Raw genomic sequence first — 72089 nt, forward strand, 5'->3', positions numbered from 1 at the left:
TCACCAATGTAATAATCAATCAATCAATCAATCAAATCAATGAGTCAACAGCACAACCAGGTTACAAAAGATACAAGGTTTATTAGTTAAAACATATGAGCCATATGCCCATGAGGCCGATACGAATATCCCCTCCTGAGACATGACGGTGTTAGCAGAACCAGAGAATACAGCGGTTACAGTAAGGCGTCCCTTAGGTAAATTATATCACCTCTAGGTTAAGCACTTATATATAGGTAAAAACCCTTCACCTCTAGGTAGAGCACATATCACAGCACACTTATATATAGGTAAAAACCCTTAGTTTGAACGAGGTACGGTCGATGCACTTATTATAGTCACACACTCTACAGCCGACCAACTGGTCCACGTGAATATTATGGAATCACCTCCCGTTACCAGTCTCCCCTCCCTCTCTGCTCGTCCTCCGCCACCCTCCAACTAGGTACATTAGTACTCAGGCCTCATACACAATATATAGGACACATTACTACACAACATAATCAATTCATACAGGGGTCCAGGGGTTACTAATCAGGGGGAATAATCGGGTACCGTAAAGGGTTTCGGGCAGGCCCGGACTGGCCATCGGGAGCACCGGGAGTTTTCCCGGTGGCCTGGCCTGCACAGATAAAAAAAAATTATATATAAATTATTATTATATTTTTTTTATTATAATTTTTTTATTTATTTTTTTGTCAGGCCATTGTTTCTAGTTGTGGCGGCGGCGCGGCGCGATAGTTAGATAACCTAGGTGGGTGGGGAACAACCAGGATTTCACTGTCTGCGACAGAGTTGGAGAACTATCTGACTCTCTCTCCCTCACACGGATCACACACACACAATGGAGCCGTGCTGCCGCTTGTGATTGGTGGAGGCGGGACCAGGCGATACAACTGATTCGGCGGAGGCGGCGAATGGAATGGCAGATGGCACTCAGATGCAGAATAACAGCCAGGCAATGAGCCAGGTAGTGAGGGACTCGGGAGAGATACAGTAGAGCGAAAGTCAATTAACGTTGATGTCAAGATGGACAGTGGAAGAAAGAGAAAGGGTGGAGGAGAGAGGGATAAAACAAAGAAAAAGAAAGGCCCTTACAGGAGATGCTGCTAAATCCGGCAACATTTATCAAATGTTTTCTTGCACCAAGGTCAAGGAACCAGCAGGTTAGTCAGTGATAAAAATAAACATGTGGATGTTAGCTAGCTAACGTTACCATGCAATGCATCATCTCCCCTGTCAAAAGCCCAATGTTAAAACAAATAAATAATATAACCCTTGTGTCTGAAAACTAAAGTGTTATACTCTTACCATATTAGGGGACTAAATTGAAAAACGCCATAAAAAGATTATAATGTTGAAATAATTTCCCACTTTCTTTCCCATAAATATTTTATTCAACTTCAGATAAAAAATTAAATACTCCCACTTTTCTGAAAGGAGTTGTTAAATATGACATTACAAAAAACAATATGTGGTGGTTATGATTGGGGCTGAAGTTGAATAAACAATTTATGAAAGAGAAAGTCAAAATAATTCCAAGATAATTCAAAGATTACACACCTTTGCCACATATATTGGCTACAAACATAATCACTGCAAAGTTATCAAAAAAATAAGAATCTGATCAGACACAAGGGTTAAGTTGTTGTTCCCTTTCTAATTTCTTCAAAAACATCTAGTCTAGTTAATGTGATCAATATTATTTGACAATTGATGCTTTTTGTTGGAAATTTCAGTCAGTGAGCTCTAGGGATGGGTACCGAATTCGGTACTTTTGAGGTACCGAACCGAAACACGTCGGTACTACCGAGTATCGAATCAAGTGAGAAACCGAATTTTTTTTTTTTTTTTTTTTTTCTTTTTTTTTTTTACAACTTCTTTTTTTTTACTTTTTTTTTTTTTTTTTTACTTTTTTCTTTTCATGTCAACGTTCACACGCACAATATATGCTTACCTAGGATTTGACTTGATTCAACAACAAAGCAGTCGGAGCAATGACAAGCCGAAAACTGTCGAAATTGTAGTTATTTGAAGTTTGGATTTTTTTTTTTACGACTGAGGTAGGTAAATTAAATTTCTTGAGACTAAAGTACCGAAAAAAGGTACCGTTGGGTACCGGTATCGATTCACAGGTACCGGTACCGGTATCGGTTCAAATGTGAAAGGTACCCATCCCTAGTGAGCTCATACTTTGAGCTCATTTAAAAATTATTGAGACAACGCAATCTTCTGTCTTCGTTGTGCATGCATGCGTGTGCTCACCACACGCGATACATGTGTCACTATTCTGGCAGTGGCTACTACTGTTATTATAGTATTGTAATGAAAGGTCTGTTATTTAATGTTTGTGTAAAGGGCTATAAACCACAGAGCCAATCACATCACTGTCCGCTACCCAGAGCCTGAGTGACATCACTCAGGCCTTCAAATCAGGATGGCCTAATTTACTGGAGCAGGAAATGGTCTGAGCTGAATCAGAGCAATCCGCCAATATGGTATTTAGACTGTAAAACACATTGATACTAACTCCTATTACTATAATACAATGCTAGAGACTGAAAAATGACATTTATAATGCATGTCACCTTTAACTCGCCCTCGCGGCGCGACCCTCCCGGGGGGGTCTGTTCTTTGGACACCGTCCAACGCTCCGGGAAAACGACTCGGTTGACGGCGAGTACACCAGGTTGTGGCGTTTACCCTGGCAGTCAGACTCGCATTCGCAAGAACGTTCAAGTGTAGCGTTATGGGAGCTAGATACAGCAGCACCCTCTATTTCCCGGTCCCTCGTATAGCTCCAGGAGGATAGGCCTCCCCTCCTATCACTATACAGAACCTGTGCCGCTCGCTGTCTTTTCTTCGTCGCCGGTGGTCCTACCTAACCACGATCGATCCCTCCTCCCTGGAATCCTAACAGGGTACTGGTACCAAATGTAGCGAGGTGCGCCGACCCTCATCCCCGAGTCCCACTGGCTTTTGAATAGTCTCAGCGTCTCCTCCCGACCGCAATCAGTAACACCTGAGTTCAATCATGACCGCCGATTGAGTCCCTGCTCCTGACGTCATCATTCATTATTCGGGCTCATTTATATCACAATATGTATATATTTACTGTTAGGATCTCTGGGTAACAGTACTATATATTTGCATATCGTATATGTCACAAAACAGTACTATATAGTATATACCTGTAATCCTGTATGTCATGTATGTCCCTATGCCATAAATGTCATGATGTCATGTATGTGTGTATGTCATAAATGTCAGTAATTGAAAATTGGGGACCCTGATGTAAACAAGACAAACGTATTTCTCTGGTCTGCATCCCCTTAACAATTGTGTGTATTGAGCCGTACTGTATTGTACCCATTCTGCAATCTGTTAAATAAAGTTTTCATTCATCATTCATTCATCATCATTCATCGTCCCTTGTCTTGGATTCGGGCCCTTGGTCATCCAATACGGTAGGTGGCGCTGTCGCGAAAAAACGATGGTGTCCGGGGCTGCAGCCACAAACTACGTTCCCTTGGTTCAAAATAACCAGATCGTTCTTGAACGTCACATCAGCCGTTTCCTCCGAGCGAGTCTGGCCTGCTGTTGATGTCCTCGGCGTGGGACTGGCATCTGAGCCCCGTCCTCCTGGTGATCTAGGCTCGTCAGGTAGTGACTGAAATGTGTTTTCTAGCTGTATGTCTTCAGTGGTTGAGAGGGGAGTTCTCCGCTCTTACTGTGTTCTTAGCAGCGTCCACAGCTGCTTCTTATCGCTCGTGGGGTTGATGTTAGCCTAGTTAGCTTAGCCGGCCATTAGTTCTCTCTCTCGTTTCGACTGCTCCTGTTTTGTTGGGATTGTTATTGGACATTTACGGGGCCAGTTTCAATCTCAGTCTCCCCTAGGTGCTCTTTGAGAGCGGTTTTGAATGTGGGTCACATTTCTTTACGGCTGTGGGTAGGATGTTCCACATTGATGTGGCATAATTGCGAAACGTGTTTAGGCCGCGTGAATACTTTCGACAACAAAAGTAATGTTTCCGCGTTCGAGTTTTGCGCTCTGATTGGCCACTGACCCCACGTGACCCTACGCTATTATAACAATGCATCGATCCTAAGGGGAAAATTCAACTGCATTGATTATCGCAATTTTAATGTGTACACTGTTATGTTGTTATCATGTCCGTTACAGTCAACACAACGACATACGCTACTGCATCAACGTTATGATTAACAAAGCAAGGCATTACTATTGCTAAATCTAGGCGTTCTAAAATCTATTGCTATTGGTAAGACTATAATAAAGGTGCTCGCATAGTCGAGCGGACTGTACTCTGACTGTAATCCACGGAGTTCTGAGCCCTATTCCCCGTACCTGGTTCAACTAAGTCGATCAACAGTCCCATTATCCAGATTCATTTAACCTGATGTTTGAATCCATGCTTTCCCTGTTCCTCGAAGGTGGATTCAGTCTCGTTAATTCTAACCAGACTTGATGCTCAGGATCAGTGCGCCTCAGCTGAAAAGACAGCAGGTGTAGGTCGCAGAAATCCTGATTTTCTAACGGCATTGATTGATTTTAATTTTTTATTTTTTTTTTAATCTTTTCCCCCCTCCTTTTTCCTCCGATTTTCTCCCATCCCAATGTTAGTCGTTATGCCAATTCCCAATCCCCTTCCTGGTCGCTGCGCACTTACCCCCCACAGTCGGTCTGGGAGAGTGGAGGCTACCACGTGCTAACGCCACCACTCAACAAGTCAAAATGCTCGCTATCTGCAAACAGCTCCACTGTCTGTGTGTATACTCGAGTAGCCTCCAGCTCCAGCTAGGATACTCCGGCGCTGCAGCTGGACCCTATACTCTACATTCAGCATGCAAGGATTCTCCGGCGCTGCAGCTGGACCCTATTGGTATAACGTTACTGTGCTTTGATCAATCACATTCAGCATGCCCTCAGCTAGAATACGCATTGAATCAATGTTATAAGACATTGATATCAGGAGCTATCTGTAGCTACTGCTAGCCCGCTAGATAACGTTAAGACAACGCCTCAGTGAACTATTTAGTTTACTGGGACATATAGAGCTAACGTGAGCTAAGGAGCGAACGGAGGTATTATGCACTATTTTATTATTATTTATTAGACTATTGCTGGAGCATTTGTTGATATCAGCAGCTATCAGTAGCTAGTAGGGTTGGGCATCGTTTGGATTTGAACGATTCCGGTTCCGATTCCGATTCTCTATCGATTCCTGTTCTAAACGATTCTCGATTCCGATTCTTTGAGGTGCAGGTCAAAACAGGTCACAGCTTATTTCGAAGGAGATTTTTTATTTTATTTTTATTTCAAAAAGAAAATCATACTATTCACATTTTCAGTTGACTTGATACAGTTTAATTTGGTTGCTGTACTGTAACTAGGGTATTAAAGTAAAAAAAAAAAAGTAAAAAAAAAAAAAAAATCGAAATTTAGAATCGAAATTCAAATATGTTACTTCCGGTTCCAGAACCGGAAGTTAGGAACCGGTTCCTATTAGAACCGCTTTTCGGTGCCCAACCCTAGTAGCTAGCCAGCTAGATACTGTTAGACAATGCCTCGTCATGTATTAAACTAAAAGTGAATAGTTGACTGGATCATTATTTAAACAGTAGCGTTAGAGGTCCGCTCTAGACTAGAGCAGACTGCCTCTGTGTTGATACGAGCAGAAGCCAATAGTATCCCGCTGCAGGACTGGGCGGATATGACTCGTTGCCACAGGTTTTTTCAAAATAAGAGTATCATATGAACCGAATGTTGCTAACTGCCGGAGCCATCGATATTATGACTGTAGCTGCGCTTGGGGTGGAAATGAGACCCGCACAGGATTAAAAAAAATAAGAGTATCGATATGAACTACACGCCAGGTGGCGGACAGACCTCTCAGTGGCACTCGCCAAACGTAAAAACTGCCCGCCAATGGCGGGTGGCAGGCTTTAATTTCGTGCCCTGGCTGGACGGTGTCTAAAATTTATATCACGGTATAATTTGAAGCATAGACGGTAACGGTATATATCACGGTATATTAATTTATCTTAAAATGGCTAACGTTAGCCCATTGCTGCGCTAAAGCAAGTCTCCTCTCAGCCTCCTTAGCCAAATTGAAATGCCCAAACTATAGTGGAGAAAAACTCAGTACAATTAAACACTATGCAACGACCACTGCAAACGTTGAGTGAATCGTCAAGTAACGTTAACGTCATTGCTACTGCTGTGACTAGCTGCTCTAGTCTACCGGTCACAAGGTATGAAGGTATAATCAAAATCCATACCGTAGCGCAAATTCATACCGTTTATACCGTCCACCCCTACTGTTCGCCCTCACCTGCTTGTCCAGAAGCTTATGAGTATGGGGATAAACCCCTCAATAATCAAATGGTTCTATTCTCTTCTTACCAACAGGACACAACAAGTCAAGGTGAATGACACACTCTCTGAGGTCAAATTCTTCATCATAGGGGTGCCTCAAGGTGCGGTGAGCTCCCCTCTCCTATTTACACTGTACACCAATGAGTGTAGCAGCAGTCAGCCTAACAATCATGTCCTGACGTTTTCAGATGACACATTTATTCTGATCCTATTGAAGGCTGGCGACTGCCCCCTCTACTTACTTTAACGAGATCGACTCCTTTCAGGTCTGGTGTGACTGTGAGAGACATCATCTCATTCTCAATACCACCAAAACCAAAGATGTTCTATGACCCCAGAGAAGTGAGAGTACATGACCCTGTGGTAATTGGTGACTGTGATATAGAGCAGGTTGCATCATATAAATACCTAGCAATCCACATGGATAATCGACTGAAATGGGATATACATGTTGATGTTCTGTGTTCCAAACTAGCCCAACGACTGCACTTCCTCCGTAGTCTCAGACTGTTTGGTGTGAGCACAGCGATCATGACCGCATTTAATTAAGCTGTCCTAGAAAGCCTGATGAGATGGCAGCGTGGTTTGGTACGCTCACAGTACAGTGTAAGTCGAAGATTGAAAGCAGCGATGAAGGTGACCGGAAACACCAAGTATCCGTCACTCCAATCTATCTTCGAGAAAGTAGTGGTCAGCCAGGCACAGAGGATCTTACAGGACCCTTCTCATAATCTTTATCCCGAATATGAAGTTCTTCCCTCGGGGAGACGGTTCAGAGAAAGTAGATATAAGAGCAACCGCTACAAGCTCTCCTTCCTTCCTATATCCATCGCTCTCCTAAATAATAATAGAGGTTGATTTCTTTGAGGTGCCACCTAACAGTGGGCTGTCACCTCTTTCTTTCTTGTCCAAGTCTTAATCTGTTGTGTGAGGATGTGGCCAAGCAGTGGAAAAACTTTAGTCAAGAGGCAGGTTGTCATCACCCGGTGGTTTGTTTTTATTATCTTGGTTCTTTTGCTCACCAGTGGGAAAAACAGGCAAAACCATATTTATCATAATTAAATACAAAAAGATTATACTTTCTATAAATAAAATATCAACAACTAGGCCCTTGGCTAAGGGAACTAGCTCCAGCACGGCTGAGTCTCTCTCCAAGCCTGCTTCTACTTCTCCCTGAGAGGAGCTTCCATCCCCAGCTTTATCCTGGAAGCTCCTCCTACATAGTCCATGGGCCAGAGGCCAAAATTTCACTTGTCGGTGCCACTCACGGTGAATAAACTTACATATCATTTTTTCAAAGATCTATGTCTGTAGATGATATTTTTGTATGATAGCCCTTCCAGAGTGGTAGCTTAATCTTAATGATCAGGTCATGAAGTATACCTACCCCCTCAGGAAATTGCATTTCAGATGCTGGCGCATATCCTGTTTAGACTCACGTAGAGGACATCTGTCAATGTTTCACAATATTGTGTTTGGTATCATTTTAAACGGGACTATGTAATCTTTCATTCAAGCTAAGATGTGAATCTTTCTGACCAATATAGAGGTCACTGGAGCTCTTTGAACAGTCAACAACACACATTTTACACGATTTTCGCCTAAATGATATACTATCTTTTAGCCTTGTGTCATCTAGGAGCAATAGGGACACAAAATACAAAATCTACAACACTCTCAGGACCATAAGGATTCAGGAAATGTATAATATGCCTATACTATTTCTTATCAGGGGTGATTGTGAGCCTTAAATTAGAAGAGCGGTATTAGGCTCCTATTAAAACTATACAGAACAGCCACTAGGATAATGTCACAAAGTGGTCTGCAGGGGAGGAAATTAGGCCACTTTACTCGCCAAATGCGAGTATTTTTTACGTTTGGCGAGTGATTCATGAAGACCACTCGCCAGTCTGGCGAGTATACAAAAAAAAAACATTCTGCAATCACTGCCCTGGCAAACGGTGCGCGTCTTCTGAGTGCTCGCTTTAGTTGACAGTGCCACGAGAGCACTGCACAAGACCACCCGCGGACATATAATGTTTAATAAAAGTTTGCGCAGTACTGGCCAACCCGCGGACATATAATGATAAAAGTCCTGCGTTACTAGGCTAGCCATCAGGAGCACTCTCAAACGGATAACGTTAAACACAGCAGAAGATGGAAAACAGACAGACTGACCAACGGGGAACTGCATCCAACCCTAGTACAACCCTCGAGTATAAGTTACTAAGGACACATTTAAATCACAGAGGTGTAATGTTAGTCTACTGGAAATGTATACAGTGGTTAGCTTCTAGTTTTAGCGATAGCTGCTTGCTAGCTAACGTTAGCCCCGTGTAGGCCTGCCGCGATAAGCAATAAATCGATTAATTGCCGCGATAATTAAAATGAATGCAATGATTTTGACGGGCGCGATTAATTGCTATTTGCGCGTTTGTTTTAATGAGGCGGACCCAGTGCCCCTTGTCAGTCACTGTCCGTGTTGGGAGGCGGGCCGCTGGCTTTACTACAGAGCACAGCACAGGAGCTCCGTGGGGCTAACGTTACCCCTCATTGTGTCTATTCTACTAGCATTAACGTTACTCATACAAACAGAGTAAACACAGTTTTCAATCAATCAATAACAACATTAACGAGACCCTCGTTGTGTCTATTCTGCTAACGCTAACCTCTCATTGTGTCTATTCTACAAGCGTTAACGTTAGCTAGGCTGTCTATGCTAACGTTAACGAGCATTAGGCTAACAAGCTGTAACGTTACCAGTCGCGTCTATTTGCTAACGTTAGCATTAGGTAATAACTGGTTTAAAATGGATGGTGATTACCTCACGTTGTGTCTATTCTACTAGCATTAACGTTACTCATACAAACAATCAATAGCGAGTTATATTGATCACGCTATGTACGATAGCCATGCTAAAACGCTAGCACAACATTAGCACCTAACCTAACAACAAGCCTTAACAAGTCAGCGATCTTTTTGCGAGACTAAACTCTCCGCTCGGTGGCAAATTGTGTTGATGTCGGTTTTGTTTAATCAATAAATGAGGCAGAATACACAGTGACTGTATCCTTTGTTTATTGCACTTGTGCCTGCTGCAAACATAATGATTATGAAATCCTAGAGACGCGTCTCTATTCAGTGGTCTGCAGTGTTTCACGTGACTTTTCTGGTACCCAAAAAGTACCTGATAATCACAACAATACTTCCGGTCCGGTCGGTGGGCTTCAAAATAAAAGTCTTAAACACCGGAAAAGACGGAGCGGTGGGCTTCAAAATAAAAGTTTTGGGAAATAAATTTCTCCAAAAGAAATTCTCTAACCGGTCGCAATAATATCGCTTATCGCGATATTTTCGGGGGCAATTAATCGCCCAGCAAAATGTGTTATCGTGGCAGGCCTAGCCCCGTGTGCTCAAAGCAGCCAGCTAGGTGTATCTGTTATGACTATAATGTTTCCAAAAAAGCACCGGACTACGACGTAAGGTTAGACATTTTATTTCATGCTCAAAAGCCCCTGGCTTGCACATCGCAGTCACGAAAGGGGCTAGCTAAGCTCAACCAGTGCACTGTGTACAACAGCACACCAACCCAACTGACGTTATCACAACACTTGACGGTACTGTCGTAAGACCACCGTGCTGTCTTAAAGGCACAGTGTGCCTACCCAGATGCATACACAACATTGACGAGGCTTGACAACCGAGGTTCAAAGTTAACTTGATTGATTGAAAACTTTATTAACAGATTGCAGAATGGGTACAATACAGTACGGCATTTTCAATTCATCATAACATATGACATACAGATAGACTACTGCTACATCTATATATTTCACATCTATCTATACACTTCACAACATACTTCGGTTTTTTTCTTTCACTGCCCAACCCAGTCCAACCCAGCATCTTTCACTGCCCAGTTCAGCCCAACCCAGTCCAGAATAGATACCTCTTTCATGTTAATATGTTTTATGCTAATATTGTGAAGAGTAGAGATTAATGTTTTATGCTAATACATATTTTAAAGAGTAGAGACACGGTGTGATTATTTTACTATGATTGAAAATCTATTTAGACGAAGACATAATTAGACATATTATAATTATCACAATTAGCGATTTTTTTTGTCTGGTAAAAAATCTATTTGGCTGGTAAAAAAAATCAGATACTCGCCAGTTGGCTGGTAAGCCAAAAAGTTAGTTTCCTCCCCTGGTGGTCTGTCTTTATCATACATATACAGGAGCAACAGGGGCACAAAATACAAAATCTACAACACTCTCAGGACCATAAGGATTCAGGAAATGTATAATATGCCTATACTATTTCATTGTTACGGGTCATTGTGAGCCTTAACCTGTCCATGAATGAACTTGCCAAAGAAAACCAGTCTCTTAAAAGGGAGCTTCAGACCTTGAAAAGTGCTAGTGCCCAAGATGTCATAGCCAACACAGCCATCAAGCTGAGAGAGGACATCAATAATCAAGATGTTCCTCAGCCTGGCCACCTGACATCAAACCAGAAGCAGAATGTCCTGTCATTCCAGAATCCCTTAGAGCAGTGGTTCTCAAACCTTTTACACCAAGTACCACCTGAGAACGTAGCTGGCTCAAGTACCACCATATGACCGGCGTTAAAATACAGTCTATTCAGCTATGCACAGTTCACGCAGGAGGCAAATGTATTCCTAATACCATTATTTATTGTTAACTTTTGTCAGACCAACTTTGACCATCACTTCTTCATTCAAGGACAAGCTTCAAACAGACACAATGATTAGCAGCAACACAGATTTTGATGGATTTTTTGTAATGTCAGATTTAACACCAACTCTTTTCAGAAAAGTGGGAGTATTTCATTTTTTATCTGACATTACAAAAAAATCTAAAGATAAATGGTTATGATCAGGGCTGAAGTTGAATTAAAGATTTATGACTGTTTAGACTGCACTACTCTCTGTCACAGTGATCTCCTGGTTGTTCCCCACTTAGGTTATCTAACTATCGCGCCGCCGCAACCAGAAACACTGGCCTGACCTGCTTCTAAGTTCAGTGGCCTGACTGAAAAAAAAATGATTTGCTTTTTTGTAAATGTTTTCAAGTACCACCAGCAGTACCACCAAGTACCACTAGTGGTACGCGTACCACAGTTTGAGAACCACTGCCTTAGAGTCTTCCTGTGCTATCTACTCTCTGACACTAATGATCCTGATCATGCATCCCAGAGTTTTGCGGCTCATACAGTCATTCGGCCATGACATGGTATATGCAGTGACAAGCATCATGCAGTGCTTAGTAGAGATGTTCCGATACCATTTTTTCATTTCCGAGCCGATACCGATACTAATCCGATACCAGTGCAAAAAAAAAAAAAAAAAAATGTAAATTTTTTTTTTTAATTTTTAATTTTTTTTTACAGCTAGACACTACTACATATACTGTTGTTTTTTTTACAGTATACTACTAACCCTGTGATATGATTGCCATCATTGTTGTATGGCCTGGCTCAGTTAAACCCTTTGTAAAACATGAACAAATACATACAGAGAATGAATGACATGATAGAACTTTCTTTTATTATCAAGTTTGACAGTCAGTCATAAATGAACAAGCATGTTAGCACTTAGCATGTGATAAGTTGCGAGTTGCGACCATGTACCCGTATGTGCCAGGGACACTTTTGTGGACAAACCGACTGACAGAGCTATAGAGCTGCGGTCGCAGCTAAAAAGAACATAAATAAATAGGAATAACAATTCCTTTAAAAAACTGTTAAAGTGCAGCCACAATTTTGTAAAATAAGATTTAAATAGTACAGTAAAACAGTAGTGCTACATCAACTTAAAAACAAAACGTTCAAAATAAACGAATTACAATTACAGTGTAAAATAAATTTCCCTCACGTCAATAACAGTCTGGTTGGGGTCAGTTATCCTCACCTCCTCAATAACAGTCTGATCAGTCATCCTCACCTCCTCAATAACAGTCTGATCAGTCATCCTCACCTCCTCAATAACAGTCTGATCAGTCATCCTCACCTCCTCAATAACAGTCTGATCAGTCATCCTCACCTCCTCAATAACAGTCTGATCAGTAATCCTCACCTCCTCAATAACAGACAGTCTGGTTAAGAAAAGAGCAGCAGTTACACACAGTAAACAAAAAATAAGTTCACATCGAGTAGGAACTGAGTGAGTATTGCTCACAATTTAAAATTTCAAGAGCAATTTCTCTTTTATACTAACAGTGTACAACATCAATAACAGTCTGGTTGGGGGTCATTCTCACCTCCTCAATTAACAGTCTGGTTAAGAAAAGAGCAGCAGTTAAACAGTAAAAAAAAAAAAAAAGTTCACATTGCTCACAAACTTCAAGAGCAATGGCTCTTTTATAGTAACAGTATAAAACAGTAGTGCAACATCAACAACAGTCTGGTTGGGGGTCATTCTCACCTCCTCAATAACAGTCTGGTTAAAAAAAATAGCAGCAGTTAAATCAAATCAAATCAAATGTGCAGCAGTTACACAGTAAAATAAAAATAAGTTCACATTGCACTTGAACTGAGTATTGCAATGCTCAGTGTTGCTCACTATTTTAATTTCAAGAGCAATGGCAGGTTCTTCTTCAAGAAGATGAGCATTTCTGCTCTCTCTCCTCCTAGCCTGTTCCTCTTTGCATCTACAATGTTGGAGGCTGTGCTGAACAGTCTCTCGCTATCCACACTGGTACTAGGAGCACAGAGAAATTTTGCAGCAGTTGCAGCCAGGGTGGGAAACCGAAGTTGGTTGCCTCCCCAGTATTGGAATGGGCTGTCTGAGCGCGGGATAGTTTGCTCTGTCAAATATGTCTGTATTTGAAGTTGAACCTGTGTGCTTGAGCTAGTACTTGCCCTGCCCCCACGTTCATCATCATGCTCCTGCAGGATCTCCTCAAACAGGCCCTTGAAGCTGCTGCTTGGCTGTGCCTCCATACGTGGGGCCTTTTCCACTGGCTCTGCTGCCTCAGCTGTGGTCCTCCTCGTCCTCAGTGACGCCTCCATCTTGTCAACCTCTTGGTTCAGTGCCTCCTTTGCATGCTGGATGCTGCCTGCACTTGTGAAGTATCTGAAATAATATAAAAACATAATTAATAATTAAATAAATGTCAAAAATAAACAACAACCTCCTCCAGTAGCTCTTGATGGTGACACATAGGTTAATGCACTAGTAAATAAATAGTAATGTATATGAATGATGCATGTGCATAAAATAATAACAATGCAATGTCTATTACCTAGAACACCATTTCTAAGTTTTACTTTTGTTTATAATATTTACAATTGTTTGTTTTCTAAATGTAGACTAGGATTATTGTTGTTATTGTATAGAGTAGACTATGATGCAACATTTTTATATGTTGTTGTTTGTGTAGCCTACAGTGAATCTAAAACATGGCCAGTGTATGGACATAGATGTGATTCAAACAACAATAACACTTGTCTTTATTTAAACACTGGAGCGCAAGTCTGGAAGGGTCTGCTATGACATCACAACGTTCCAGAACGTTCTAGCCTGTTCTAAGTTACTAACCGGTGCTACTATGACATCATACTGAAGCTTAACTTGAATTACACTAGGACACAGCTGCAGTTACACAAATGTCATGTTTCATACTTAGCTAGCAAGTTTTCTAGCCTAGCCAAAATATAGCCCTGTTACTACTTGTGTTATTTAAATATTCATATTTACATCCACATTCATTTCTAACACAAGAACTATTATATTTAATAAGCATACTATTAGACATACCTGTCTTTGAAACGCGGGTCCAGGAGAGTGGCAACTGCATACAATGGCTCATCCTCTATGGTTTGGAATCTTTTGTTGGCAGCCTCTAGAAGGGTAGTTTTCATCGTTTTTATACCGGTGTCCTCCGGGTTCTCCCGAGCAAGCAGCCTTTTCAGCACTGTGACAGAGGGGATCACTTCAGCTGCAGAGGAGGTGGAGGAGCAAACCTGTCTCGTCAGCTCTTCAAATGGAGCCAGAACAGCGATGGTTTTCTCCAGCAATGCCCACTGGTTGGCTGTCAGGGTCGCTGGCAGGTCGTAGTCAGCTACATACGATGAAATAGACCGCTTCTGCTCCAGTAGACTCTGGGCCATATAGAACGTGCTGTTCCACCTCGTCGCTACGTCTTGGTGCAGACGTTTGGTGGGCACTTGGAGGTCTTTCTGGATGTCCTCCAGGCGTGTAGTAGCCAGTGGCGAATGTTTAAAATGCCCAACTATTTTCCTACTATTTGCCAGCGCATCGCTCACACTTCGCTGGGATAGTAACCCTTCATGCACCACCAGCTGGATCGAGTGGGCAAAGCATCCCAAGCTTGACACGTCCAGCTCGTCCATCGCTTTCTTCATGTTGCTTGCGTTGTCGCGCAAAACAACATGAACGTTGGACTTGGGGATGCTCCATTTGGCCAACATCCCTTCAATTGTTTCAGCAATTGCAGTGCCAGTGTGTGACCCACGGAATTCATTAGCTTGCAGCACCGCACTTTTAAGAGCAAAACTTGTCGAAGCCGTGTCCACCCAGTGTGCGGTTAAACTGAGTAAAGACATTGGGCACACGTCGGAGCTCCAAATGTCAGTTGTGAAACTAATAGCATGAACGTCTTTTAGCGTTGCTGAAATGTGTTCCCTCACCGTCTCGTATAGTTTGGGGAGGGCAGTTTCAGAGATATATTTGCGACCTGGCAAATTGTACCGTGGCTCCAAATGTTCCATTAAGCGGCGAAATCCCACATTTTCAACGACCGACAGGGGTTGGTCGTCCAGAACAATAAATTCAATGAGTTTGTCGGTTATCATTGTCGCTTTTGGGCTGTCTTTTTGGTACTTTTCACGTCGCTGGAATGCGGTTACCAGCGTTTGTTGCTGCAGCTCTTCACTTTTTTTCCCCTTTGTTTTGATGAACTCCGCATGCTCGTTCGCGTGATGAGTCTTCAAATGCTTGATTAAATTGCTCGTATTGAATTTGGCAACACTTGTGCCACCCCTCGAAACTAAAGTCTTGCATATTTTACACGTTGCCGTTTTAGTGGTGGGGTTTTCCAGTGTAAAATATTCCCAAATGACTGACATTTTTCTAACTTCTCATGTTACACACCGCTAGCGCCGCTCGTGTTTCTAGCTTCTCATGTTACACACCGCTAGCGCCGCTCGTGTTGTTTACCTGTGAAAAAAAAAAATGGGATCGGAGGCTAGAATTTACGTGTACTCGCCGATACCGATACTACCATTTTAGCCAGTATCGGCGGCATTTCCGATACCGGTATCGGTATCGGCACAACTCTAGTGCTTAGACCTGACAAAGATTGTCTGTGTCTTTGACCAAGCCCTGTATGCAAAGGCTGTTGAGATCACATGGAAACATGCTGGCAAGTTCCAGAATATCATCATCAGACTTGGGGTATTTCACACCATCTGCACACTGCTGGCAATCATAGGAAAGCGTTTCCAAGATGCTGGACTCCAAGACCTGTGCATTCAGTCTGGCATGATCGCAGAAGGCTCCATTGCTGGGGTCATGGGTGGCCGCAAGTACAACAGGGCAGTGCGACTACACAAGCTCTTGTATGAGGCTCTCATGCGACTGACATGGAAGGGTTTCCTCTTTTGGTTGGAAACAACTGAATGAGATGGTTTATTTGGATGAAACACTGAAGGTAATTGACAGCCTTGGGGAAAATGTCTCACAAGCCACTTTGAAGGAAGCCCTCGAGAACAGCTCTTGTGCACGCATCATAGAACTGTTTGAAGTCTACCGCAAGTTCCTCAGATGTGGGAACAGCAGCCTCTCCAGCTTCTGGGTGTCCTATTTGGACATGGTCGAAATCTTGCTGGGGCTCATCCGAGCATCCCGAGAGGGAGACTGGATGCTACACTTGGCAAGCATTCGAGCAATGATCACATGGTGCTTTGCCTATGACAGGATGAACTACGCACGCTACCTCCCCTACTACTACGCCCAGATGTCTCAGCTGTACATCACACACCCAGATGTGTACACAGAATTCATGAAAGGAGGTTTCTCTGTCCAACTGGGCCCCACTAATCCCTTTGGCAGGATCCCAGTTGACCAAGCTATAGAAGAAACAGTGAACAAAGACACCCAGACAGCTGGAGGGACGAAGGGATTCAGCTTGACGTCAGGAGCTGTGGCCAAGTATTACCTAACCGCTGAGTATAGAAGCATGTACCTCAGACAGCTGAGAGACCTGACAGATCAAGGCACGTCCAAACTGTCCCATCCAGATCTACAGCGTCCAAGAATCAAGAGAGATTAAGCCGATGTCCAGTCTCTTCTTGACCTTATGCAGAACAAGTGGTTCAATCCTATGTCCCCTGATGAGAACGATCTGGTTAGCCTGTCCACTGGCTTCATGGCTCCACCTGATGTGACAAGAGATCTCCTGAGAGCTCATGAGATAGGAGAAGAGGCATACCAGGTATTCAAACAAACAAGGTTAGATGAGGACCCACCATCTTTAAAGTTTATGACAAGATGACCAAGCAAAGCCTGAAGACATTCTCCAGTGTCGGCACAAAAAAAGCTAAAGGAAAGAAAGGGCAGGATGTGGTGCTGAGGGCAGACAGAAACCTGTTCAGCCACATGATCCTGTTGGCTGAAAGCAGGAAGATAGACATGAAAGATGTCCTTGCCCACCCACTGGGCCCACTGCCATGGGCACTTGCAAATGCTGATGGGTCTCTACGAAAAACAAACAAGGCTGCACTTGCCAGAGAGCTGGAACAGAATGTGTCTCCTGTTAAAGAGATCCCAACACCATCCACTTCCATCATTGATGGGATGAGCCTGGTCCAGAAAATGAATGGCAACAACAAAACCTTTGGACAGGTGGCAGAGTCACTCTTCACCCAGGTCCTCCACGAGGGGGCACAGAGTCAGAGGATTGATGTTGTGTTTGATGTTTACCGCCAGACTTCAATCAAAGATGCTGAATGACAAAACCGGGGTGCAGACACTACGGTCCAATACAAGAACCTGGCAGGAGGACACCACGTACAGCAGTAGAGAACTTTCCTGTGCAGTCCTTCCAACAAGACCAGTCTCATCAAGTTTCTGGTGGAAGAGTGGAACCTCCCACAATACAGAAAGAGGCTGCATGGCAAAGTGTTGTACACAACCTGTGAGGAAACCTGCTACAGGTTGACAGATGGTGGGTGTGAAGAAGTAGCAGAACTGCAATCAACACATGAAGAAGCTGACACTCGCCTGCTCCTGCATGCATCAGATGCTGCAAACATGGGCTCAAAAGCAGTCATCATCATAGCTGAGGACACTGATGTCATGGTGCTTTGTCTTGCCTTCCAGAAGGACATCACCTGTCCCATCTACATGAAGTGTGGGACCCAGAACCGCACACGATATGTGAACATCAGCAAACTTGCAAGCTCAGTTGGAGACAGCCTCTGTGACAGCTTAATTGGCTTACACGCCTTCACTGGCTGTGACACTGTCAGTGCATTCGCTGGCCGGGGGAAGCTGAATGCCCTGAAGATGGTGAAGAAGGATACTTCCTACCAAGAAACCTTCAGTGGACTAGGGCAGTCATGGGATGTGAGTGAGGAGCTGTTCCAGAGAATTGAGGAGTTTACATGTCACATGTACTCTGCTAACAGCAGCACAGTAGAGGTGAACCAACTGCGCTACCAGCTCTTCTGTACCAAAAGGGGAGAGGTCGAGTCCAGCCAGCTTCCACCATGTAATAATAATAATAATAATTCATTTAATTTATATAGCGCTTCTCAATAACCCGAAGTCGCTGGGACTGTCGCTGGGACTGTCTCTTCCTGCATGTTGAACGAGCCAACTATCAGGCAGCAATCTGGAAGAGCAGTCTGCAGTCTAACCCTGTGGTCTCAAGTCCTACAGAGCATGGATGGAAAGACGATGAGGGCAAGCTGGAAATTTACTGGATGCGCTCCCCACCTGCACCAGATGTAGTCCTGGAATTGCTAAGATGCAAGTGTGTCTGTTCATGCAAAATGCCAAGCTGCACATGCTTATCAAATGGACTGGCATGCACAGATATGTGCAAGTTACAGACATGCAGCAACCAAAAACTGCAGGATGATCCAGAACCTGACTTCGAACTCGAGGAGTCAGAGGATGAGAGAGACGAGCAGTTTGAGTGATTCAATGTACATTTAGTATATAATGTTGTTCTGTTTAATAGGTTGTTCATAAAACTCTAAGTGGTTCCTTATCTCATTGTGGTGTCCTTTATGTCCTGTATATGTATGATAAAGACAGACCACTTTGTGACATTATCCTAGTTATCTGACCCAGTTAATAATGCCCATCTAATTTAAGGCTCACAATGTCCCGTAACAATGAAATAGTATAGGCATATTATACATTTCCTGAATCCTTATGATCCTGAGAGTGTTGTAGATTTTGTATTTTGTGCCCCTGTTGCTCCTGTATATGTATGATAAAGACAGACCACTTTGTGACATTATCCTAGTGGCTGTTCTGTATAGTTTTAATAGGAGCCTAATACCGCTCTTCTAATTTAAGGCTCACAATCACCCCTGATAAGAAATAGTATAGGCATATTATACATTTCCTGAATCCTTATGGTCCTGAGAGTGTTGTAGATTTTGTATTTTGTGTCCCTATTGCTCCTAGATGACACAAGGCTAAAAGATAGTATATCATTTAGGCGAAAATCGTGTAAAAATGTGTGTTGTTGACTGTTCAAAGAGCTCCAGTGACCTCTATATTGGTCAGAAAGATTCACATCTTAGCTTGAATGAAAGATTACATAGTCCCCTTTAAAATGATACCAAACACAATATTGTGAAACATTGACAGATGTCCTCTACGTGAATCTAAAGCAGGATATGCACCAACATCTGAAATGCAATTTCCTGAGGGGGTGGGTATACTTCATGACTTGATAAGTATGATTAAGCTACCACTCTGGAAGGGCTATCATACAAAAATATCATCTACAGACATAGATCTTTGAAAAAATTATATGTAAGTTTATTCACCGTGAGTGGCACCTATATCTGGTCTGGCCCATGGACTAACGGGGACAAACCAAAAACACAACAATCAATTAATAAATACAGACATTATTTTATACATTCAATAATTCTGTATAAGATGGATACATCACTCCATACTGATCTACCATCACAAAACGCTAAACAGTGTTTAGGGCGCTTCATTAGCCTATTCCCTTCTCATTATGAACCCCCCCCCCTGTACTCTACCACACTTGGTTCCTTCCAAATCTCCCCTCCAGAAAAGGCTGGTTGGGCAGCCAGAGATTCTACAAGGAACCAAGTGGGAGCACAGACAAACGGGGTATTTGTTAACACATTAATTTACTTTAAATCCACATAACATGTTTATAATTTAACAGGTTTGTCTTCTGTGCCTGGGTTCTACTAGTACCTATATACAAAGCCAAAAAGCCTAAGCTAAATGTTTGGTAGCATGACTACATGTGGGGACCAGGGCTAAACCAATTAAGACTGTGAGGCAACCATTATAGGGCATGGGGTAGCCCCATGACATGTTGTAATTTAATTAGGGCAGGGTGCAATATGAAACTTTTTGAAGCTTTTGAAATGAGTTTACCTACCGGTACTTATGTATTATGGTTGTACGTCTCTATGTATTGTCATATTTGTCTGAAGTCCTTTTTACTAACTGAATGAATAATTGTATATATTTTTTCTTCTTTGTTTACACTGTTATCGCAGACTGATGCATCACTGATGTTCCAAGTAAATTGGCCCCGCGGGGACAATCACGTTTATTCTTATCTTATAACACCCGCCCGTTACTATGACATTATTTATCATTACATGATGCAATGTATCCATGCCTGTAGCTAAATGCTGAAAAACAGGGATATTATATGTATTGTGTGTTATCTCTCCACTCCATGCTATAGTAGTGCTTGTGTCAGCACAGGAGATACGATTACAATTAGGGATGCCCCGATCAATCGGCCAGTGATCGGTATCGGCCGATATTCAGTATAAATATGAGATTGGGGAATTCCGATAATGCTTTCTAGTCCCCGATTGCGAAAACCGACTGATGACGTGAAAAACATGAGCCAATTCTCAGCGGAGTTGGTGTCATTGTCTCATGTTAACCAGGGCTCTACAGTGCGACCAAATTGCTCGCATATGCCCCTAAAGATATTTGTGTGCGAACCGTAAAAATCAATTACGCGCACGCTGTGCGAATACAGATTATAGCCTCTCTCGTCTTTTTTTTCCTCCGCTGCGAGATCGTTAAAAAACTACAAGTCCCACATTGCACTCAAGCCAACGGTCCAATCACAGTAGAGTGACGTGACTGGTTTCATGAGAAAGAAAGCAAATGACCAATCGGAAGCTCTCATTTGGCTTGTTTACTTCCTGAAACGCCACCATTGCGATATGCGAGAGTTTCCCCGAGACATGTAACTTCTAGTCTTACCAATAGCAATATATTTTAGAACACCTAGATTTAGCGATAGCAATAGTAATATAACGTTAATGCAACAAAACGAATGCCTTGCTTTGTTAATCATAACGTTTAGGGATGCCCCGATCGATCGGCCACCGATCGTTATCGGCCGATACTCAGTATAAATATGCAATCTGTGAATTCCGATAATTAGTCATATTCGCCGATAGCGGAAACCGATCAAGCGAAGCTCTCACTCGCTGTCTGTCTCAGACACACACGACCTGCAAACTGCCGCTGCTCCTCCTCCCTAGCCCCGCCCGCCCCCGTGTAGAGTTTGTAAACAAAGAGGTGCGGCTCCTCTGCTCGAGTCTGTAGTGCACTGCATTCGACCTGCGCTAACGTTAGCTACCTAGCTATCGTTACTGTTTAAACAAAATTACCCAGTCAACTATTCACGTTTAGTAGGCATTGTCTAACGGTATTTAGCCGGCTAGCTACCGATAGCTCCTGATATCAACAAATGATCCAGAAAGTCTAGTAGTTCATGTTCATACCTCAGTTAGCTTGCGTTAGCTGACGTTCGTTTACTGTTCAAAACGAAATGTCCCATTGAACTAAAGTTCTGTCTTAACGTCATCTAGCCGGCTAGCAGTAGCTACAGATAGCTCTTGATATCAATGTCTTATAACATTGATTTAATGCATATTCGAGCTGAGGGCTTGCTGAATGTGAAACGACCAAAGCACTTAACGTTACCAATGGGGTCCCGCTGCAGCGCCGGAGAATCCTTTTGAGCTGGGCTACTAGAGTACACACAGACAGTGGAGCTGTTTGCAGATAGTGAGCATTTTGACTTGTTGCGTGGTGGCGATGTCTCGCAGTCGCAGATAATACAAGTACAAGTCTAATTATATAATATATATATTTTATAAAAAAAAAAAAAAAAAATTATATAAAATAATTTTTAATTTCTTTTTAATCAAAAACAATCTGTATCGGATCGGTATCGGCCGATATGGATCACGACGATCGGTGATCGGTATCGGTGGCAAAAAACGTGATCGGGGCATCCCTAATAACGTTGATGCAGTAGCGTATGCCGTTGTGTTGACTGTAACGGACATGATAACAACATAACACTGTGTACACATTCAAATTGCGATAATCGATTCTAACATTTTCAAATCGATGCAGTTGAATTTTCCCCTTAGGATCGATGCATTGTTACACCCCTACACCAAAGTAACTGGCCCACTGTGTATGCGTGTACAGCTAACTTGGCTAGCGTTATGAACAGCAGAGGTGGGCAATAGGGTCCAGCTCTCTCGAGATAAAGCTGGGAACGAGGTTAGGGTCCAGCTGCAGCGCCGGGCGGCCGACTGTCAATCAATAGTCTACCTGACACGCAAACTCATAAACAATGTTTCTGTACTGGAGGTGTACAGTATTTCAATAGGCAACCCTGAAAGGATTATTTCTCTAGAAGAGAAACACAGCCAAAACATAGGCATTGTATGCATAAAAGGGGCTAAAGTTAAGTGACTGTTACTTTTGTAGCAGTAGTTTGATTTGATAGTTTATTTGATAGGGACAGCACAGCACATGTTAATGAACATTAAGTACAAAATACAAAATGTAAACATGCAGGGTTGTAGCAAGAGCTAATTTACACACATGCACGCACAGTACAAATATACATTTATTAAAAAAATAAATAAACTCTTTTACTTGAAATATTTTCACTGCTTCTAAATATTTTTGGGTGCTCCTAAATTTCTTTGTGTGCTCCTAACTTTTTTCATTTAGGAGCACCTGTGCCCCTAGTGAAAAAGGTTAGCGTAGAGCCCTGATGTTAACTATCCTAAAACATGTCGGTGGTGTGGAACTATTACAAAGTGTCTGAGACAGATTCAACAAATGCCATCTGCAATGTATGCCAAGATAAAATACCTTGTGGGGGAAGCAATGTAAAAAGTTTTGACACAACAAATTTAATAAGACACAAGTCCCATCACGAGAGGAGCATGGAGAGTTTGTTAAGCTTACCGCGGAGTAAAAAGAAAAAGGCAGATTAAAAACAAACGGCTGCTAACTCGAACCACTTTAGAGTGCACCCGTGCGTATAACCGTGATAGTAGGAAGCAGGGTTCCAGACCAGGGGCGGAGCTAGGGGGTGGCTACCTGGGCTCAAGCCCCGGATGTATTCTGAAAAGCCCAGAATCTATTTAAAAAAAAAAAATAAAAAAAATAGATTTTTTATTTTTTTACAATTCATCATTGTTACATGAAAATATGTTTGCACCAGATTTAGCAGAAGCTAATTTCCATCTGTGGTCTATCCAGCTGCTAACTGTATTTGAGTGAGTTAAGTCTTGGTGTTATGGTAGACTCAGACCTAAGCTTTAAATCACAATCAACAAGTTGACAAAAACTTAATTCTTCCACCTTAGAAACATAGCTAAAGTACGGCCATTTATAAATCAAAAGGACGCTGAAAACCAGATCCATGCCTTTATCTCAAGCCAACTCAACTACTGTAATGCACTCCTTACCGGCCTCCCGAAAAAATACGATGATAACTATTTTATTGCAATGCACTATTTTACTTTGTATCAGTGAATCATAGACGCCTGGCCATAAGAGCATTCGGAGCATCTCTGCTCTCCCACTATTGAACTTGGGGGAGCAAAGGTATGATCTTGCTCCACCACTTTTTGATTATATGAAAAATATGATATATCCCCCCCCCCAATATATAAATCTAACCATAACTACGTTATGGTTAACTGAGTTTTATAGTGAAAAGAGCAGCTTTATTGGTCAAGATTGAAGGCTCTATATTGCAGGAAATTGCACGTACAGGTTCATTAAATTCAAAAAAAATCTGTCGTGAAGGGGACCCCCTCCGAACCACCCCTTGCCTGCCCAAAAACTAAAAAAAAAATTACAAAAAAATTATAAAAAAAAAAGGGGGGGGGGCCCATCTGGGCTAAGCCCCGGATCTCCTACAATCCTAAATCCGCCCCTGCTCCAGACTAACCTTTTTTCACCACCATCCCGAAATACAATTGTTACCGTCCCCCAGTGAATGTAAACCGTCCCAAAAATCTAAATGTCGTATCTTTACTTTTTCCGTCTATACTGTAGTTGTTATTGCCATAAAGACACCATTCAAATGATTAGGAAATAAATAATAATTATTTGAAATAATTATTTATTTGAACAATAGGCACATTATATCAACAGGTAACAACAACCAAAGCAATAACAATATTGAAAGACCTTTCTTATTTTATTGTCAGTAATAGTGTGTGTGAATGAGAGTGATGAATGAGAGCAAGTCAGTCTTTGTTTCTGTAGAGAAAGAGAAAATAAATGTATTTAGTCAAAAGGCAACTTATTTCACAAGAATCATTATGATACAAAATATATATACTGTATATATATATATTGTTAGTGTTAATGATGTCTTGTAGATTATTATGGATATTTGTAACTCTAATATTTTAAGGACTGATAGGATAGTTTAAGAAGTAATAAAACATGTAGTGAAAAGTACAGAAATCATCCGACATATCTAAGGTAGTCAAAGTGTCCAATTTCATGGATACTGTAAGGAATACAAGTGTGTTCCTTCATATTCCAAACTGAACATCTTCAGTGGCGGCAGCAGTCATTACAACAGACATTTGAGCCTCGTGGATTCCGTACTTGTTGTGTGATGTCACACCAGGCAGGAAGTCAAGACACACAGTTGAGCTGTGTGATTTTTTTTCGTAGCCACATGTAAACCAACAGCCAATAAATGTGAAGTTAACTTTGAACCTCGGTTGTCAAGCCTCCTCAATATAACAGATACACCTAGCTAAAATGGTGCGGGCTGCTTTGAGCACACACACACACAGGACTAACGTTAGCTAGCAAGCAGCTATATAGCTAAAACGCTAACTAGAAGTTAACTACTGTATACAGTTCCAATAGACAACATTACACCTCTGTGATTTAAATGTGTCCTTACCTTAGCCTCGAGGGTTGTACTAGGGTTGGAATCGGATGCAGTTCCATTCTAAACCAATAAACTATTCAACAAAATTCCCCGTTGGTCAGTCTGTCTGTTTTTCATCTTCTGCTGTGTTTAACGTTATTTGTTTGCGAGTGCTCCCTTGACTGATGGCTAGTACCGCGGGAACTTTTATTAAACATTATATATGTCCGCGGGTCTTGTGCAGTGCTCTCGTGGCACTGTCAACAAAGCGAGCACTCGGAAGACGCCATTTGCCAGTGACCGTGATAAGCGCACTGACTGTCGTCGCAGTTGACATTTTCCAAATAAATCCTCTTCGTCCCCACTGCGTCCCGGCGAGGATTTGTGTTCGTCCCAAATAAATATTTGATAGTCCCGTGGACGACGCAACGTTGTTGTAAGAGCCAATTTACATGGTTGTAGTGCCATATGTTATATTTTATGCATTTGTTTGGATTTATGTATTTATGTTGAGTTCTGCCTATATACAGTGTGCCTGCAGCCTGCCAAATTGAGTTTGTGGCATCAGTGCCCGTTGCTCACCAGTAGGTGACATACTCAGCTACTTAATGAATAACGGGACTGATGACAGCCAGGTGCGTTTGGTTACCGGCAGGGCTAAACAGTTTTTGACCGTCAAGTCGTCACGTCGACACGGCACGTCGTTTTGTTATCGTTTTGTTTGTAGTGTATAGTGTTTGTTTGTTCTTTTGAAGGTATCGTTGGCATTTGCTTTGTATCACATGCAATTGGTGCATACGTTAATTATGTGGTAAATAAACCCATTTGGGGTACTAGTGGAACGGACCTTGTGGACATTCATTCCTTTCACCAGACGGTATACAACAACGGCCACAGACGCGTCAACTATAGGTTTTTAGCCGGTAACAGCCTCCTCAAGGGCTTATAGTTTTATTGTTTTTGTTAAGTCAAGTTGGCCCTTATACAAGTCAAAAACTTGCTCATCAGTAAAGTGGATCATTGGGAACCACAGCACAAGTCAATACTGTGGCTCATAGGGAACCACAGCAAGACGAGCAAATTTATAGGAATAAGCTTTGCGCAACAAGAAACGTTGAGGACAGCGGGGAAGCCATTCAGCCTCGCTTTGATGCGCACACGGAGCTGATGCGTTGAGGACTGCGTGGGATTTGCGCAGTTCCAGCTGTTGGATGTCAACAGAGCCATGAGCTGAGAAGCGCAGACCGCCAACCTACTCATCAGAGCTCCAACTACAACCAACGGTACCCAACGTCAGCTGCCAACATTTTCCGTGGTAGGCTACAAGCCGAGGTAAGGTAGCGCTACCCTTTTTTCTGGCCATAGTAAATGTGTGCACACAACTCTTACGTTTTGCGAGCATAAATTCCAATGCATTGGTAGCTGAAAATAGACTGCGCGTTCCAGTCTACCGTTAACTTTGATTCCTTTGTGCGCGCCACCGTTGGCGTTGAATCCTTTATGCGCGCCACGCACAACTATCGTTGACTTTTTGAATCCTTCGTGCGCGCCGCGCATAACGTTACTGCTTCAAACATTTCACTGCTGATTGTCAACATGAGCGTTGCTGATGACAATCAAAGCATTAATAAGGATCAACTCGTCGGTGCAGAGGCGGCTGTGGAAACTGTCACAATGGAAAAAAGGGAAATTAAACTGACCTAGAAGGCTGTAATGGAAAAATTGGGAAAATTGGAAAATAAAAGGTCAGATAATTTAAATAAGGCAAAAAAATGTTTGCAAATGATGGAGATATTTATGCACAATACTGATGTAAAAGGGGTACAAAGTGTATTGTGTGAATATGTAAGGCTGTGTGAGACAGCCAAAATTGTACAAATTGAATTTATGAATACATCAACTATGTCCCCGGATGAAAGTGCATTACAAACTGCCTGGTTTGGGTCAAGAATAAACACGTTGGAAAGCTTCCACGTGCATGTTGAGAGTTGGCTGGCACAAAATATGGCAATTACAAGTAGCCAGGGTGAAGTGCACTCAGAACCTGTGCACACAGAGGAGGTGCACACTGTCTGTGTAGACACAGAGGATGTGCTCACAGAGGATGTACACACAAAGGAGGTGAACACTGTCAGTGCACCCACAGAGGACGTGCGCCTAGACAACATGCAACCAGTGGTTGATGATGTGAAACCAAATTACAGTATTTCAAATATCTCCTTTGGACGCTCACAAGGCAGCAGAAAGAGTGGTAGCAGTGCCGGCTCTGAACGCCTCATAGCAGAGGCTAAAAGAGCATCACTGCTGGTGAAAGCAGCGTACTTGAAGGAGAGACGAGCTCTGGAGGATCAAGAGGAAGAGTTAAGGAGGAATAATGAGGAGCAAGAGCAAGTGTTAAGGAGGAAAAAGCAGCAACTTGAAATGGAGGCTGAGTTGGCTGCATCCGCTGCTCAATTGGCTGTTCTGAGTACTATGTCAGAGTCAGGGAGACTGTCACGAACCTCTAGCCAAAGGCATGTGGGAAATCACACTGGACCTCCTCATTCAAGCTACACTGTGCTAAATCCAACAGCACAGCAATTCAACATTCCTATGCCAGAGCCTGTTGTCAAGCCAAAGGTTAAACCTCACCTCTTTCACATGCCATCACAAGGTGGAACTGCTGCACAACCACCCCTCTTTCACATGCCACCACAAGGTGGAGCTGCTGCACAACCACCCCTCTTTCACATGCCACCACAAAGTGGAGCTGCTGCACAACCACCCCTCTTTCAAATGTCATCACAAGGCGGAACTGCTGCACAACCACCCCTCTTTCACATGCCACCACAAGGTGGAGCTGCTGCACAACCACCCCTCTTTCACATGCCATCACAAGGTGGAGCTGCTGCACAACCACCCCTCTTTCACATGTCATCACAAGGTGGAGCTGCTGCACAACCACCCCTCTTTCACATGCCACCACAAAGTAGAGCTGCTGTCCAACCACAATTGTATAAACCTTTTCAAATGCCACCACAAGGTGGAGCTGCTGCGCAACCACAACTGTATCAACCTTGTCAAATACCACTTCAAGGAGACTTGAGTACAGTCCTGCAACGGCAGAATGAAATCACTAATGCTCTTGTGCAACAACAGCTCACAATGTCTCTACCATCCAGAGACATCCCTGCCTTTGATGGTGACCCGCTTCACTACAGGAGCTTCATAAGATCCTTTGAGCATAATATTGAAGCAAAGGCCAACAAAGCAGATTGTTTATATTTTTTGGAACAGTTCACAAAAGGACAACCATGTGAGCTGGTAAGGAGTTGTCAGCACATGATGCCAGACCGTGGTTATGACATGGCCAAAGGTCTCCTGAAAGAACATTTTGGGAATGAATTTAAGATCGCTACGTCATACATCGAAAAGGCATTGGCCTGGCCCGCAGTTAAGGCTGAAGATGTAAAGGCACTACAGGACTATTCTCTGTTCCTGCGCAACTGTTGCAACGTGATGACAGAGATGCAACACATGCAGGAGCTTGACATGCCTACCAACATGCGCATGATTATAACCAAGCTGCCCTACCGATTTAGGGAAAGATGGAGGACAACAGCTTATGAGCTACTTGAGCGACAACATTATAGAGCTGTTTTTAATGATCTTGTCACATTCGTGGAACGTCGGGTCAGGATCCTTTCTGACTCACTTTTCGGTGACATCCAGGATCAACCAACCATAAAGGATGGATTGAGCAACATGAGCAAGTTCCAGCCTCAGTTCAAGTTTGGCAGAGCTGAAGGCAACAGCTTTGCTACAACTGTCACACGTCTGGACTCCAAGGAGCCAAACTCAGGCTCTGTCCATAGGGGACATGATTTTAACCCAGACTCAGGCTCTGTCCATAGGGGACAGGATAGCGGAGCATATTCAGGCTCTGTCCATAGGGGACATGATTCCAAAGCCAATTCAGGCTCTGTCCATAGAGGACAGGATAGCAGAGCATACTCGGGCTCTGTCCATAGGGGACATGATTTCAAAGCCAATTCAGGCTCTGTCCATAGGGGGCAGGATTTTGAAATGGAGAAATCTGAGTCTTGTGTATGCTGCTTTCAGGATCACTCTCTGTCAGAGTGCCCGCGGCTGAAAGGCAAGAACCACAACGATAAAATTATCTTCATAAAGCAAAATAGGATTTGTTTCGGATGTTTGTGTTCCGGTCACATGAGTGCTGATTGCGACAAGCGCCTAACCTGCAAGGTTTGAGAAAAAACATCCAACCATGCTTCACATTGACAGGCCTTACCTCAGCACATACCAGCAGCCTAATTCATCTGCAAGTGTCACTTCAGCTGTCAAGTCAAGTGTCACTATAGCCACGCAGACGTGTGGTCTTACTGGGGCCGGCGGAGGAAATTGTAAGCTGTCCATTCTGCCAGTCCAAGTCAAGTCCACAAATGGAAAGATACTGCAAACATACGCCTCTGGCAGTTCTGCAACATTTTGTTCTGAACATTTAATGAGTGCATTGGATGTGACTGGACCACAGACTAACTTCCTTCTGCGCACTTTGAGCCAGGAGCAGGTGGTATCAAGTACCTCACTGAAAGGTTTGGAGGTCTCTGGTCTCAATGGGTACACTTTCTATAGCCTCCCAGAAGTCCTTTCACAAAGGAAAATGCCTGTGACAAGTGACAATGTTGTATCACAGGAAGATTTGCTGAAGTGGCCTTACCTGTCCCATGTCCAAATTCCCAGCATAAAGGCAAATGTTGATCTATTGATTGGTACCAATGCTCCCAGATTATTGGAACCTTGGGAGGTGATCAACGGCCATGGAAATGGTCCGTATGCTATGAGAACTGTTCTGGGCTGGGTGGTCAACGGCCCCCTGCAAGAAAATAATGGTCCTGAAAATGGGATTTCAGTGGCCACTGTCAATATGATTTCCGTGAGCAGATTGGAAGAGACACTGAGCAACCTGGGAATTTCACTGAACAACCAGATTTCGGTGTGCCATCCCTTGAGTTTTCTTGGCCCAGTTACACTTCCTGCCAAGTCCATGCTGCTCAAACTGTGGAGAAGAGTGTGCAGCTGGGATGAAAACATTCCCAATGACATTGAGCGCTAATGGACAAGATGGCGGGAGATTTTATTGACATTTTCAACTCTGCAGCTCCTCGGCAGAGTTTTTAGAGGCCTTCCCAGACGAGAACGGCTTGGGGTGCTCGGTGCTTAAAGGCCAAGACATTGATCTTGGAATGACCATTGACCGGGCTTGGTCCTAAGTTTGTTATGCACAAGGCAATAGTCTCAAATATTTGATTTGTTTTGTGGTTATATGGCACACTTTGGCTCTTTTTGTTTTTCATTTTATGTTATAATTGTTATATGTTATGACATTAAACAATTAGAGGCCGGGGTGTAAGAGCCAATTTACATGGTTGTAGTGCCATATGTTATATTTTATGCATTCGTTTGGATTTATGGATTTATGTTGTTCTGCCTATATACAGTGTGCCTGCAGCCTGCCAAATTGAGTTTGTGGCATCAGTGCCCACAGCGCCTAGACTGTGGAACAGCCTCCCCCTCAGCGTACGGACTGCCCAGGCTTTTAAATCACTCTTGAAAACCTACCCGTTCTCCTTGGCCTTCCCCCCTACTTAACCACCACTATCTTCACTTAGCCCTTCTATCCTCTTTGTTTTACTGTGTCCTACCAGTTTTTATTACTTTCATTGCTTTATTATGTTTTTAATCCTATATCTTGCACCATACTGTTTGTTTTTGTTGCTTTCATTGCTTTGCTATGAAACATTCTTTTAATCTTATACCTTGCCTCACACTAATTTGTTTTTATCAACTTGCTTGTGAAGCACTTTGGTGTCAGCTGCCGCTGCCTGGAAATGTGCTATACAAATAAAACTGACTTGACTTGGCTCACCAGTAGGTGACATACTCAGCTACTTAATGAATAACGGGACTGATGACAGCCAGGTGCGTTTGGTTACCGGCAGGGCTAAACAGTTTTTGGTCGTCACGTCGACACGGCACGTTGTTTTGTTATCGTTTTGTTTGTAGTGTATAGTGTTTGTTTGTTCTTTTGAAGGTATCGTTGGCATTTGCTTTGTATCACATGCAATTGGTGCATACGTTAATTATGTGGTAAATAAACCCATTTGGGGTACTAGTGGAACGGACCTTGTGGACATTCATTCCTTTCACCAGACGGTATACAACAGCGGCCACAGACGCGTCAACTATAGGTTTTTAGCCGGTAACAGCCTCCTCAAGGGCTTATAGTTTTATTGTTTTTGTTAAGTCAAGTTGGCCCTTATAGTTGTTAAGTCTCGAGCCCTGGTAGGAAGGCTAAGGCGATCACAAGAAAAGTCATGAAATTCATAGGGCTGGACGACACGGACCACTCTCACATTGAGCAAGCCCCGGTACACTCCCAGCTCGCTGAAGAGACGACAAGCATTCCGTGAAGACCCGCCCTACTCTGCCTCTGATTCGCAGACTGGGTGGGGGAATGTGATTGGACCAAAGCAGAGTAGACAGACGCACACACACAGTGGAGTCTTACATGCAAAGATGCTGCTTGCATTATTGATAGCGGAGAATTTTTACTTGTTGCGTTGTCTCGCAGATAATACAGATAATACATATCATTATCAATAAAAGTATCATTTGCTCAGAGTCCAGAGACAGTTGTGGTTCGGTCTGGACCGGAGTCTGGACTTTGAGAATGCCTGTGTTAGACCTACAGTATAATGCTGCCAGCTGCTATAAGAGAACCAAAAACGATCTGTATCGGTCGATATGGCTCAAAGACTATCGGTATCGGTGGCAAAAAACATGATCGGGGCATCCCTAATTGCATGTATTTTTTATATATATAGGCCATGTACTTATTTAAATCAATATCTTCCTTTTGAATAAAATAGGCTCAGGAATCATGCTTGTTAAAGCTAATTGGCCTAATCAATGTCAAAAAGAGTAGCCTATAGTAAATTTATACACGCACACACACAAGAGAGGGAGAATAGCTTATAGCAGACTTAAGGATTTTACAATATTTATTATTTATTATATAATTTAACTATCCAGTTAGTTTTTATAGTGTAACGTTTGGCTACTTCATTGAACATAAAGAGAGAGAGACGGGCTCAGCCCCCCGCCCCCCCCCCCCCCCATTCCTCACTATTGGAACTCCACAAAACTAATTTCTCCTGTGTCTGTGAGCTATTTAGCTTAGTTAGCAGCTAACTTTAGTTTAGGTTTTACCGCGACGTGGGCATACATGAATGGAATGGCGAGGATGTAAAGCATGTTAGACACATTTATTAAAACTAGTGATGCACCGATGTGAAAATTGTGGCCGATACCGATAACCGATATTAATATTGCTGTTTTGGCCGATACCGATATTTACCGATGTCGATATCTCTGTATAGAAAACACTTTTTTATGATAATCAAATAAAGAGCTATTTTCCAAAACGCAATTATTTTTTTTACTTTTGTAACTTATTTTCAGAAATGACTGATATTTTTTAAACGATTTAAGGCCAAAACATGTATATAAAAAAATAATAATAATAATATCGGCCCATATCGACCCTGTCTTGATATCGGACCGATACCGATGTGTAAAAAAACGGCCATATCGGCCGATATTATATCGGCGGCCGATATATCGTGCATCACTAATTAAAACCGTTGCTCACAGAGTTTACATAGAAACAGCGCGACTCGCAAGAGGAGTTGTCACAGGCTGTCATAGCTTTTAAAATTGAAGGTGGGGGGGTATCGGACTCGGCCCCTCCCTTCCAGCTGGAGTTGACGTGAAACATCAAATGCGAGCGAACACGCACTGTCCAGTCCTGGCTCTAGGCAGAATCACGAATAGTGGTTTAGATTACGCACTAGTTGGATTACACGTTGCGAATGCTATGACTTTTAACGTCTGCCATTTCCACCACAAAAGGCATACAAGTCAATGAAATTTCATAGTCGACATGGTCGATGAATCATGACGGCCCAAGTCAATTGTAATGAACCAAAGGAGAATATGAATTATTAGGTTTTTTTCCATCTTTGACTGTGAATATGACAATGACTAAAAGCTAAAAGATGCCACTGAGCCCATTCAGCTACTTCTTAAGATCAAGTATAGTCAATATCTAAACAAATGAACAATGGGCAGATCATTTACAGGGGCTTTTCTAGATGCAGTACAGAATTTTGCCATCCGGACACATGCAATATGTAGAAATTAGGGATGCCCCGATCACATTTTTTGATACCGATCGTCGTGAGCCATATCGGCCGATACCGATCTGATACCGAAAATTTGATTAAAAAAAATAAAAAAATATTTTATATAAATATTTTATTTTATTTTTTTATAAAATATATATTATATAATTAGACTTGTACTTGTATTATCTGCGAGACATTGCCACCACGCAACAAGTCAAAATGCTCGCTATCTGCAAACAGCTCCACTGTCTGTGTGTACTAGTAGCCTCCAGCTACGGCCAGGATTCTCCGGCGCTACAGCTGGACCCTCCGGCGCTGCAGCTGGACCCTAGTATTGGTATAAATCACATTCAGCAAGCCCTCAGCTCGAATACGCATCGAATCAATGTTATAAGACATTGATATCAGGAGCTATCTATAGCTACTGCTAGCCCGCTAGATAACGTTAAGACGACGCCTCCGTGAACTATTTAGTTCAATGGGACATTTCGTTTTGAACAGTGAGCTAACGCGAGCTAGCTAACGTGAGCTAACGGAGGTATCAACATGCACTACTAGACTTGCTGGAGCATTTGTTGATATCAGGAGCTATCAGTAGCTAGCCGGCTAGATACCGGTTAGACAATGCCTACTAAAAGTGAATAGTTGACTGGGTAATTTTGTTTAAACAGTAACGATAGCTAGGTAGCTAACGTTAGCTCACGTCGAATGCACTATAGACTCGAGCAGAGCCTCCTCTCAGTCCTCTGTGTTTACAAACTGTACACGGGTGCGGGCGGGGCAAGGGAGGAGGAGCAGCGGCAGTTTGCAGGTCCTGTGTGTCTGAGACAGACAGCGAGTGAGATCTCTGCTTGATCGGTTTCCGCGATCTGCGAATATGACTCATTATTGGAATTCACAGATCGCATATTTATACTGATTATCGGCCGATAACGATCGGGGCATCCCTAGTAGAAATGGGTTTATAGGGCCAAGTGAGGCATCATTTGAAAGGCCAGAATCTCCTATTATAATACCATAGTTAAATCTGTAACCCTCTTACATGGAAACTAAATCACCAATTCTCGTTCTCTCCTTCCACTGACACTCTTCTCCATCACTATCTCCCTCCAGATAGCTGTCCTGTCAGGCCATTCTGTCTATATCAGGGGTCTCAAACTCGCGGGCCAATTGCGGCCCGCTGGATGATATTTTTATTTTGCAGATTTCAAAAAATAAAAATCCCAAAAAGAGATTTTTCTTTTCTTTTTTTAGTCATGTCATCACAAACACTGGCATTTAAAGGGTACAAATAAAACAATTCGTGCACCAGAATGCAGTAACTCAAAATCTCCTGGTGGGGGACCCCCGCTTAAAAAGTGGCCTGACTAGGGCTATATTTCGCACTATATTTCCTGGCCTGAATGATTTCCCCAGTCTGGCCCTGGTTAAAAGCCTCCAATGCTTATTAGTGTGTGTGCGTTTGAACGTTTGCATGTTTCAACCATACATTTCCATAAAAAAAATTTAAATACTTGAAACCCTTTTTGTGTGGAATATTTGATGCGGCTCAGCCTCACCCAGACTCTACCTCCAGTGGCCCCCAGGTAAATTGAGTTTGAGACCCCTGGTCTATATATACACCCATGTGTTTTTCTGTTCTTATGAAAATCTTCCGGTCAGGATTTTCCTTTTCCAATTTGTTAGCCTAGGAAAAGAGAGCTACCTGTATAGCTGGTTAAGGACTGATGGTTCTTGCTTGGCTTTCTGTGTTCCTGATGAATTTCAACTGAAAAGTTAGACCTTTGTTTGTTAGGATGAATGTAAAATGTACTGATATTTCTTTTCTTACTTTCCCCCAAGATTGGTCTGAATATGACCACCCTTCATAGCTGCTCACACCTTGGTTTGAGAGAACTGTCTGTCTGTTTGGTGGACTGCATGAAACCATCACAGCTGGACCAAGAGAAGAGCTGTTTGGACTGCATGGAAACAAGTAGGGAAATGTTGACTTTAATCTGTAAACATTATGACTTTATAAGTGTTGACTTTAACCTCTTAACCTCTTCCACCTGTGCGGTCCGTCAGCGGACCGTAAATGACATAATGGTCATAAATGAATATTTCCAGACTGTTCTATAAAACTAGCTATTTTAATTTTAAACGTATTCAAGTATAAACATCACAACAGCATTTAGAATGTATATTATCATCAATATGTTACTTTAGGAATAGGTTAAAGTGTTATATAGATAGATTTTCCTCTTTGGAATGTCAATGTTATTTCGTGAGAGGCGACCGTTTTGTAAAACCGGGGGAATGGGAATTGTAGTTTTTTTTTGCTGCCATTTTGTAGCGGACTTCCACAGGTCTGGTTCTGCATTGAAATTTGTCAAAACTACACTTCCTGGAAAATTCGATTGGGTTCAAGGTTCATAGTACTTTATGAATTATTTCAATAACTGCTATTATTCGGGATAATTCTACCACAAAAGGTAACGTTTATGACAAATATTGAAACGTAGTTAGTTTATCTTCCCTATTGTTAGCATGTAGCAACAATTAGATCTGAAATTAGTTTCAAAATGGTTGCACCCTAATCAAAATAAAAAAGCTACTGTATTTACAGTAGATTTCATTATCTGTTCTTATGCATGCCTGGTGATACTAAATCCAAATTAAACTCGGGCATTTGAAAGATAATATATGTATATATCAGGGATGTGATTTCTCCCGTTTAAAACGGAATTCCGGTTTTTCTGACCTAAATTAGTGACTCATGTGAATCATGCAGAAAAGCAATAAAACATTGGGAGGGGGGGGGGTGTCATGGTCAATATTGAGCCGCGGCACCGGCTTTTTAGAAAGAAGCCAAGCCCAGACGCAGTCACACATAGGGTTTGGCACCGAAAACCGGTTCTAATTAGGAACCGGTTCTGGAACCGGAAGTAACATATCTGCATTTTTTTTTACTTTGTTAATTAATACCCTAGTTACAGTACAGCAACCAAATTAAACTGTATCAAGTCAACTGAAAATGTGAATAGTATGAAAAAAAAATTAAATAAAAAAAACAAAAAAAATGTCTCCTGCGAAATAAGCTGTGACCTGCACCTCATTGGTGACGAGCGCAATCTCCGCTACGCCACCTGACCACCTTCCTATTCTATATTCTATAATAATATTTCAAATTGCATTGGTCCGGATGGGAGAATTCAGTACTGTATCTACAGAACCTTCTGTTTAATCATCTTCCCTTTATTAATTTCCTTCGATTTTTTTCTACACATTATCTCAAGAAGGTACTGAACGAGATCAGTGGCAGTTTTTAATGTTTGGTCATTATTAGCATGGTGTTCACTGTCAAAGATGCAAAGAAAAATCATAATTCATATTCTGTTTCATCACAATTTAAGCAATCCTAGTAATAGACACAATATTTCTGACACTGTGAATACATTCCCTGAGGTCCATAGATGTCCCTAGATACCAAGAATATGCAAATGGAATTGTAGAAGTGGAGCAATATTCCATTTACCTAGGTATATATTTTAGGCGGATTTTCAGAAAATATTCCACGGTGGAACAGGTTAACACTTTCATTGCCACTTGTTAACATGGTAAAACGTGGTTGGATGCCAGCACCCACTTCAATGATAGCATTGTGAACGCATAATCTATGGATTAAATTATGGCTATGTGTCTAATCTGCCCGTCGCTTATCAATGACTTGTTTGCAGTCAACATTGTCGAAACGGATTGTTTTTTAATCGGTTCATTTCCGTTTTATAGCATTTCGAAAAGCCGCAGTTTTCTTGAAAGTTTCAGGAAAATAGAAAGATTCCGTCAAAAAACGGCATACTGGAATATTCTGGAATACACAAAAAACATTGTAATTTTTCGGCTTTCAAATAAACGCTAGATTATTCTCGAAGCAGGCCACGTGAGCGGATCGGCGCGGCCGAGAAATCCGCTCTTCGCTCTTTAAAGCTTGGTCCGCTCCGCTAATCGCTCATGTTGACCCCGCCCCCAAGTCGCTCTCCGCTCCCTCACCGCTCACCTTGAATCGAGCGCTCCCCGCGCCAGATCGCTCGGCTTTTTTTAATTTTTTTTGGAGCATGGTGTAAATTAGCTCAAACTACAACAGTCTACACCCCCTGGGCCCCTTAACAATTGTTTGTATTGAGCAGCATTGTAATTGTACCCATTCTGCAATGTTAAATAACGTTGTTTATCCATTCACTAGTTCTATTAAGCGATGATAGTTAGCCAAGCCACAATGCTATGGTCGCTGCCATTAACGTTAGCATGTAAGCTAATGACAACAACAATGGCGTCGATACTTTTCTAACAGGAGTGAGTGAAGGAGGAGGAGTGAAGCCTGAACAGGTTCACCCTTCTCAATTCTCATTGGTTGAAAATGGCCTTCATGTTTGTACATCGCCATCTGTTGCTTTGGCATTGTACTACATGTATATTATTACATCAGTGTTAAACCACTGTGTGAGCGTCCCGGAGTGGATTGGAGCGGAGGAGAACTCTCGCTCCGGACGTCGCGCCGACCCATTTTAAAACCCACTCCTCGCTCACGTCAAAACCGCCCGCTCCGCTCCCCGCGCCGCTCACGCTCCGATCCGCTCACATGGCCTGTCTCGAAATCAACTTCCTGTCTGTTGTTGCTACGCAACTGCAGCGTGGGGGGAAACTGTCCTGCCTGGTACATTGTGTACGCTTCATTTAGTGGAGAAACGGATCGTTAAAGCGGCAAATTAAAGACAATCAAGCGGAATTTTCTTCAGTCCTTCACAATGCCAAAGAGCTGCCGTGTTACGCGTTGTACTAATGACAAAAACAGAAATCCAAATCGCAAGTTTTATACCATCACGGAGGAAAAAGTGGCTGGCAGCTAACGTTAGCTACGTTAACCTAGAGAAATAGCTACATGCTGAGCTAACGTTAATTATATCATATCGAACCGATAGGAGCTTATCTTATCTAATCTTACGTGGATGTTTGATCGGGTAGTGGCACACGTGGTACCACCATGTAAGATTAGATAAAATAAGCTCCTATCGGTTCGATATGATGTAATTAACGTTAGCTTAGCATGTAGCTACCACGACCACAACACCAGAGGGAGTTAGCCGAACGTTAGCCGCCAGCCACTTTTTCCTCCGTGATGCATCAGCTGGTATTATATAAAACTTGCGATTTGGATTTCTGTGTTTGTTATTAGTACAAAACGTAACACAGCAGCTTCAATTTGGGTATTCGAGCACAGGTGTTTTGTATGGACATGATGTCAAGTCAATCAGGGCGAGCTTCTTTGACTCATATCTCGCCTTAGAATCACCAGAAAGGCTTTCGAAATAGTGAAATGCCATGTTGGCCTCAATATTTTCAAAACAAATCGTATGAAAATGTTATGAAATGAACAAGAATGTGATAAAACATGTAATAAAAACGGAGCTCAACGCATGCATTTGATGGTAGAAATCAGTTTGTTACCCTCATACCAAGATGGCGGCGGTCTCGTGACATCAGAGTACTTATGCACGCTATAGAAGCGGGCTGAGAAATATATTCTCATTTCCTGATCGCACACATACGGGACACGCTGATATCTCTGTGAAAACGGCTCTGATTACCCTAATGCTGGTCAAATAGATTCCTTACCTCACATCAGCTGTTCTCCAAAAAGATTATTCCAATTCCTGATCGCCATTCCAAATATCGATCGCGTTTATTGATTGATTATTGGGTACTGTAAATATGTATTCCACGTTGTTTTCCGTCTCGCAATCACTTCGGTATTATTCAGATGCCTCGCCGGAAAAGTAGAATGAGGAAGCTGCCCCCCCCCCCCCAGGAGTCTAATACAATGGGGTGCAGTTACACAGGGATAGACGATAGGGCGCGGTATTTTCCCAATGGAGCTCAGAGTGCTTGGAGCACTAGCGTGAGGCTCGATTGTAGGGATGCCCCGATCGATCGGCCACCGATCGTTATCGGCCGATAATCAGTATAAATATGCGATCGGGGAATTCCGATAATTAGTCATATTCGCCGATCGCGGAAACTGATCAAGTGGATATCTCACTCGCTTGTCTCAGACGCACAGGACCTGCAAACTGCTCCTCCTCCCTAGCCCCGCCCGTACCCGTGTAGAGTTTGTAAACACAGAGGAGGCGGACCTCCTCTGCTGAGTCTAGATAGTGCATTCGACCTGAGCTAACGTTAGCTACCTAGCTATCGTTACTGTTTAAACAAAATTACCCAGTCAACTATTCACTTTTAGTAGGCATTGTCTAACTGTATTTAGCCGGCTAGCTACTGATGGCTCCGGATATCAACAAATGCCCCAGGAAGTCTAGTAGCCCATGTTGATATCTCCGTTAGCTTGCGTTAGCTTGCGTTAGCTGACGTTAGTTCACGGTTCAAAACGAAATGTCCGATTGAACTAAATAGTTGTCTTAACGTCATCTAGCCGGCTAGCAGTAGCTACAGATAGCTCCTGATATCAATGTCTTATAACATTGATTGAATGCGTATTCGAGCTGAGGGCTTGCTGAATGTGAAATGACCAAAGCATAACGTTACCAATAGGGTCCCGCTGCAGCGCCGGAGAATCCTTTTTGGAGCTAGGCTACTAGAGTACACACAGACAGTGGAGCTGTTTGCAGATAGCGAGCATTTTGACTTGTTGCGTGGTGGCGATGTCTCGCAGATAATACAAGTACAAGTCTAATTATATAATATATATATTTTATTAAAAAAAAAAAATAAAAAAATTATATAAAATAATTTTAAATTTCTTTTTAATCAAAAACGATCGGTATCGGCCGATATGGCTCACGACGATCGGTGATCTGTATCGGTGGCAAAAAACGTGATCGGGGCATCCCTACTCGATTGATGAAATATGAATTCAAATCGCTAATAAAAAAAACGCTATTTAGCTAATAGCATGGCATTCAACGGGCGGCATGAAATAACGATATATATAGTGTCCGTGGCACTCAAGTGTTAAGGGGATGCAGACCAGAGAGACTTTCGTCTTGTTTACATCAGGGTCCCCCATTTTCAATTCATCATAACATATATGACATACAGATAGACAATACTGCTACATCTATACGTTTATGACATACTAGATTTACAAATACAGTACTGTTTGTGATACAAAAAACGTCTAAAAAAAGAGAGTATAACATTTGACGTAGAAACTGTACATTGAGGTGAGGTGGGGGGGGGGGCTTGGGTAGGCGGGGTGGGGGAAACTACATTGGAATATCGACGAAACTTTACTTGGTCCCAAGAAAGAAGATTGGTTTTGAAAATGTTCAGGTTTTTTTCTTAACACTTAGAAGTCGTTATTTTTCTTATTAGCGATTTCCATTCATATTTCATCAATCTAGCCTCACGTTACCACTGGGACTGGCTTTGAGCTCGAACAGGGAAAATACCGCCCCCTATCGTCTCTCCGGATGGTATTGCACTCATTGGAATGGAGTCAATAAAAACGCATGGAGAAAAAAAAGTCTGGCTTCCAAATTTTACTTGTCAGGCATGTAATCCGAGCCTACTGCAGTCATCATCGCCCACCATCAGAACAGCGGAGAATATGTGTTTCGACCACCCAGCGTTGGATCAATAAACGCGATCGATATTTGGAATGGCGATCAGGAATTGGAATAATCTTTTTGGAGAACATCTGATCTGAGGTAAGGAATCTATTTTACCAGTCTTGGGATAATCAGAGCTATTTTCACAGATATATCAACGTGTGTGTGTGTGCGATCAGGAAATAAGATAATCGATTTTTCAGCCCGCTTCTATAGCGTGCATAAGTATACATACTATCGATAATCTAGCGTTTATTTGAAAACGATTCATAAATGGACAGAAAAATGACAACGTGTTTTGTGTATTCCAGTAAAGGGCGATTCATGTGGAATCTTTTTTTTTTCTGAAACTTTCAAAAAACGAGCATTTTTCAAAATGGTATAAAACAGAAATGAACCGATACAAATAAAGGAAATCCGTTTCGACAATGTTGACTGCAAACAAGTCATTGATAAGCGACGGGCGTATTAGACACATAATTTAAGATGTCGTTTATGCGTTCACAAATATGATCGCTCAGTCATTGAATAGAGCGCTGGCACGCAACAGGGTACCTAGGCACGGCACTGCTGGCACGGAAAGTGTTAAGGCGCAATCACATCCCTGATATATAAATGTGCGAATTGGCTATAATAAGGTAATTTATAAGCCTGCTATTCTTTTTTGTATTTTATTTTTTTATAATTTTTTAAACAAACACATAAACAAACATGACAACACACGATAAGATATACAAGCATTAGTTGACAGTGCACATCCAATGAAATCACATTTTAGTTAATTGTCTTATACAGGATATACCCCCAATACCTGCTATCTAATACCCTACACACATATGCTCTACCTCGTACCCCCCCCCTCTCTGACCCCCCATTGGATAATCCATCCATTATCCCTCGCTCCTAACCAGACACTACCATTATATGCTAGCTTTTATTTTCTCCACCACTTCTAACCACAATGTCATTTTGGATTCATTGAGACCCAAAATTCTTGCTGTAGATATTTCTTGATGGATCACATCGAGATATGTAATAATCCAGACCTTTCGGCACATTTTTTCCGGTTGGAACCATCGTGATGCTATCAGCTTTTTAGCCACTGTGATACCCGATAAAACCTCTTTAGCTGTGGATGTACTGCACACTCAAAAACATCATTCAGCAGTAATACAGAGGGGTGTACAGGTATAATCCAAGTTAAGAGTTTTTATAATTGCTGGGTCACCTCTTTCCAGAATATCTTAACTGGTGGGCAGTCCCAGTACATGTGCATAAATGTCCCCTCGTCCCCATTTGTACATAAGGAGCATTTGGAGTCTTGTATAAGACCCATTTTTTTCAGTCTTATAGGAGTCAAGTGTGTCCTGTGAATATAGTTAAGATTGATTTGTTGATCGTCCGGGTTCCTTGATGTGAGTCGAACATTTGCCCAGGCTTCTTGCCAATCAAAATCACTTTCCAGGTAATAATATTTCAAATTGCATTGGTCCGGATGGGAGAATTCAGTACTGTATCTACAGAACCTTCTGTTTAATCATCTTCTCTTTATTCATTTCCTTAGAAGGTACTGAACGAGATCAGTGGCAGTTTTTAATGTTTGGTCATTATTAGCATGGTGTTATTCACTGTCAAAGATGGAAAGAAAAATCATAATTCATATTCTTCTTTGTTTCATCACAATTTAAGCAAGGCTAGTAATAGACACAATATTTCTGACACTGGGAATACATTCACTGAGGTCCATAGATGTCCGTAGATACCAAGAATATGAAAATGTAGAAGTGGAGCAATATTCCATTTACTTATCCATTTTAGGCGGATTTTCAGAAAAATAGGCTCCGGGTGGAAGAGGTTAAGCCAGACTCTAAATTTGCCTAAAAGGAAGATTGCTCTACTTCTACAAGGACCATTTGCATGTTATTGGTATCAAGGGACATCTATGGACCTCAGGGAATGTATTCCTAGTGTCAGAAATATTGTGTCTGTTACTATGCTTGAGTAAATTGTAATGAACCAAAGGAGAATATACATTATTTTATAAAGAAATGTAATTCACTTTGAAGGTGAATAAGACCATGCTAACATTGACCAGACGTCAAAAATCCAGGTGCTCATTCAGCACCTTCTTGAGATCAAGTGTACTAAAAACTAAAAACGCAACATTATGTCATACAGTCTAGAGATTGATTTTTGACGTTATGTCATTTTGGGACCGGTATCGGACCCGTCTGGCTTAAGAGGTTAAACTATAAAACCCAGCTACGTACCATTATAAACCTCTTACATGGAAATTAAAGCTGAATAAAATCACCATCTCTCCTTCCTCTTGACACTCTTCTCCATCCAGAGAGCTGTCCTGTCAGGCCTGGGAAGAAACCAAGCGGCTTGGATGGAAGAAAAGGTCTCTGCTGTGACCAGTGTGGAAAAAGCTTCAGTTCAAAGAGCAATCTCAATAAACACCAACGCATTCACATAGGAGAGAAGCTCTACTCCTGTGACCAGTGTGAGAAGAGCTTCAGTCAACTGCTTAATCTGAAATCACACCAGAGAATTCACACAGGAGAGAAGCCCTACTCCTGTGACCAGTGTGGAAAGGGCTTTAGTCATCTGCATAGTCTGAAATCACACCAGAGAATTCACACAGGAGAAAAGCCCTACTCCTGTGACCAGTGTGGAAAGAGCTTTAGTCATCTGCATAGTCTGAAATCACACCAGATAATTCACACAGGAGAGAAGCCTTACTCCTGTGACCAGTGTGGAAAGGGCTTTAGTCATCTGCATAGTCTGAAATCACACCAGAGAATTCACACAGGAGAGAAGCCCTACTCCTGTGACCAGTGTGGAAAAAGCTCTATTTCAAAGGGCAATCTTGATAAACACCAGAGAATTCACACAGGAGAGAAGCCCTACTCCTGTGACCAGTGTGGAAAGGGCTTTAGTCATCTGCATTGTCTGAAATCACACCAGAGAATTCACACAGGAGAGAAGCCCTACTCCTGTGACCAGTGTGGAAAGAGCTTTAGTCATCTGCATAGTCTGAAATCACACAAGAGAATTCACACTGGAGAAAAGCCCTACTCCTGTGACCAGTGTGAGAAGAGCTTTAGTCAACTGAGTAATCTGAAATCACACCAGAGAATTCACACAGAATGGAAGCCCTACTTTTGTGACCAGTGTGAGAAGAGCTTTAATCATTTGTCTAGTCTGAAAACACACCAGAGAATTCACACAGGAGAAAAGCCCTACTCATGTGACCAGTGTGAGAAGAGCTTTAGTAATTTGTCTAATCTGAAATCACACCAGAGAATTCACACAGGAGAGAAGCCACATCATTGTGGTTTGTGTGATAAGAGATTCAGTAGATTAGCATATTTCAGAAAACATGAGAAAATACACTTGGGAGAGAAGATTCAGGGAAATGTCAAACCTGTCAATTCACCTGCACATTCTTAGACGAGAGAACTGTCAAAGGTCACAGACAGCGTGACCAAATAGTGGTGACCTCTCGGACGTCAATGCCCTACCAGCAGAACCGGGAGTGAGGAAAACCCAGAGGGAGTTTCAACGAGAGGTTTCGTCCAACGCATCGCCACCACCCACCCCAGCAGGCCTTTCATCAAAGTGACTACACTTCACGTGGCTCTCACTCTTCCCCCCCTGGTCATCAGGCCCCCTACAGCTATCCCTATGGCTCCACGCCCCCCCTCGTCCTGCCGCCCAGCATGTCGAGCGACAACAGGAATACGAGATGAGGCCATACCCCAGTGGCCCGATGTACTACCCTGGATATCTGCCATCCAGGGATGATCAACACACCCGCCAGGACGACCAGCCAAGACTCTAAGAAGAGAGGCAGAGAAGATTACATTAGAATGCATGAATAATGGGGATGACTGTATTAAAGACCTTACAGATGTATTCTGGTGCTGCAAATGTATACCTATATCTGTTTAATCTAGTGTGTATTTTAAACTTGATTACAAAACAAGTGTGCCTCTGTTTTTAAGTGCGGAATGCACTAAAGACAGTGATTGATAAGGATGTCTTTTCCTCCTCCTCAAGGGTCAACTTACATTCTCCAGCTAAGTAAAGGATGTTAAAAGTATACCCAGCGTCTGGCTAAAAGGTTTTTTCTTATATATAATTGGGATAAGAAAACCAGCTATTGACATTTATAACTTGTGTGTCATTTAAAGACTTTTTGTGGCCATTGATTGCCACTGCTCTATATATGCTCTGTCAAATGTCCTGCTGTACTGCATTCCTCTCAGGGTGAAGAGAACTCTTCCTCACTGATGCATTTTCATCATCATCCTCCCTCCTTGTAGCGAGAGAGGAAGCCAAGGTCATTTTGTATACAGACTAACCACGCTGTACATGTGTTTAAAAAAAATAACACCATGGATGATGTTTAAGAACGATGTTTTATGGAATTGCTAACAGTAAAGGAGATTGACTTTATAAAGGATTATAACTAACAATACCTGAACCAAGTATAACGTGTGGGCCCAGTGTGTGCTCCCACACACAGAGTAGGGGGTGCACACGGCCCTCCCCCTGTGTTTAGAAAGTAAAGTACTTATAGTATAAAAGTACTTCTACCGGGGGCTGGGTATGTAATCCCAACACTGCACGCTGATTGGTGCTGACAAATATACTGTATTATGAAAAAGAGGTGTTTCTTTTTATCAAGATATGACTAACGCAGAACCCTGTTCTCGAGTACAGAAACGTCTTTTTTGGTTGCTCCTTTTTGCCTTGAAAACCTTTAACTATACCTGTAGACTTGTTGGAATAATTGTGCATTCTTTTCTATGACTTCTTCACACTGTATTCTTTTTCGAATTAAAACTTCACTTTTTAAAAAGGACCATTTCTTCTCTTTATTAAAACTTTTAACTGGATTGGATTAGTGGGGTATTGACAGGCTTTTAATGAACCTTTGATATCGTCTGCCACTCTTCATATGCTGGTAAGCCAACTACAAACGGGAAGGTATAGTGTCTTGTAAAATATGACTTTGTTACTCAAGTTAGTCTTCTGTCTTTAGGAGCTTGAGTCAGGCTGACCCATAGGTCACTTGCTTTTGTGACTCTTTTATCTCCATTTCAAAGTTGTGCGGTGTATTGGGACTTGAATATGGATGTTTTAAATGTGAGCTTTTCCCTATGATGGCGAGCACTATCTTGTCTGTTTAGATTTGAAGAGCTGTGCTTGGCTCTCCGCTCATTTTTGTGATGGTTTTTAAACCATAGAGGTTTATTATTGTTCTTCTGGAGAAAGATGACATAAATACTGCATTCAGTATTTCCAGGCTTTTTTAAATCCTCAAACAAAAGTATCAACTTGTCTATCATGGTATATGTGTAAAGATGTCTATTTTTGCTCTAAGCGAGAGTGAAAGGGAAGGAATTTTGTAGTTTATTACTCAAAGAAGGAGGTATCCTGCCAGCAGACATTTGGTTATTTACATCCTAGGATTAACAACATCTGTCAAGTGTGGTATTTCAAATGCACTGGATAAACTGACTATGAAATGATTATCTAATGATTATCATTGTTTGTTTGCTAAATAAAATATAGACTCTGCAACCCTCACCAAGCCTAGCAACCTTGCGAGGGAGGACAGAGCGAGCATCAGATACTTTGTGTTCGACAGATTCATGATATGAATGGGGGTCTGAAGGCTAAGCATACAGGACGCTGTATGCTGAGCAGCCAAACCACCGGTTTATGGGTTTGTTGAACTAATCAGAAGGTCTGGGGCTTAATACAAGAACCCCTACAGCTGTAGCCAGTGTTAGAAGAGTTCCACTCATAATTAGGGCTGTCACTAATGACTTTTGTTATTGATTAATCAGTTGATTATTTTATCGATTAGTTGATTAATCATTAAACCATTAATTTACCAGAAAAATCTATTTCGATTGAATATTTCAAAATGTTTAATGAGTATCATCATCCTTTTTAGCTTTAGATAAAATTAAAAAAAAATTAAAAATAACTACCAGCCAGAGAGATTATTACCGGCCATAAATAGCTTTTTAGTATATTTCCATTAATTATGATATGTATTGTGTGCTATGGTAGTGCTTGTGCCAGCACAGGAGATACGATTAAGATTTATTTTTTATAATTAGGCTATATACATATTTAAATCAATATCTTCCTTTTGAATAAAATAGGCTCATGAATCAGGATTGTTAAAGCTAATTAGCCTAATCCATGTGAAAAAGAGTAGCATATAGTAAATGTATGCACACACACGAGAGGGAGAATAGCTTATAGCAGACTTACTGATGTTACACTATTTTTGCTAATGAAGTGAAATATTTATTATCATCAACTATCAGGGTGACTATTGTCACAAGGAAAGATGAAATTAAATACCTGGGTTCCATCCTAGAGGCAAATCTTTCCTGTGACAAAATGGCATCCAATGTAATCAAAAAGGTCAACCAACGAACAAGATTCTTGTACCGGATCTCCTCTCTGGTAAACAAGAGCACTCATTCAAGGGTACTGCGACTATGCCTGCACCTCATGGTACCAAAGCACCTCAAAGGCACTAAAAACAAGATTACAAACATCACAAAACAAACTGGTCAGACTACTGCTTGACCTCACTCCTAAAACCCACCTCACCCCTGCCCACTTTGACAACCTAGGATGGCTTAGAGTAGACTACAGAGTACAGCAACTTGCAATGGGCCTGGTCTACAAGATACACTACACCACTAAGGTACCCATGTACATGTCGAAATACTTCCCAAAGGTCAGTGAATACCACAACCACAACACCAGAGGGAGTTCCACAAATCATGTTCAACTCAGATTAAACTATGTTTTTCTATTTTTAATATAATAATTTTTAACGACTCAGAATGATTTATTATGATTTATCTTTTGTCCTTTAATATTTTCCATAACACACGTTGCGCATGTTATGACTTTGAGCGTGACAGCCCTACTCATAATGAATGTGTGGCCCAGTGTTAAAAACGCTTCAGTACATCATTACAGCTATATCGGTCCATCAACAATCATAAGAATAATATTTGACCGTTCTTTTGTAATGAAAAACTACTACCAAGAGCTTTTGACCTGCACAGAAGCCTCTGTGAGAGAGAAGCAGTACTAGCATAGACACAGTTGTCATTGACGACAACAGTTGTGTTTTTGTCGCTCTGAGTGAGACAGACAGTGTGGATTGGTATAAGAGTGAACACACATTGTTCTAGTGTTTTAAATACTGGGATCATAGGAACTTTCTGACCTCAGTATGGGGTGACCATCCAAAAGCCAAGCTAGTTAACAAACGTGGTGTGTACACTAGGGCTGACCTTCGAATATTTTTTTGGAATTCGAAGCTTCGGGGCCGAGATTCGATTTTAATTCGAAGCTTCGAGATACAAAAAAATATTCGTTTATTTGTTTTTTATGTTGTGGGACTTGTACAGCAATTTGTTCAACTTTGTCAGTGCTTTTTAAATCTTAGACAAACAAAACACTTTGCTTTCATGAAATATTGTAAGCCGTCATTGGAGGCAGCAGCACAATGAACACAAATCTGTCAGTGCCGAGTCCGACCTCATCTTAAATAACAAACAGCATTGCTTGTTGTAGTTAACAAAGAGAGGCAGAGTTGATTTTGTAAAAAAAAATTAAATCATATATATATATTTTTTTAATAATCAAATAAAATTTTCATATTCGAATCCCATGCCCATCGAACGAAGCTTCGAATTATTTAAGACAGCCCTAGTGTACACACTGGAGGGGAAACTGCTTCTGGTAATGACTTTTATATTTTTATGTGGACACTATTGATGTATTGAAGTACCTCGGAGCCCACATATCCGAGGACTTGACATGGACCACACACATTGACAGTGTTGTGAAGAAGGCACGACAACGCCTCTACTTCCTCAGGCGCCTAAGGAAGTTCCAAGTCAGTCAGAAGATCCTTAGGAACTTCTACTCATGTACAATAGAGAGCATCCTGACCGGCAACATCACCTCCTGGTTTGGGAATAGCACTGCACAAGACCGTAGCAGACTACAAAGAGTGACACGTTCAGCCGAACGCACAATTGGAGGGGGGCTTCCCACCCTCCAGAACATTTACAACAAGCGGTGCAAGGGGAAGGCTAAGAGAATTATTAAGGACTCGAGCCACCCGAACAACTGCCTCTTTGAACTGCTGCGGTCAGGCAAGCGATACCGGAGTCTTAAGGCGAGCACAGAAAGACTCAGAAGAAGCTTCTATCCCCAGGCCATCAGGCTGCTAAACGAACAATAATCACTATGCAACAACCATCAAATGCACACAGCACACACACCCACACGCGCACACTCACTCAAACAAACAACACACTGCAGCACCCACTCTCCACACTTTAGATCACACAAACACACTTACACTTTATATTTATTGATAAAGGATTTGCACTACAACTCGTACACCTACTGTGAATTGTACCTAAATTGCACCTCGTCCCATTTCTCCATTTCTGCCTTGCACTATATAGTATTGTATATTAGTACACTGCACAGTATTGTATATTGTATGGTAACTACGTCTATTCTGCATCGAACATTGTACATATGTCTAAACTGAACACTGTGACCTCATTTTTTTTACTTCTAATTTTACTATGTTATTTTATTTCATACTTATCTTGTCTTGCACAGTCTCTGGAGCGCAACAGTAAGAAGCATTTTGTATAAAAGTATTCTGTACTTCTGTATGACAACTATTAAAGAAACTTGAAAACTTGAACTAATGTCACATATTGTCAACATTCCTAGTAGGACATGTTTTTTTACTTTCACAAGAATACGTTTTTATTTTAGAGTAATGTTCCATGTATTGTCTTCATTTGTATTCTATTAAAGACGGTTGTCACTTTAAGTAGCCTTTTACACTTAGTTGTCTGTTTTTACTTTTCTTGGATTGTGTATTGCATGGAATGTTGTTGGTGCCGTGCTGTCATTGAGATGTTTTGTTTTGGTTGTTTGTTGTTTTTGTTACTCGTGAAGCTACAAATATGAATTGCCCCACGCGGGATCAATAAAGTTGTCTGAATCTGAATGGATGTTTCTTTATATGAATTTATCATCTTTAGTGGTTTTTCTACCATCTAACTGCTTGTTACTAACTATTTTGTCGTTATTGTGTGTATATTGACAAGCAGTGTTGGGACTAACGCGTTACAAAGCTACTTTTAGCGGTAACTAGTACTTTTTAAATTCAGTAACTCCGTTACCGTTACTAAATGTTTCGTTACTGCGTTATTTGTATTGGTAGCAAGCGATAGCGAGCAGTCCTGACTCAGTCATGTGTGCGGAGAGTGGGGAGACACGTGGGCGTGTTTGTTTACAAACTGCTACTACACTCGCGTCACGTCGCCAATAAACATAATAGTTTCAAGACATTGCGTCGGTCTGAGAGAAGAATCAAGCATCGGCGGAAATACATTTGGACTGCAGTATTCTGTTGTGGATGGTTAAAACCTTTGTTTACATATTGTGGTGTGGATTAAAACGTTCGTTTCTGGACCCGTTTTCTGCCTGGCTGAAATCAAGCTGGCGGGCTCGTTCAGAAGTTGAACACAGCTACAACCTCCACCACAAGTCTTTGTAAGTAAGCTAGCTAATGGCTAATGCATCCTTACACTACTAGTATTTTCATATCTTAACCAACGTTGCAACTTGCAAGGCGCTTATAATGAAACGTTCCAACGGCGACATCAAGGCCATTCATTCTACCTAGCGTGCACTTATTTTCAACCTAGAACCTATGCTCTCTCTCTCATTCTCATTGATTATGTTACCAGGAAGGGCTCAGAGCCATCTCTCAATATTCTTCATCAAACAAGACCTCATACAGGCAACCACGACTTTCTGATGATGGAACATCCATTCACATTTACTTGGGTCATTAGGTTGGATAGTAAAACATTTTTATCACATAACTTGTACAATATTTTAAATTAAATCTTGAATTAAAAACTTAATGATTGATTGAAATTGATTGAAAAGTTTATTAACAGATTGCAGAATGGGTACAGTACAGTACATCTCAATACATACAATTGTTAAGGGGATGCAGACCAGAGAAAGACTTTCGTCTTGTTTCCACCAGGGTCCCCCATTTTCAATTCATCATAACATATATGACATACATGACATACAGATAGACAGTACTGCTACATCTATACATTTATGACATATCAGATTTGCAAATACAGTACTGTTTGTGATACAAAAGTGTCCAGAAAAGGAGTGTATATACATTTGGCGTAGAAACTGTACATTGGAGGAGGTTGGTGGGGTGGGGTTGGGTGGGTTGGGTGAGGGCTGTACATTGGAGGTGGGGGGGGGGGGGGGGGGGGGTTGGGTAGGGGACACACACACATTTTACACTGTACATTGGAATATTGACAAAGCCTTACTTGGTCATTTACTGTACAACTAGGTTAGGACATTTGTAGGGGCCAGTTTCGAATTGCAGTCTCACGTAGGTGTTTTTTGAGAGTGTTTTTGAAGGTGGGTAGTGATTCACATTCCTTTACAGCTTTAGGCAGGGCGTTCCACATTGATGTGGCATAATTGCGAAACGTGTTTAGTCCCTTGTTTGAGCCGAATCTGGGTTTTACATGATTTGTGGAGCTCCCTCTGGTGTTGTGATCGTGGTATTCACTGACCTTTGGGAAGTATTTTGACATGTACATGGGTACCTTGGTCGCGTAGTGTATCTTGTAGACCAGGCCCATTGCAAGTTGCTGTACTCTGTCGTCTACTCTAAGCCATCCTAGGTTGTCAAAGTGGGCAGGGGTGAGGTGGGTTCTAGGAGTCAGGTCAAGTAGTAGTCTGACTAGCTTGTTTTGAGATGTTTGTAATTTGTTTTTTAGTGCCTTTGAGGTGCTTTGGTACCATGAGGTGCAAGCATAGTCGTAGTACCCTTGAATGAGTGCTCCTGCTAGAGTCTTCAGGGTATTCTTGTTTACCAGAGAGGAGATCCGGTACAAGAATCGCGTTCGTTGGTTGACTTTTTTTATTACATTGGATGCCATTTTGTCACAGGAAAGATTAGCCTCTAGGATGGAACCCAGGTAGGTAATTTCATCTTTCCTTGTGATAATATTGTCACCCACTGTAACCGAGAAGCCGTCGATCTTGCTGAGTTTGTTATTTGAACCGAAGAGAATGGACTCTGTTTTGCCCATGTGTAATGATAGTTTGTTGTCGGCGAGCCATATGCAGATTTTGCCTAGTTCCGAGCTGAGGGCTTTTTCAACCTGTAACTTGTTCTTGTCAGAGACCAGCAGGGCTGAGTCGTCCGCAAACAGGAACAAGTTGCAGTCACAAGCTGACGACATGTCATTTGCATAAATTAGGAATAGTAGCGGTCCTAGTATGCTTCCTTGTGGAACACCACAGCTCACTGTGAGGGGGGGGGATAGGGTACCGTTTACTTCCACCATCTGTTCCCTCCCCTCCAGGTAGGATTGTATCCAGCTCACTGATAAACTATCAAAACCAATTGCTTTTAGCTTGTCAATCAGAATGGTGTGATTGACAGTGTCGAAGGCCTTTTGTAGGTCCAGCATGACCATGCCGCAGTATTTGCCCGCGTCCACCTCTTGTTTGATGTGGTCGTTCAAGTAGAGAAGGCATGTGTCAGTGGAGTGGGATGTTCTGAAGCCAGATTGGAATTCGTAGATTAGATTTTTTTCCGCGAGGTACTTTTCGATCTGTTCGTATACTATTTTTTCCATGACTTTCGAGATGGATGTAAGGATAGAAACAGGGCGGTAGTTACCCGGGTCTAATTTGCTGCCCTTTTTGTGCAGGGGTGTTACTCTCGCAATTTTGAAGTCCTTGGGGACGTGTCCCTGTTTTATGGAGAGGTTTATTATGTGTGTGATGACTGGGGTGATGGCTGCTGCTGAGTCTCTGAGGAATTTGGAGGGGATGTTTGGAGGGGATTAATTGATCCCAACTCTGAAACATTCTCATTAGAATGTATGATTAGCTAATATGGATGAATTGTAAGCATCAAGATAAGTTGGAAAGTGTGAATTGATGTCTTAGAAGTAACTAACTCAGAAGTATGAACATTTAATATTACATGTTAACCTACTTTGTATGAAAGGCTTCATCTTCTGAATGCAACATTTTTTGAAAATGTTCTGCTGTTGACTAGAACGTTTAGAAACGCCTTCAAACAATATCTGAAATAATAAATAAATAAAATATTGTACTACTATCCATCTTGCTAATATGTCTAATTGTCTATACTACTATGCACTCAGAGTGTAACACTCAAGCTTGATATTATTTGATTAACAATGCCACTGACCCTTAGCTGCCACAGATGACATGCTGTTCACAATCTGTAAGTCGCTTTGGATAAAAGCCTCAGCTAAATGACTAAACTGAAAAATGTGAAAATTCAAAACTTCATTGTTGTTGTTTATTTATCCTGATGAGTCACTGAGAAATAAATCAAATTACTTTTTTCTCCTTTTTTTTTTATAAACAATCCCTTACAAGGTCAAACATGTACATTCAGTTGAAAAGATTGCTCCAGGTAAAAAGTTGAGACCAAAAATACATGAAGCAAAAAAGTAGAAAATAGTGTTAAAACGGTTCAACCTTGAATTCTGGTTAGAAGGGTCATCTTAGAAATTACATTGAATCAACATTTAATAACAGCCACTGTAACTGAGGGGTACAATTCCCTGACTGTATTAATCAAGTACTGATATCATTGAATCACTACCGACTTGTACATTACTGGCCAACACCGTACAAAGGTATTCTAGGTGACGACACTCGCACAATAACAGGTTTTCCACACAAAATACTAGTTTACAATATTTATTACATAAAAATGATTATTGTTACATAATATACTTTGGTCAATTGCGCTTATAAGGCAAATAGAATGTGCATGTAAATCAATAATGGATATTAAGTAATTAGATCTATGGATCTTCTGGGATAGGGGTACTACCGGTTGTAAGCCAGCAGAGGGGGCCAAAGCTCTATGCAAGTCCAGGGTTCAAGGGGGCGATGTCACCCCTGTGGCAGCGGGGAAAGCAGTGGTGATCCCAGGGTGCGCTCCACGCAGATGAGAGCTGTCAAGTCTCTGCTCCGGCAGCGACGGGCTTGGGCGATGGTCCCACGGGCAGGTGTAGATCCCACAGTGGCAGTGGGGTAGGCGGTTCTCTGCTCCAGCAGCTTGGTCAAAGCAATGAAGAAGAATAATCCTTGCCCGGAGAGTGGCACCGCTGGCGGGGTGTAAGTCCTCCGTGGTGCTGCTGCTCCGGTGTAGATATCCTCTCCGGTGCGGTAGTGCACGGCTGAACTTGACGTTACTGTACTATTAGCACGCGGCAATAAGTGCTCTATTATAGACACACAATTACCCACTTCACGTGGTCTTTGACTCGTAATGAAGGTTTACTAATATATAGAGAACGATACGACAAACAGACGTATTTAGGATAACACGAGACTATGTTGGGGCGATACGAGCCCTGCTATACCGCACGTTACGTAGTGGGTAAGGCTTTACTTGGTAACTGAACTAGACTGAACTGAAGGCGAACTGAAGAGGAACTGCAAAGGGGGTTCTGTATTCTTGCGCCATATTTATATCCACGGTGGACAAATAGTGCCTATCTCATTTCTGTCGCCTCTCGGTCTCGTAGCCGTGGGCGAAAGCGGGCATGTTAAGACAAGTCCGAGGCGGTAGCTTTCAAGTCAGCTCGAGGGGGCAAGGCTTTACTCGGTACCTGGCGCCAGGGGGGTCGCTTCCAATAGGGGAACGAATACCATGGTCCGTCCTGCTAGACTAAAGGGATATTCAGTGCATATTGTACAAGGAATATACAGGGAATATCAAACGATATACAAATATTATACATGGGATCTCAGGCAATAAATATATATATTCGGTTTAATCTGACCCTTTGTAACAGCCGCCCCCTAATTAGTCCCACCTAATTAGCTAAACAGGGGCAGATTAACCGCACTGTCCACTACTCAATGTCTGTGAGGGGTCGGTCAGTTCACAAAGTCAGGGGTCATGGTCGTCATTAGGCGAGTCGGGAAGCCTTGGCGACTCTATCAGCCTCGCCACGGGTCGGTTGTAGATCCGCCCTTGGCCGAGCACTTCTGCCACTCTGACCTTTCCGTCGGCACCAGTGGTCACTTTGCTTACGCAGCCGGCCGGCCACGCAGCTCGGGGTAGTGACTGGTCTATGGTCATGACGGCTGGACGGGATGAAGGGGGGCTTAGGAGGAAGCGGGCCTGAGACTGCTTTGATCTTGGCTTGGCTGTGCTTTCTCCTCCTCCGTCTGTTTCTCTTGTTCGCTCTGTACCCCGTGTGAGGAGGGGCCGGTCCCGGCCGCCCCGTCAAGGAGTCGCTTGGGGTGCTGGGTTCGAGGTCAGCTACGTCTGAAGCGCAGCTGAGGGGGGTGGAGTTCCGAACTCCCTCTGGTACCCACGTTTCTCTCACGGGCCTCTCGCTTAATGTCAATAGCCTCTGCTGTACGGGGGAGAGGCCGGTGTCTTCTTCTGTCTCTCTGGAGTGGAGGCAACTAGTGGCTGCTATTCGGTTGGGAGATTTAGCGAGGGGCCCTTGTAATGTCCATCCTAGGCGGGTCTCGACTGCTGCAGGACAACCTCTGGGTCCTGTATGGACCCGGTCTATCGGGACTATGAGTTCTGCATGGTCGGAGCCTATCAACAGGGTCGGGGTAGCGCCGTCCATGAGCGGGATAGGTAATTGGCGCAGGTGCACATATTTATCCATCAACTTGGTGACAGGGTAGGTGTACTGCGAGAGTCCTATTTCTTGGCTGGTGAAAGCATTTGTGATCTTGTACCGTCGCTCTGGCTGCCCGCTTGCTGCGATAGTGAAGGAGACATTCTCGCCCTTTATCGTCTTTAAATCTCTCCTTATTGTCCGAATCGTCATTTGGTTCTCGCTCCCCCGCAGTCCCAGCTGGGCCGCAGCGGACGCGAGCAGAAGGGTCTTCTCTGACCCGTCATCAAGGACGGCGTAAGTGTCCATGACTTTGTCCCCGTGGCTCAGGAGCACTCTGACCACTTTGAGGAGCACACGGGGGGTCCCGCTGTGCTGGTCAATGTGGAGCACTCCTGCTAGTTGGTTGTCTTGGACCTTCTGGTGGGCTCTGCACCGTGCTGCGCGGTAAACGGCGCCCGCCTGGGCCGCCTGGCGCCACTGGTTCACTTGGACGGGGTTCAGTGTCTTATATTCGGCGCACTGTGCCAGCCAGTGTCCGCCGTCGCAGTAGGCACAGTAGGGAGCGGTCTGGTGGAACTTTGGTTCTGGTGCCACCGCCTCGGCGTGGTACATGACCGCGACGGGCCCACTCTGTTGTCCTGGGTGACGCTTGTTGATGTCGTGTAGGACCTCCAGGTGGGTGCCACCGCACCTGCTGCACTTTTTCTTCAGGTGGCACTCAGCTGCTAGGTGGCTGCGCGCGCAGCGGAAGCAGCGGCGGTGGTCCTTGACCCACTGGCTCACATCATCCGTGGTCAGCTTCTTGAAATCCTCGCACTGGTGGAGCCGATGTTCTCCCCCACAGTACTGGCACTCAATCTTCCACTGGTCCTCTTTCGTCGAGGGGGTGTTGTGGTTGGAGTGCTGCGGTACTGACTCTGATTGGTGCATGACAGTCACCGATCTTCTTCCATCATTTAGTCTCCTGGTTCCTTCTCTGGAGCCAGGGGTGCTCCGTCCGAATGTATCTAGCCGTAAGCTGCTGACTTCTCTCGCTAGGAAGTCGGCTAGATCGAGGAGGTTCGGTTCGGGGCCATTAGGGTCTCGGTGGTCTCTCTGCCGCCTAAAGCGCTCCTGTCGGGCGGGCGGTAGCTTCTCCAAGATCCTCTCTACATTTGAGTTGGCGTATAGTTCATGCCTACCCTTTTCCCTCTGCGCTCCCAGCATCCCTACCAGGGACTGCACTCTGATGGACAGGTCGTCCAGTGCTCGATTGTCTGTGGCTGGGGGTAGGCGGTCAATATGCCTTATCTCTTCTATCACGTAATCCCATATACGTCCATATCTCTGGTCCAGCGCTGCAAGGGCCGCTGTGTATGGTGTCGAAGAGGAGGCGTAGGCCAGCGCTATATTGTGCGCTCGCGGTACTTTCAGGTGCTTCAGTAATATTGCATACTTGTGGCGTTCATCAGCGACATCCACCATCATTGTCTCTAGGCACATCCGGAGCTCCGTGTACTGTGCTCGATTCTCATAGACGAAGTCTGGGATTGACGGCGTGGCAATGTATGACGCTGTGGGTGACTGATACATCGGTGAGCGTTGGGGGAGAGGCCTCCTAGGCGAGTCTCCTCTGGCGTGTCGTCTTGGGCTGGTACTTGGTGGGTACCGAAGGTCGGGTACCCAGGTGCTGTTCCTCGGGGCTGGCGGTGCGTCAAACTCACCCGTGAGTTGAGTCGGGGGTTTGTAGCGCAGGGCCTCGGGGCTGACTTCTGGGCTGTACTGGACCTCCTGGTCCTGAGTACGTGGCTGCGGGTCGGGGCTGTACTGGGCCTCCTGGGCCAGAGCACGTTGCTGCTGGTCGGCTTGACACCCCTCCTCTTCCTCCTCCTCTTCCTCTGCTAGGACCTGGAGTCGTCTGCTCAGTCTCTCGGCGTGGTCCGGTTCCGTTACCCGGTTGCTGGGTCTCGTATGGACCGGCTGGGGAGGGGGTTCGGAGACGTGTACAGGCTCCTCCTGTAGGCGGGGTTCGGAGACGTGGACAGGATCCTCCTGTAGGCGGGGTCCCGGGTCGCTTCGTCGGGTAGGGGAATGTGTCCTAGACCCATGTCTTGACGACCTCTGAGAGCTCCGTGCGGAGTGAGGGGGTGTCGCCATGGCAACCAGTTTGTCCATCAGCTCCGCCTGCATCCGGTCGCGCTCTGCCTCGCGCCGGGCATGGGCATTGGCGGCGTCGCGCTGCGCATTGGCGACGTCGCGCTGGGCGTTGGCGCTGGCATGGGCGGCGTGGAGCTGTGCATTTGCGACGTCGGCGCGGCTTCGCTCGATGTTCTCTTCTGTCTGGAGGCGTCTGGTCTCCAGCCTTATTCGGTCGTCCTCGCTCCTTTGTTGCGCCTGGAAGCGCTCTCGCTCACCTGCGTAATGTTCGCGCTCGCACGTCTGTTGCGCTTGAAGTCGATCGCGTTCGGTGGAGGCTGCCAGGGTGGCGATGAGTGCTTGCGCCAGCATCTTGTCCGCCTCGCTGGGGGAAGACGGCGTTCGGGGCGATCGGCTCCCGGCAGTACTGGTTGGAGATCCGTTCTCCGGTTGCGTACCGCGGAGATCCGTCTCCTGGGTGCGCGTCTCTTTAGGGTTGTCTTCCTCCCGGGGCTGGTCGGGGACTACTTCTTGGGTATTGTCTGGGGGTAAAGTCATGTCAGTTCCCTCCTGGTCCCCACCGTGAGCTTGGTCAGTTACTTTAGAACCCACTAGGGCCTCTGTTGGCGGGGTAGCCTGGTTGTTAGGGTCGGACATAATTTTACGTTCTACTTTTTCCGCGTTTAACTTCCCTTTAAAGCTAGGTATTGGACTGACAGAGTATGCCTCTAGGTAGGGAGGTGGCTGTCGTCTGCGCTGCGGGCGATCTAGCTTAGGAGAACCGTTTGTGGAGTGTTCGTCATCGGCCATGCCAATATTAATATTATATTAATATTACGCTAATTATTATCTCGGCTATCGAAGGACCAATTTTAACTGAGGGGTACAATTCCCTGACTGTATTAATCAAGTACTGATATCATTGAATCACTACCGACTTGTACATTACTGGCCAACACCGTACAAAGGTATTCTAGATGACGACACTCGCACAATAACAGGTTTTCCACACAAAATACTAGTTTACAATATTTATTACATAAAAGGGATTATTGTTACATAATATACTTTGGTCAATTGCGCTTATAAGGCAAATAGAATGTGCATGTAAATCAATAATGGATATTAAGTAATTAGATCTATGGATCTTCTGGGATAGGGGTACTACCGGTTGTAAGCCAGCAGAGGGGGCCAAAGCTCTATGCAAGTCCAGGGTTCAAGGGGGCGATGTCACCCCTGTGGCAGCGGGGAAAGCAGTGGTGATCCCAGGGTGCGCTCCGCGCAGATGAGAGCTGTCAAGTCTCTGCTCCGGCAGCGACGGGCTTGGGCGATGGTCCCACGGGCAGGTGTAGATCCCACAGTGGCAGTGGGGTAGGCGGTTCTCTGCTCCAGCAGCTTGGTCAAAGCAATGAAGAAGAATAATCCTTGCCCGGAGAGTGGCACCGCTGGCGGGGTGTAAGTCCTGCGTGGTGCTGCTGCTCCGGTGTAGATATCCTCTCCGGTGCGGTAGTGCACGGCTGAACTTGACGTTACTGTACTATTAGCACGCGGCAATAAGTGCTCTATTATAGACACACAATTACCCACTTCACGTGGTCTTTGACTCGTAATGGTTTACTAATATATAGAGAACGATACGACAAACAGACGTATTTAGGATAACACGAGACTATGTTGGGGCGATACGAGCCCTGCTATACCGCACGTTACGTAGTGGGTAAGGCTTTACTTGGTAACTGAACTAGACTGAACTGAAGGCGAACTGAAGAGGAACTGCAAAGGGGGTTCTGTATTCTTGCGCCATATTTATATCCACGGTGGACAAATAGTGCCTATCTCATTTCTGTCGCCTCTCGGTCTCGTAGCCGTGGGCGAAAGCGGGCATGTTAAGACAAGTCCGAGGCGGTAGCTTTCAAGTCAGCTCGAGGGGGCAAGGCTTTACTCGGTACCTGGCGCCAGGGGGGTCGCTTCCAATAGGGGAACGAATACCATGGTCCGTCCTGCTAGACTAAAGGGATATTCAGTGCATATTGTACAAGGAATATACAGGGAATATCAAACGATATACAAATATTATACATGGGATCTCAGGCAATAAATATATATATTCGGTTTAATCTGACCCTTTGTAACAGCCACACTTTAGAAAAAGGTTATTGAACAGTGTATAATTATTACAGTATGTTTTCAGAACTGAAATGTCAAGATATTTTATTGGAAACATATAAAGTATTACAAAAATCCAAAAGGTACAGCTCCCCCCCCCCCCCCCAAATGCAGTTAAACAATTAAATAAGAAAGATGAACCCACCCATCCTCAAGTGCTTTAGGTTGATTATTTACCAATGATTCCAGGATTCTTGCTAGACAGGACAGTTTGGTCCATAGTTATTTAGGTCACATCTACTGCCACCTTCATGTAATGGAGTTACATGTGCTGTATATACATTTATAAAATGACTTCATGAACCTTTACTCTGAAACTATAGATATATGGGGCATTAAGAGAGTTTATGGTTTATCTATATACATTGATGATAAAGAGGGGTTTCTGAGACATTTTCACAAGTAAAAGTTGGGACCAATTTTTGCAGGATGTCCAGATTGTATTTTATTATATTGTTTTGTCAATCTGAAGAAGCAATAAAAAAACTTAACAAATGTAGTCTGTTAATCATGCCAGAGTGGTCTGGGACCCCCATGCCAAGCCTAAAGCCCTTCCAGGGCTTTGTTGAAGTCAGAGGTTCTGTGTAGGATTGTTAGTAACTGTCTAACTGTATATATGGCTGTTTACACTAGTAACTGTTTACCTGCATATATAACTGTCTCCACCAGTAACTGTCTAGCTGCATATATATCTGTTTCCACTGGAGGGCACTCTAGGCGGAGCCACTCAGGTACACCACCATGTGGCGAGTATATAAGTAGATGTTTCCTCCCACTTCTTTCTCTCCCCCCATGTCTCTCAGTGAGAGAAGACCCGTGTTACTGCTCTTTCCATGTGAATAAAAGAAAGCACGCCAGTTAAGGCTCAAGATAGAAACCATGCCTCTTGACCACATTATTGTCGCCCTATAGCCAAATTCTGTTAACACGCTTGTAGCTAGAAAACTGTCTAAGAATGGATTTAATCTGACTACCACCAAAAAGCAGACCTACCTCAGAATCCCTAAGGCTGACCAAGGTCACTTTGAAGCAGCAATACATGGAATTGACTGGAGTGATATACTATCGGGGACTGATGTAGAAACTGACAGTCACCTGTTCCTCTCCACTATCAAATCTACAATGGACAGCTTTTAGAAATAAAATCCAAATGTGTCCAAAAGGCACCATCCATAAAGTGTTCATTCATCCATCCATCCCTTGGATAAACGAAAATATAAGAAAGTAAATTAAAGAAAGAGATCATGCCCTAAAAATAGCCCTTAAGTCCAACATGGAACACAACAAATGTAGGTTTACAACCCTAAGAAATAAGGTGACCAAAGAACTGAGACAGGCAAAGGCATCTGTTTTTTTGGCATAATCAATGAAGCAAATGGAAACAGTAAGCTGATTTGGGATAATATTGTAATAAAAAGTGGGTTACACCACAAGCAGGAGAAACTGCTGTTTGTCAAAAACCTTAAATAATCAAATGCACAACCGGGGTACAAAGATAAATCTTTATTGGATGGATGGCTCCAGGAGGTTAAGCCTCCCCTCCTCAACACTAACAGGAACCTGGGGGCCGCTGTCTGTCTGTCTTCATCGCCGGTGGTCCTAACTGATCACGATCGATCCCTCCCCCCAACATCCAACAGAGTGCTGACACTGTAGCGAGGTGCTCCAACCCCGACATGAGAGTCCCATCGTCTTTTTAGTGTTCAGCGTCTCATTTACAGTGGTGGTACTTTGTCTCATTACTGTTGAATAATGTGCACTGTCCCTATTCAAATAAATGTAATAAAAACTCACCTAGGGCACCAAATGTAACAGGGCTGGTGACTAAGTAGTTATCTTAAATGGTCAAAAGAAGCTGAAAGAGGTAGAATTGAAAGCCAGGTACTGAATAACTTTTCACCTGCTAAAGCTCATAAAAGAGGTAGAATTGAAAGCCAGGTACTGAATTACTTTTCACCTGCTAAAGCTCATAACGTAAACTGTAATGGCCTGTTCAGGAGGCTCAATGGACTCTGATTGCTGTCTACTTCTATGACTTTCGACCAGTTGCTTTGACCTCAGTGGTCATGAAGTGTTTAGAGAAAATAATTATCAATATAGTGAAAACTGATGTCAGCTGTTCTTTGGATCCTTTTCAGTTTGCTTATAGGTGTAATACAGGTACTGATGATGCGGCCTCAGCCTTGGTTCATTTTATATCTAAGCACTTAGAGGATCCTACCTCTTGTGTCCGACTTTTATTTGTAGATTTTAGTTCAGCTTTTAATACGATACAGCCGCACCTTTTAATTGAGAAGTTGAATGGGCTTAATGTCCACCCTCTCATTATAAAATGGTATCATTCCTTTTTAACTAACCGTACACAGCGGGTCAGTGTTAACGGCACTCTTTCAGAATCTAGAACCCTGAGCACTGGAGCTCCCCAGGGTATAGTAAGTTCACCTGTGCTTTTTACCTTGTATACGAACGAGTGCAGAAGCATCTATCCTAACAACCGCTTCATAACATTTTCTGAAGCGAGGTATCAAGAGGTCCAAGACCGACTACAAGGGGAAGATCGAGGACTGCTTCCAGAGCAACAACACCAGACAGGTATGGCAGGGGGTCCAACAGATGACCAACTACAAACCCAGCCACTCCTCAGCCAACGAGGGTGACCCTCAGCTGGCAGAGGAGCTGAACACCTTCTTCGCACGATTCGAGGCGAGGCCGAAAAAAACATCCACACTGCACACTGAAGGGAGTAAACCCTAGGAAAGCGGCGGGGCCGGACGGTGTCGTGGGACGGGTGCTGAAAGACTGCGCTGACCAGCTGACAGGGGTCTTCACTAAGATCTTCAACCAGTCCCTGTCCCAAGCCATCGTCCCACCCTGCCTGAAAACCTCCATAATCATCCCGGTCCCAAAAAAGAACTCCATCAGTTGCCTGAACGACTACCGTCCAGTCGCACTCACCTCCCTACCCATGAAGGTCTTTGAAAAGACACTCATGCCCCACATCATCTCTAGCCTCCCACCCGGACTAGACCCCCACCAGTTCGCCTACAGAGCCAACAGGTCCACGGAGGACGCCATCGCCACGACTCTCCACTCTACCCTGTCCCATCTGGAGAGAGCGGGGGGCTACGCATGGCTGCTCTTCGTGGACTTTAGGTCTGCATTTAACACCATCCTGCCTGACATACTAGTGCCCAAACTCATGGACCTGGGACTAAACCATCCCCTCTGCCGGTGGTCTAAGGACTTCCTCTCTGACCGCCCCCAGAGGGTCAGAATAGGTCCCCACACCTCCACAGCCATCAGCCTCAGCACCGGATCCCCCCAGGGCTGCGTGCTGAGTCCCCTTTTTTACTCTATTTATACACACGACTTCACCGCAGTCCACCCCAGCAACACCATCATCAAGTTTGCTGACGACACCACCGTGGTGGGCTGCATCACCAAAGGTGACGAGACCGCGTATTGCGATGAAATAGAGCAGCTTTCAGCCCTGTGCAAGGATAACAACCTACAGCTGAACAAGCTAAAGACCCAGGAGATGATCGTGGACTACAGGAGGAAGAAGACCGAAATATAGCCCCTGTATATTGACGGGGGATGTGTGGAGAGAGTCTCGGTCATCAAGTTCCTGGGTGTCCACCTGGAGGATGACCTGACCTGGAGAATCAACACCACGGCGATAGTGAAAAAGGCACAGCAGAGACTCTACTTCCTGAGAGTACTGAGAAACTACCACCTCAGACAAGACCTGCTTGTGTCTTTTTACCGCTGCTCCGTGGAAAGCATCCTCACCTACTGCATCAATGTGTGGTTCCTCAGCTGCACAGCCGCAGAGAGGAAGGCGCTCCAGAGGGTCGTCAACTCGGCCCAGAAGATCATCGGCTTCCCCCTCCCCTCACTGGAGGGACTATACAACTCCCGCTGCCTCAAAAAAGCAGTAAAAATACTGAAGGACCCACACCACCCGGGCAACAAGCACCTCGTGCGGCTGTGCTCGGGCAGGCGTTTCAGCGTCATGCCCACCCGGACTAACAGACTGAAGTTTAGTTTTTATCCCAGGGCCATATGTGCACTAAACTCAGCTAAATTTTAAAACAACAGTCTCCTTGCACCCCCCCCCCCCCCCACGCACACGCACACACACACACAACACAAATTAAGAGATAGTGCAATTATATTTTATACCCCCCTGTTTTATTAATGTTATTTACGCCCCACCCCTGTTTTTATATTTAACACTGTGTTTAGGACTGTTTTTATATTTTTACTAGCACCTAGGGTTGCATTTTAAAATTTCGTTGTAACAACTGTTACAATGACAATAAAGATCTATTCTATTCTATTCTGATGACACTGCCATTTTAGCTCTAATTAAGAATGACAGTGACCTAGCTGACTATTATTCGGAAATCCAGAGGTTTGTAAACTGGTGCGACAATAACTGTCTGGTTTTAAATGTTAAGAAGACTGAGGAGATGGTGTTTGGTCATCCACACACAGTCCATCTCACAGGTCTCTTCATATAAATATCTTGGGATTTTTGTCGATAACACACTAACCTGGAACACCCATGTAGATAGCCTGTGTAGCAGACTACAACAACGACTGCACTTTCGACGTCGCCTTAGAGCAGGGGTTCCCAAACTTTTCAGGCCGCGACCCAAAAATAGCGGTGTCATAGAGCCGCGACCCCCACTATTATAGGAGGTATAAAAAAAATTAAAAAAAAAAAAATTTACAACGAGGCTTTTTTTTTAAAGCATTGGAGGCTTTTAACCAGGGCCGGACTGGGGAAATCATTCAGGCCAGGAAATATAGTGCAAAATATAGCCCCAGTCAGGCCACTTTTTAAGCAGGGGGTCTGGGGGTCCCCCACCAGGACATTTCTTGTTACAAAGACTTCATTTCCTGCATTCTGGTGCAGGCATTTTTTTTATTTGTACCCTTTAAATGCCAGTGTTTGTGATGGCATCATAAATTATTGTTAAAAAACAGGCTAGCATATGTATGATTAGCAACAACACTGATTTTGATGGATTTTCAGTTTTTTTGTAATGTCAGATTGAAAATAATACAATCTTTTATTCAACTTCAGCCCTGATCATAACACCACATATTAATTGTATAATTCTAACCCTTTAAATGCCAGTGTGTGTGATGGCATATATTTGCAATATATCAAATGCAAAGTAGATTTTTCTGGGGGGGATTATTACAGGCTAGCATGTGTCAATGATTAGCAACAACAGTTTTTTGTAAGGGTCCCGCCTCCACCAATCACATGCGGCTCCTTTTGTGTGTGTGTGTGAGAGCAAGACAGAGAGAGAGAGAGAGAGAGAGAGAGAGAGAGAGAGAGAGAGAGAGAGAGAGAGATAGTTCTCCAACTTGTGTGAGTTGCAGTGATCTCCTGGTTGTGATAACCACCTAGGTTATCTAACTATTGCGCTGCTGCAACTAGAAACACTGTCCTGGCCTGCTTCTTAGGCGGCGGTTACACCTTTCGTTTCATTTTCGTTTCATTGTCATACGAGTTTCGCCGCGACGCGGCAGCCTCGAGTCACACTTTCGTTTTTGTCACCTGGGCACAGTGATGTAGTACACTGCCAAAGCAGTAGGTGGCAGTAGGTGGCGAACATGAAGGCAATTTCAACCAATCATAACTTGAATGTGCCAATACACTTCCTGGAAGCTCCAGCAAAGAAAATGTCAACAAGGCAGGCGCCTATGCCGCGCCACCATCTTGCCTATTTACTCAATGCAGCAATTCTTTTTCAGCAAAGCCTAATAAAAGTGCAATAAACAAAACTGTAACTGAGGGGTTACAAAACCCTGACTGTATTAAAGATTGTGATAGATTAAACCACTGCTAGTTATGTACTTAGTATTACTTGCCAGACAGTACATCTAATTATGGCAGACACTCATAATAACACGGCACGGTGACAAAGAAATATCATTGAGGGTATTTATTGTTATGCATCAAAATTGTACATATATGAGAATTAGGGTCGCGCTTGTATGGCGAAGAATATGCATAAGTCAGTCAGTAGCAGAAGTCAGTGGGAATAGAATAATTCCTACGATGGGGTACTAGGCTAACGCCGCCTGGCGTAGGATGGCAATTATAGGGGGAAACGCTGGTACCGCTGGAGACAAGGGGGTTCCTCCCAGAGTTGTAAGCTCTGGAGGAGAGAGGAATGTTCGGATACTCAGTCTGATCAATTGAAGAAGAAGGGGGTTCACGTACAGAATCCAGTCCTTGTAATCCAAAGCTCAGCATCAAAGCAATAACTGTAATCCAATTGCACGATAGCAATGATGATAGCCAGCTAGCCTCAATCCACAAAGCCAGCCCGAAGTAGGTCCTCACGGTGGTTAAACCCAAACGACAGTGGAGATTAACGATGCTCTTCTCCAAGGGTAGTACGTTACACAATCACTATAATCCAACCAATACTGGTTCTGCAATCGCCGCCGTCGGTTCCAATATGCACATGTCCAGTAGGTTCTCCGACTAGGCCTCCTCGTGTACTGGCACCAATGTATTTAGTCCACGCACACTGGCTAAGGTTCCTGTAACTGAGGGGTACAATTCCCTGACTGTATTGAGAGTATGGTATCATTAAACCACTACTTAGTTATGTACTTTAATTACTGGCCATACAGTACACGGTATATCTGGTGAACACCCACACAAGAATACGGCTTGACAAAGAAAGTTCTAGTTAGAGGTATTTATTATTAGAGCAGCAACGGTAGGTTACAGATTGAGAATTATGATTGCGCTTGTAAGGCGAAGAACACTTAAGTAAGTAATGAGCGTAAGTCCATGAGCATAGTAAGATGGGTATAACTGACGCCACCTGTAGCATAAGAATTACATAAGGCACACTCGTAGTCAGCTGGAGACACTAAGGGGTTCCCTCCGGTTGTAAGCCAGCAGGGTAGAGGAATGTTCGGGAGCAAAGTCTGGATCAACGCGGAATAACGAGGCTCCAGATACAGGAGCCAGTGCAGTAATCCCTTGGTCCGTAGACAAAGCAACAGCTATACTCCAGTATGCACGACAGCATGGATGAAAGCTAGCCAGCCTCTGTGGTCCTAGAGGCGGGCTCGATGGTGCTCCTCACAGGGTAGATCCCACACAGCAGTGGGGTAGACGGTTCTCTGCTCCAGCAGCCACAGTACCAAAGCAATATAATCCAGCCGGAAAAGGCTCTGCATTCGCCGGTGTAGGTTCTCCGGTGTACATATCCAACGGTTCTCGTCTAGGACTCCTCGGGTGGTGGCGCGAGTTTAGGCCGCCCAGCCTGGATAAGTGCACTAGCTAGAGATACGACGAACCGGTGGTAATGATGGTCACGGAGAACGGTAGCCGCACGATACACTATAAATAATAGACTATTACTTCACAATAGAATAAGACGAACTCGACGATACAGCGTTAAACTCTGACACTTTAGCTATCTATTCGCACGCGGTTCTCAAGGCTCTATTCAGGGGCAAAGAGGCCCACTTCACGGCACGTTGTATCGTGGTGAAGGCTTCAACGTTTAGTTACTCAACTACTGCTGTATCCACCTGCGACGTATTTATACGTAAGGTGAATAATCTAGTGCCAACCTCAGTTCTGTCTCGTATTACTGCGCAAACCTGGACATGTTGAGACATGCCTTGGCGGTGGCTTTGAACTTGCCATTGGGGGTATGGCCGTTGGCGCCTAGGGGTCGCTGTCCAATAGGAGAACGAATATTATGGTCTGGCTTGTACCTAGGTAAAGGGATATTCCGTGTATATATACAAAGTTTATACAAGGGATATCAGACGATATACAAATATTATACAAGGTATCTCAAGTAATAAATATATATATTCGGTTTAATCTGACCCTTTGTAACAGCCGCCTCCTAATTAGTCCGCACCTAATTAGATAAGCCGAGACAGATTAACCGTCTTGTCCACTACTCAATGTCCGTTGTGAGGAGTAGGGCAATTCACAAAGTCAGTGGGTCATGGTCGTCATCAAGGGAGTCAGGGAGCCTTGGCAACTCTATCAGCCTCGCCACGGGTCGGGTGTATGTCCGTCCCTGGACGAGAACTTCTGCCGCTCTGACCTTTCCGTCGGCACCAGTGATCACTTTGCTTACGCGGCCGGCCGGCCACATAGCTCGGGGTAGTGACTGGTCTATGATCATGACGACTGTGCCCTCCGTCAAATTGTCTCTTTCTTTTACCCATTTCTGGCGGGTCTGTAGAGACGGTAGATAGTGGAGGAGGAAACTGTTCCAAAACTTTTCAGCCAATACTTGACTGTACCTCCACATTCTTCGGCCGTTCGCTTCATCAGGTCTGTACACCGTCTGTGGGAGCGCGGGGTGCAGCCGCCCCATCAAGAGAGTGTTGGGGGTGACTGGGTCGACATCTGCTACATCACTTGAGACGTAACCGAGGGGCTTTGAGTTCAATACTCCCTCGATCTCGGTGAGGACTGTCGTGAGGACTTCTTCAGCCACGGTCTGGGCCCCAAGCACGGCGTACAGGGCTGTCTTTATTGAACGTACTTCTCGTTCCCAGGTTCCCCCGAAGTGAGGCGCGTTCGGGGGGTTAAACTGGAAATCAATCTGAGAGGGAGCGAGGTGGGTCTTAAGTTCTGGACCCATAGCTTGGAAGTTCTCTCTCAGCTCTCTTTCTCCGCCTTTGAAGTTTGTCCCGTGATCAGACAATAATATAGACGGTTTTCCTTTCCGCGCTGTGAATCTCCGGAAGGCCATAAGGAATGAGTCCATACTCATGGTTGGAAGGAGTTCTATGTGTATCGCTCGGGTGGTCATGCATTTGAATACAATACCCCACCTCTTCTCCGTCCCTCTTCCTTTCTTCACATACAGCGGGCCGAAGCAGTCCATACCGGTGGAGTGAAAGGGCTTGTCGCCAAGTCGGAGGCGACAGGGAGGTAGGTCAGCCATCCTGGGTATACTGGGCTGTGCTCGCCACTTGCGACAGTCTAGACAGGTCCGCTGGAGTCGTCGTACTGCTTCTCTTCCTTGCAGTATCCAATAGCGACGTCTGATCTCAGCGAAGACTCTCTCTGCCCCGGCGTGGTGCACATCCTCGTCGTATTTCTTTATGATGAGCTCTGTGACCTTGTGTCGGCTGTTGAGAACTATAGGGAACTTGACGTCATCCGTTAAGTCCGGGGCCCTTCTCAGACGACCACCCACTCTGATGAGATCATGGGCGTCGCGCTCAGGGGCCAAGTGGAGCAGTCTGCTGTCTGACAGGACTGGCTTTGTTCCCTGCAGACAGTCTAGCTCGTCGGGGAACGAGTCTCTTTGGGCTCGCTGTAGCAGAAGGAGTTCTGCTTCTTCGTAATTAGCTGCATTAATGTCAGTAGTGGAGGGAACCTCAGGGTGGTGCCACAGGAATGTCTTTAACTGCGCACTCTCAAGGGTGGGGCAGTCGTCTATGTTAGGGTCTGTGGGGACTGGTGTGTGCGTCAACCCACAGAACATAGATTTCTTCATCTCTGCCTCCTCTTGACTAGCCTCCCGTGGGGTGGGTGTAGGCCACTCTTCTTCCGGGAGCTTGAGGAACTCGGGACCGTCACTGTAGATATTGTGACGTGTGAGGTCATCTAGGGACATTCCCCGTGTGATGACATCTGCTGGGTTCTGTTTTGTGTCCACGTACCTCCAGCATGCTGATTCTGTTAACTCTTGGATCTCTGTGATTCTGACTCCCACGAAGACCTTGTATCTACACGAATCGGACTGGATCCATGTGAGTACGGTCATGGAGTCTGACCACAGGATTGTTCTTTGCACCGGGATGGTGAATTCACGTTGGATTAACGTGGCGAGTTGCGCTCCTACTAGGGCTGCGCAGAGCTCTAGACGCGGGATCGATTGTTGCTTGCGGGGGGCTATCCTTGAACGAGCCAGGTTGAAGGCGGTATGTATTTCTCCTCCCTCCTCTCGGGCCCGCAAGTAGGCCACCGAACCGTAGGCTACTTCTGAGGCGTCGCTGAAGACGTGCAGGTCCATCTGGCACGTTTCCAGCCGCACTGTGGGTGGGAAGTAGCTGCGGCGTATGTTGACACCTGGGAGCGAGTTGAGTTATTTTTCCCACTCTCTCCATGTGTAAGCAAGGTGGTCGGGTATGGGGTCGTCCCAGCCCTGGTCCTTGTCCCACAGCTCTCGCACAATAATTTTTGCCCTGGTGGTGTAAGGTAGGATACATCCCAACGGGTCATATTGTCTGGCGAGTGTTCTGTATACACTCCGTCTGGTGGTCGGTAGTGAAATCGACCTTCCCTGCTCCTTGGTCAGGGGTGTGTGTCTGTAATGGAGCGAGTCTGTTTTGAAGCGCCAGACTAGTCCTAATGTCATTTCTTGGGCTTCACCTGGGATGGTCGCCATCCAGGTCTCGCTGCTTGCTGCCTTGTTCTCTGGGGAGAGGCTGCGCAGTACTTGAGAGTCGCTGCTGGCCCACTGCCGGAGATCAAAGCCGCCTTTGATCAGGGAGGCACGGAGCTTGAGTAGGAGGGCCTCGGCCTCTTCTGGCGTTGAGACGCTTTGCAGACAGTTGTCCACGTAGAAACTCCTCTCTACACTTTGTCGGACCTCCTCGTCAGCTGCTGGGTCCTCTGCGACATGTTTTTGCAGTGCGAACGTAGTACAGCATGGGCTGCATGTGGTTCCGAAAGGGAGGACCTCCCATTGGTAGATGGATGGTTGCTCATCCCCGATCCTCTCTCTCCATAAGAACCGCAGCAGGGGCTTGTCCTCTTCCACTAGTCGCACCTGCAGGAACATCCCTTTGATGTCGCCGCTGATGGCCACCTTGTTTTGGCGGAAACGTAGCAACACGCCTAGTAGAGAGGGGCCGAGTGTTGGGCCGGGCAAGAGTTCTTTATTCAGATTCTGTAGTCCGATCTGGTAGCTGCAGTTGAACACAATACGATCCTTGCCGTTGTGGTGGACCTTGTGGTGGGGCACGTACCATGATTCGGTCGTCTGATCGGCCTCTTGAATGTCAATTTTCTTTATGTGTCCCGCTGTGATTAGCTTGTCAATCTCAGCGCGGTACACAGTGGCTTGAGCGGGGTCTCTGGCTAGACGCCGCTCTGTGTTCAGTAGATATCGCTCCGTCGCTTCTTTTGAGGCGTGGAAGGTGGGCATACCCTCTCGCCTCAAGAGTGGAGTTGCGTATCTCATCACTCCATTGACCTCGACTCTCTTTGTCCTCTGCTCGAGGAGGGCTATGGCATAAGTGTCTTCCTTTGAACTAATGTGTTTCTTTTCGTTCTTAAAGGGCATTGTGTCTAGTGTCCATAGCCTCTCGACGTGCTGTAAGAGGGTGGTGTCTTCTTCTGTCATTCTGGAGTGGAGGCAGCGAGTGGCTGCTGGTCGGTTGGGAGACCTGGAGAGGGGGCCTTGTAGTGTCCATCCTAGGCGGGTCTCGACTGCTGCTGGACAGCCTCTGGGCCCGATGTGGACCCGGTCCGTTGGGACGATGAGGTGTGCGTGGTCGGATCCTATGAGCAGGGTCGGGGTGGCGCCGTCGATGAGCGGTATAGGTAGTTGACGTAGGTGCACGTATTTTTCCATCAGCTTGGGGATGGGGTAGGTGTACTGTGACAGGCCTATGTCTTGGCTGGTGAAAGCGTTAGTAATCCTATACTGCCTCTCTGGCTGCCCGCTTGCTGCGATAGTGAAGGAGACGTTTTCACCCTTTATTGTCTTCAGGTCTCTTCTTATAGTACGAATTGTCATTGTTTCTTCGCTCCCGCGCAGACCCAGCTGGGCTGCAGCGGATGCGAGGAGGAGAGTCTTTTCTGACCCATCGTCAAGGACGGCGTAAGTGTCCATGACCTTGTCCTCGTAGCTTAATATCACTCGGACCACTTTCAAGAGCACTCGGGAGCTCCCGCTGCTGGCGGGGTCGATATACATGACGTTTACTCTGGTGCTGCTTGGGGGTGCGAGTTTCTTCCTGTTGCTGTCATGCAAGACGTCCAAGTGGGCGCCGTCACACCTGCTGCACCTCTTCTTCAAGCGGCACTCGGCTGCCATATGGCTTCGCGCACAGCGGTAACAGCGGCGGTTGGCTTTGATCCACTGACTCACCTCGTCGGCGGTCATCTTCTTGAAAGTGTCACATTGAGACAGCCAATGTTCTTTCTCGCAGTACTGGCATACAATCTTCCACTTCTCTTTCGTCGAGGGGGTGTTGTGGTTCTTGTGCCGCGGTACTGATTCGGCTTGGTGCATGACGGTCACCAACCGGCGGTTATCGTTGGATCT

At 44.0% G+C, this 72089-nt stretch overlaps 1 protein-coding gene across 1 annotated transcript; it reads left to right on the plus strand.

The window, feature by feature from the left end:
* The first annotated feature begins 4812 nt into the window (after nt 1–4812).
* LOC311224390 (uncharacterized protein) lies at nt 4813–45492 on the plus strand. Its single transcript, XM_084309357.1, has 4 exons — nt 4813–4901; nt 6431–6498; nt 34953–35085; nt 43065–45492. The coding sequence occupies exons 3-4, from the start codon at nt 34965–34967 to the stop codon at nt 44168–44170; spliced, it is 1227 nt and encodes a 408-aa protein (XP_084165483.1). The 5' UTR covers nt 4813–4901; nt 6431–6498; nt 34953–34964; the 3' UTR covers nt 44171–45492.
* The last annotated feature ends 26597 nt before the right edge of the window (nt 45493–72089 follow it).

Source organism: Notolepis coatsorum (genome assembly GCF_963971535.1).
Source record: "Notolepis coatsorum genome assembly, chromosome: 2".
NCBI classification, from domain to species: Eukaryota; Metazoa; Chordata; class Actinopteri; order Aulopiformes; family Paralepididae; genus Notolepis; species Notolepis coatsorum.

Excerpts from the sequence above, each read along its gene's own strand:
- LOC311224390 (XM_084309357.1), top strand. The coding sequence starts at position 34,965 with ATGACCACCCTTCATAGCTGCTCACACCTTGGTTTGAGAGAACTGTCT. Across the intron at positions 35,086-43,064 it reads TTTGGACTGCATGGAAACAA|AGAGCTGTCCTGTCAGGCCT; the intron begins GTAGGGAAATGT and ends TTCTCCATCCAG.